The sequence below is a fragment of the Triticum aestivum genome, chromosome 2A (assembly GCF_018294505.1).
Source record: "Triticum aestivum cultivar Chinese Spring chromosome 2A, IWGSC CS RefSeq v2.1, whole genome shotgun sequence".
Lineage (NCBI taxonomy): Eukaryota > Viridiplantae > Streptophyta > Magnoliopsida > Poales > Poaceae > Triticum > Triticum aestivum.
Window position 1 is genome coordinate 131748172 of NC_057797.1, and position 71260 is coordinate 131819431.

General features: G+C 44.5%; 4 protein-coding genes across 5 annotated transcripts; 1 reads left to right on the plus strand and 3 right to left on the minus strand.

Moving 5' to 3' along the window:
- Positions 1-31135: 31135 nt before the first annotated feature.
- LOC123187977 (stress-response A/B barrel domain-containing protein DABB1) lies at positions 31136-32166 on the minus strand. The gene has a single exon (XM_044600000.1). The coding sequence runs from the start codon at positions 32064-32066 to the stop codon at positions 31251-31253; it is 816 nt and encodes a 271-aa protein (XP_044455935.1). The 5' UTR covers positions 32067-32166; the 3' UTR covers positions 31136-31250.
- A 307-nt stretch (positions 32167-32473) lies between these two features.
- LOC123187976 (peroxisome biogenesis factor 10) lies at positions 32474-38239 on the minus strand. The gene is made up of 11 exons (XM_044599999.1): positions 37940-38239; positions 37819-37850; positions 36375-36464; positions 35806-35900; positions 35508-35709; positions 35286-35355; positions 34275-34353; positions 33904-34037; positions 33665-33753; positions 33245-33330; positions 32474-33147 (listed from the first exon to the last, which is right to left on the minus strand). Exons 1-11 carry the CDS (start codon positions 38118-38120, stop codon positions 33045-33047), a joined length of 1161 nt encoding a protein of 386 aa, XP_044455934.1. The 5' UTR covers positions 38121-38239; the 3' UTR covers positions 32474-33044.
- Positions 38240-38283: 44 nt separating this feature from the next.
- LOC123187978 (probable small nuclear ribonucleoprotein G) lies at positions 38284-41706 on the plus strand. Its single transcript, XM_044600001.1, has 4 exons — positions 38284-38528; positions 38635-38657; positions 41198-41319; positions 41418-41706. The coding sequence occupies exons 1-4, from the start codon at positions 38494-38496 to the stop codon at positions 41478-41480; spliced, it is 243 nt and encodes an 80-aa protein (XP_044455936.1). The 5' UTR covers positions 38284-38493; the 3' UTR covers positions 41481-41706.
- A 1021-nt stretch (positions 41707-42727) lies between these two features.
- LOC123187979 (DNA mismatch repair protein MSH4) lies at positions 42728-53826 on the minus strand. Of its 2 annotated transcripts, none has more exons than XM_044600002.1 (24): positions 53556-53826; positions 52390-52593; positions 52271-52306; positions 52061-52173; positions 49957-50002; positions 49179-49225; positions 48924-49031; positions 48749-48824; positions 48032-48104; positions 47786-47931; positions 47561-47646; positions 47001-47140; positions 46796-46935; positions 46669-46719; positions 46181-46244; positions 45420-45563; positions 45234-45304; positions 45083-45141; positions 44831-44987; positions 44395-44447; positions 44205-44303; positions 43431-43545; positions 43230-43352; positions 42728-43148 (listed from the first exon to the last, which is right to left on the minus strand). In XM_044600002.1, exons 1-24 carry the CDS (start codon positions 53670-53672, stop codon positions 42981-42983), a joined length of 2436 nt encoding a protein of 811 aa, XP_044455937.1. In that variant the 5' UTR covers positions 53673-53826; the 3' UTR covers positions 42728-42980. The 2 variants fall into 2 exon arrangements, with proteins under 2 accessions (XP_044455937.1, XP_044455938.1); XM_044600003.1 differs by having other exon boundaries at positions 45234-45301; positions 53556-53793.
- Positions 53827-71260: the final 17434 nt, after the last annotated feature.

The window sequence follows — 71260 nt, forward strand, 5'->3', positions numbered from 1 at the left end:
GCTAGTCACTACCAGTGTTTTTTGATGTTTTTTCCATTTGATTTCTTATGCGGCAACTCGTTGTCCTGAATTTTGTGTGGTGCAGGCGAAACTGAAAGATGTGAAGAACATGAATTGGTGTAAGTTCATTGCCGACTTCCTGCCTGATGCATTCTCAAGCAAGATGTACCAGAAGGGTTGTCGACTGCATTTAAGGGTATTTTTTTACCAGTCCTTTATGTGAACACTCTTTTTAACACCTTTTATTCATGCATGGCAACCTGATCATAACAAGATGGCAACTGCCATAATGAAAATATGGCAATTGCCATCATGACAATATGACAACTGCCATCATACTATGATGGCAACTGCCATCATGACAATATGGCAACTGCCATCATGACAATATGGCAACTGCCATCACACTATGATGGCAACTAGCACATATAGATGGCAACTTGTTCTTTCTCTCTTTTTCATGCACTTCAACTTGATGATCGTAGGAACATATATATTATCCTGTTTTTTGCAAAATACCATGACTGCAACTGATATTTCTTTCTTTTTAAAATTGTTGTACATCAGCTCATGTACGTCGACTGTCTTGATCTGTCCACCGTGGATTTCACTGGGACAAGAGGCCCACCGCCTACGCACAAGTTTGTTGTTTCTGCGTGGACCATCGATGCTGTCAAGGCTGTGCTTGCTGCAGACAGGATAACTGATACCAAATATGGAAAACTGCAGGTTAGTTCTGGTTTCTTTCTCTACACGGCATTCTTACAATTTTTTGCGGCATAACATATCGTTGTGTGGCAACCGTTTGTGGTTAACAAGAGATGACTACCTTTGTTAGCCATGGTTGTCTGAGTATGGTATCCATGTCTCACTCCACATGGCAACTCTATCATTCGTGCTGAAACTTATATCCGCGTCTTCTTTTTTTGTTTGTATTTTGCAACACATGAACTGCTAGTCAGTGTTCATCATTCTCTCTCTTACATCCTAGCTATTTTTTTTGTTTTTTCCAGCTGATGGCCAAGCATGCTATAGACTACAGCGTGTTTGGGGGGCCTCAAAACTTTGGAAAGTGGATGGACGTGCACTCAGCTCCGTCTTGCCCTACTGAGGTAATCAAAGACATATATCTATGGTTGCCTTGCATTATTTTTGATGTCGTGCTAGTGACTGTAATATGGTTGGTTACTGTTGCTTCTTGTTTCGTGCACAGGCGAGGGCACCTGTTGAGCATCTAATTGGGCAGTTTGCATCCGGAATGACCGGCTTGCTCGGGAAGTTGGTCGAGGGGTGGACGTCCCTTAATGGCTTCGACAGCGACGCGGTTGCGAGGCAGTTCACTACATTTGTCCCAGAACTGACACATCGGCCAATTGGTTGCCGTGGCCGGTATGACTACAACAGTTCCCAAGAGCTTGCTGACACACAAGATGAACTAGATGGAGACGCTGATCTCAGCAAGGATGATGACGATGACATGGAAAACGTGCAACAGGACACCGATGATGATGAACATGTTGAAGTTCGTGCAGGTGGTAAGAAGGGCAAGGATGCATGAGATGTCCTCCCACCGGAGAAAGTCAAAGAACATACGGCTGCGAGAGGAGAGGGGGTGTTGCCATCAAAGAGGGGGAGGGCTCCAGAGGATGTTGCGCAGGGTTCTCCTGGCAAGAGGTCTAGGACCGATCCCGTAGCTGCTAGGAGGAGGTTCGACTTTATTTTTAGTTTTTTGTTCTATCTACATTTTTGGAACAGACTGATCCCTTTTTGCATTTGTTTTTACTAAGCGCGGCAACAAGTTTGCTGTCTGACAATTGCCACCTCTTGTTTCCTCCATCTTATACATGCAGGGAGGCGACAGCTGGTGGACGAGCAGTTACGAAGAAACAGGCACCAACGCCAATCCGTGTTTCTGCTCGGTTGAACAAAGGTGCCCCCATTGCTGGTGACACCCCTTCCACCAGGTCATCTCCTCGTACGACGATGTCCAACACCGGGGATCCTGTCGTGCTGCCAGACCTGAGAAAGCTAGTCAAGAAGTAGGTTTTCCATGTGCTTTCATTGACGTAGTGCTATATTTTTTGATTTTTTAATGCATCTGTTCAGCTTGCCACATGGGCTTCTGTCATTGTCCCCACATGGGCAACTGCTGTTTTTTAAATGATTTCCTTCCTTTTTAACTGCATGGCAATTCCTGCTTGTTTTTACATGGCAACTGCTATCTAGGCCAAATGGCAACTCTTATTGTACCTACATGGCAACTTCCATCTTTCCATTGGCTAGTGTGCTCATCCCATACCTAGTTTTGAAATTGCATTCCTGGCAGATCAGACATTTTTATCATTCTTCAAGTTGGCTAGCATGGCAACTCTTGCTGGATTTGCATAGTAACTGCTAACTATGCCACATGGCAACTCATATTCCCCTTACATGGCAACTATTAGCTTTTTCACCTATTTTTCATTTTTTTAGATTTTATATTATGGCAAATATTTTTTGTTCATTTTTAATACCTTTTTCACGTGCTTTTCTTTTTTGCAGGGTGAAGAAGACTACTTCACGCGGGGCCAAGCATATCATTAGGGACCCACTCGAACGCCTTCATTCAAAGTTGTCAACAGGGAGCAACTCAGATGTTCATGAGGCGCCAGTCGACAAAACTGCTGCTGCATCGTCAACTATTCCCACTAACTCTGATGCAAGTGGCCGACCATCTCTGCTGGTTGCAGATGTGCAGGTTAGAACAACAGGCATCCGTACATCGGGGAGTGACGAGTCGGTATCTGCCAGGACAGCTGAAATATTGCCAACTCTTCTAGCAATGAAGGATGCTGCTGTGAGCCATGTCACCCCATCAGCAAGCGTTGAAGTGGATGCTCCCGAGACCAACCTAAGCAAGGAAGATTCCCGCTCATCTGACACTGATTCCAAGCGCGTGCGTGGTGGCACTCATGTGTCCACGACAGAAGTGGCTGAGGCGGCAGTTCATAATGATGTGCCATCTATAGGTGAGAGTCTTGGCACAACAGCTCCAGCTCCTGTATGTGTAGATACTGCTAAGGCGACTATTTCGCATGCTGGTCTTCCACTGAGGCGTCATAGCCCCCGCAAGCAATCAACAGACATACCCAACGCACCAGCTATAGCTAGGAGCAGCAGAGATGAGTCTGGTTATGTTCCTGCGTCCACACTGTTCCTGCCACCTGCCAAAAGCAATGTGATGGAGAAACCGGAAGACCGAAGCACAACTGATGCAGGTGTCAAGCCGGGCACGAGTGACGCAGGTGAACGTCCGGAGCAGACTGCGCCTTTACCCGCGGTGGAAATCCCTAGCTTAAATCTGTGCACTTCCAGGCTCCCAGTCAATGTTGGTGTCCCCTACAGCCCAAACAAGAAGATTGTCAAGGAAGTTGCGGCTGATACCGCTGACAACATGCCCCGCCCTACAAATAAGCCCGATCATTCTGTAGCGGCCGATTCAGATATGTTTGTTGAGCTTTCGCCCTTGGATTCTGCCCGGCAAGTTGTTCGTGGTCCGGCCAGTAGGCATGAGAGGCACCCAATGGCCTTCACCCCATCGAGCTTCAGCCTTGGCATCAGTCAAGATCAACTAGTGGTGCCAGATCCTATGCTAGTTGCCTTTGCTTTCCGGGAGGCATGCCCGCAATGATGGCGCAGCCAATGGTTGAGGGTAGGAAGGCTGTCAAGTTCGCAGAGCCGATCGTCCAAGGTACATTTTCTTATGTGCTTATCATTTTCTTGTATACATCTGTGTAGTCTGACTTTTGCCCCAAGCATTTTTTTGGGTTTCTCACTTGTGATGGCAACTGTTATGTGATGACATGGCAACTGGATTTGCTGCACCATGTCACCTACATTTTTTTGTTGCCATGCTGCATTTTACATTCGGCAATCACATGGCAACTGAAGTTGATTCAACATGGCAACTGTAGTTGTTGTCACATGGCAACTATAGTGCAATACACATGGCAACTGGATTTTCTGCACCATGTCACCTGTATTTTTGTTTCCATGCTGCATTTTCCATTCAGCAAGAACATGGCAACTAGAGTTGACACAACATGGCAACTGGAGTTGCTGTCACATGGCAACTACAGTGCACTACATATGGCAACTGGATTTGCCTCCACATGGCAACTCCCTACTTTTTGTACCTACATTTCACATCAAGCCCCCTATCTTTTTCACATTCCATTTGTTTTGTTTTCCAGGTATCCTAACCCACTTTTTTGATCCTTGCAGGCACCCCTAAGGAGATTTCACCGTCACTTGATGAAGCTTACTGTAGGATCGAGGAGGCAGCATTACAGAGAAGGTCCTCACGAGGTCGGGGGCAATCAAGTTCCAATGTGCCTGCAGATACGGTATCTGAGGATATCATTAGGAGTGCCACCCCTGGTTCTGTGAGGCAGCAGAGGGTAGTTCACCCACCTCCCGCGGAAGACTACGAGCCCGAAGTCAGGGCCACAAAGGAACAGACCCAGCTGTACGATATTGTCAAGCGATTTGGAAATGCGAGGGCTAGCAGCAAGCACATGAAGGAGGTGAAAGCGTAATGACCACATTTTGCTTTGCTCTTTCTACCATTCATATGTTTTTCTACTTTCTATATATGATCCGCTTACGTTTTAGTTCATCCTTTTTTACTTAGTAAACATGATTCTTTCATGTTATATCATTTTCATCAGCTCATGTTTGGACAGAACCAAGGTCATTCAATGCGAAGCGACGTACGTCGCCCTGGGTGATCTTGTCGAGTCCGTGAGGCCAAACGGTAAAATGTTGAAGAATGTAGTTGCATGCGGGATTGACTACATCAACAAGCATATGGATATGTGTCCCGACAAAACAATCATGCATTACAGTGTGACCTGCAAAATATGGGATGGTGACTTCCACCACAAAATCCCGAGGAAGAATTTTGCTCAACACGGTCAATTCAAGCTCACACTAAAAAAATATGTGAGTACTCCTTCTCTGTTTGCACTTTTTTCACATGGTATGGTTTTTTGCCATTATCTGCACTCTGTTTATGTGGCAGATGTTTCATACGGCATCAGCTGCCGTGCAAACTGACTTTTTGATTTTTGCACCCCATGCAAACTGTGTGGCAACTTCAAAGTAAAATACACGGCAAATTTTGTTCATACATGGACGGCAACTTTCTTTCAACTACCCACTATAACTAAACATTCTACGTGATTCTACTTTTTTTGTGATTCTGTTATTCTTCATGTGAACTCTGCTTCTCATTTTCTTCACTTTTACATGCAGGTCATGTTCCCCATGTTCCAGGAGCTTGCACCACACGACCCAGGCGACAAGTGTGGTCACCACTACGCGATCTGTCTTGACCTGAAGAACCAGCACTTTGAGGTGCTTGATTCAATGCGTTCGGCAGCCAATGCAAATCTTACTTCGCATGCTGAATTCTTCATCAACAACGTCAAAGAGACATGGAACCGTCACTATGAAAACTCAAAGGCCCAGATCAGTCATTTCCCGATTGAGTACGTGGCGACTACAAAACAAGGGAACACATAATTTCCTACCCCCCTTCATGTGCCATTTTACTCAATCCCACCCCTCTTTGTTGTTACATATGAATTGAATTTTATCATTGATATGTCTGTCCTTTTTGCGAGTTCACCTGACTCTTTTTTTTGTGTAGGACGGACTGTGGCTTTCACATGTTGGAATACCTTGCAAAGTGGGAAGGTAGACTTGTTCCCGCTGTCAATGCTGCAACGGTCGTTGAGCTCCGGAAATTGTACACATGGAACTGGTTGACGAATGAAGATTTTAACAAGCGGTCCGGAGCACGCGAGTTCGTGGAGGAAGCTGTCAAGAAAGTCTTCAAGAAGTACAAGTGATCACATGGCGTTACACACCAGACGCATACCTTACATTCTGTTGCCGAGGAATGTAAGGTACTACCTTTTGTTCTTCTCAAAAATTATGTCCGTGTGCTATTCTATGACTACAACCCCGAGTAGCCTAGTACGCAGTGGTGGTTTGTGAGTGAAATTTGAATATTTTCTGTAACATTTTGTGTGGATATGAACCTATTTCAGGCGTGTTAGTAGATACGTTTTATGTTTATCATTATTATTTGTGGTTTCATCGTTTGCACCACCAGGTTGCTGCTTCGAATGCATGCACTATGTTCTAAAACATGGCAAATGTAGTTCATCAGACATGGTTATTAAAAGTCATCGTCGTTTTTTCATTTGGCTGTTTTGCTTCTTCTTTTTCATTGCTAACTACACCGGCTACCATGGTAGTTTTAAATCATGTAGCCGTAACCTTTTCTGCGGTTGATACACGTTACGCTTTTTCAACTTTGTTTCCCATATATTGCACACAACACAACATGTGTGACTAAAGCGTGTCGAATTATCATGAAAATATATGCGATGTAGAGTCATTACAAATAACACGACATTTTTCCAGTACAGCTAACAGGGCAGATTCAGTACAAAGAACACGGCAGATTCAGCATAAACAAGATGGTAGACCTAGTATATTTACCATGATAGATTCAGTATAAAATATCATGGCATATTTAGTACAAAATAGCATGGCAGATTAAACACATATAACATGGCAGATCAAGCACACACAAGATGGCAACTGCAGTTACCCATTCAATGCATTTTTCCTACAACTTCTGATGCCCCTCAAGAGTCAGTCTCCCATTTCTAGAAAAAATTCACAACATCTAGGTTACAAAACAAAATATCCCCAAGGACCATGTCACAGCGCCCCAATTTTGCTTATGGATTGCCCGTCCCTTTCTTCATTTTCTTGTGTTTTGCTTGAATCTCCAATCCCGATTTGTACCTTATCTCTTTTGGACGCCCCTTTGTGATGGAACGGGGCGGGTTCCTGACCTGGGTTTGTGTGCTTGCTGTTCCAGATCCTATCTCCGAGTTTTCAGATGATGGTCCCGTGGACGAAGGCACACTTGATGTGCGGGGGAACCTGTGTAAGGCTTCCTCAGCTTTCCTCTTCTTGATCTCATCAAGCTCTCTTTTCAGGGCCTTCCTGTGTTTTTCTACGACTCTCGCTGTCTCATCACTCTTGCACGCTTCATCAATTAGCTCAGCATAGTTCTTTGTCAGCACAACGTGCTTCACGGCTTCCATGGTTGACTCAGGTCTCTCGTCATGCACAGCCAGAACTGCGTTTGTTGTCTGAGGCACCAACGCGTCGTCAGCGTCCCAAGTCCATCGCCGCCTTATGAAATGGTGGGGCATCCGTGTCACAGCGTTCATGTCCATTACTTTTAGTATGTGACAGCACACAATGCCGTCCCATTCAAACTTACAACATGGGCAGTAGTATTCGCCTTGGTTGATTGAGGCTTTCACGAAGTAGTTCCTTCCTTTGTCCGGGTCTTCAGTTTCTGAATCTAACATGCCCAAAATAGAACACACCTTGAACGTATGTTCATCCACCTGGAAAGCCGTGAACATGCTGGCACGCTTTATTTCTTCCTGGAATCTGCAAGTTTTGTGTGTTTTCTGTTAAACTATCATGTGCACTTTTTTGTAGCACATTATGTTGTCATGGAAATAGAAATACATTTTTGTTTGAACATGAGAAACATATCACCTTGAACATGGCAAATATAGTACATAAGACATGGCAACTGTAGTACATTAGACATGGCAACTATAGTACATTAGATATGGCAACTGTAGTACATTAGACATGGCAACTGCATAATATTTTTCAACTGGGCATCGTCATTTCCACACAAACGTTCCCAATGGAAGCACATTGCATAAAACATGGCAACTGTGTTTTATTAAACATGACAAGTACAGTTGAGTAAACAATGACAATTGCATTTCAGCAAACATGGCAGTTGCATTTTAGTAAACATGACAATTGCATTTCAGTAGATATGGAAACAACATAACATTTTTTCAGTTGACATTGGCATTTGCATACCAACATGCCCAATGGAAGTACAGTGCATTAAAACATGGCAACTGCATTTCATTGAACATGGAAACTGCATCCGGGTAAGCATGGCAAATGGAATTTCCATTGAACATGTCAACTGTAGCTGAGTAAGCATGGCAAACAGTATTTCATTAAACATGGCAACCACATATCATGACAACTGCATTGTATTCTATATGGCACCTACTGCATTCGTGCTTTGCGCAAATACGACCGTAACGCAATTGACTTACTTGTTAAAGATCTTGTTGGTGTATATCTTGCTCATTTGCCTCTCCATCGGTAAATACGTTAGCAATTTTGGCTGCTTTAGCGCGATGTTCGCTTCTTGCTGTAGCTCAGATCCCAGTATTTTTTGTTGCAAAGCTGTGTACTGCTTGGCAAACTGTAGCAATGAGTTGCCAGGGCTCACGTACCGCTTCAAAACAGCATTGAACCCCTCGCTGCGCTGCGTAGTCTACAGAAACAGGAAGAAGCACTGCTTGAAGTAGGCCGGCACCCAGTACATTCGCTTCTCCCACAGATTAGCAAGAGTCTTGTTGTATGGGACTTGACAATCATGGCCATCCAGCTCCTTTCAAACTCCTCCACCGTCAAGCTGTGGTCCACGCACAGCTCGAATGCCTTGTGTAGCTCTGGACGGTCAGCAAATAACGGTCCTAGCATCTCCTCAGCCTTCTTTATAATGTGCCACCTGCAGTGCCTGTGCACTACCAATGGAAAGACCTCATCTATGCCTGCACGCATGCTAAAATCCTGGTCTGTTATTATGTTCATCGGAGCAAGTCCATCCATGCACTCCAAGAAGGTCTTGAACAGCCAAACATACCCATCCGTGTCTTCGTTCTGAACGAGCCCGCATCCGAACTGCAACGACTGATTACGGTTATTTATTCCTATGAATGGAGCACATGGCATCTTGTATATATTAGTGAGATACGTCGCGTCGAATGAAATGCAATCTCGGAAATGTTTGTAGGCTCTCCTTGCAGCACCATCCACCCAATACATGTTCCTGACATGGTCCTCATCGTCCAACCTTATCCTGTAGAAGAAATATGGATCTTCCTTCGCTTTCTCATCGAAGTAGGCCATTGTGGCCTCTATGTCAGCCAACTTGCTCTCTCTACGGTACTTTGCCTTTAGGTTTGTGACGTTGGCTGGTATGTAGGGCATGCTACTCAGAGTCCCGTTTTTGCTGTGGATGAGTGATAGTATCTGGACCATTCTTGATGGACCGATGTTACAATCATGTAGCAGCTTTATGAATTTCTTCTCGAGGGGGGTGAATACTCTGTGGGCGGTCAGAAATTTCACCAGGTCAAACTTCTTTATGAGTTTGTGGTTGTGCTCGTCAAAATATTGAGTGACCACCCATTGTGATCCATCTACGTTTAGCTTACACCGGACAGGGCATTCGGTCTTGAGAATGATACATCTCTTTCGTTCCGGAACGACAGGCGCAACACCTTTCCCCTTCTTGTTCCTTCGTGCCTTGTGGCACCTCATCTCACCTCTGTTGTATTCGTTAGTTTTCTTAATTTTCCTATGGTATTCGGTGTTGATCGCAAACCCATGGAACTTTGCATATGTCTGGTAGAATTCCTTTGCTTCTGTGAACGATTCAAATCTCTGCCCAATGTACGGTGGCTGAGGTACCATGATCTCCGATTGCCCACCATCTTCATCCCCTTGTGCTTCGTCATCAGTTTCATCATTCACTTCAGTATCGGCGGCAGTTTCATCTACTTGAGTGTTACCAGTGCTTGTGTTCAAAGGGGTGCCTGTTGGCATTGCTGGAATGATTGCCATTTCCGACTCTGACTCAGCATTGTTTGCGGCATGATTGTTGGCTGGCTGGTGGAATGCGTCCTCCGTGCGCTCAGAGCTCCCCGTAGTAGATGTCCCCGCGCCGCTGTTCACTGTAGTTGTAGGCCCTGTAATAGAAAAAACAGGTACGAGCGTAAGATTTTGCTTGAATAACATGTTTATTTGTAATGGATCACATCAACTTCAAGTGATTTGGCATGACATCATTCAAACAGCAAGCCGTGAGTCTGCGTATGGCGATGCATGGCAACTGTAGTTGTCCAGTCATGTCAGCTACAGTCCAACAAACATGGCAACTATTGTTTGCCAATGCACGACAACTAGCTCCTTTTTAGTACGAAAACCTGGATTTTATATGCATGGCAGCTGCAGTCCTGCATACATGGCAAATACTGCTACCAATACATGGCAACCAGTGTGTTCTAGCATCAAAACTTTGCATTCTAGGCTTGAGCTCACTAGGCAAATGCGATCAACCATTAGTGCTGCACACATGCTTCTAGCAGTTGGCAAATTTTCGAAGACAATATATGACTCATTGCACACAACCACTTGTTAGCGTTTTATGCTTGATTTTGTCCACCATCACTGATACAATCTTCTTTTTTCGTCACGTGCTATTTGCCACAAAAACAAATGTAGTGCTCTTTTTGTGGTCAAATTTTTTCCTTACCTTGTTGTGCTACATGTGCCCATCTTGTGTGATCTGTCACACCAAATTGACGTGCTCTATCTGCAATCTGTGAAGCTTGCCATGAGACGTTTGCCGGGGTACCACCACCGTAATAACCTGTAAGCATCGTAGTAGTTGGTCAATACATGGCAACTGCAGTTTGTGCTGGCATGGCAACTGCAGTTGTCCTGGCATGGCAACTGTAGTTGTTCCTCCATGGCAACTACATTTGTCTAGGGAGGGCAACAACAATTGTCTAGGGATAACAACTGCAGTTATTCATCCATGGCAATTGCAGTTGTCCAGTCATGGCAACTGCAGTTGTCAACTATGCTCCTTCTGCTAATTCACCGTCCGCAACTTTACTTTTTATGGACTCACCTGTGTATGACGTCGATGGCAGGTACATGGGTGCTGCCTGCTGCCACGTGCTGCATGAAGGCTCTGCGTTTTCCCCCGACATAACTCGTGAGTCTTTTGCCAACCTTTGCAAGTTTATTTTTCATGTCCAGACCAGTATGTGTTATTTTTCGTATGCGTTACCTTGATTAGCCATATTAGCTAGTTGAAGTTGCCTGCCCGTACATTTGTCAGTGTTAGCACCCTGCGACTGAACTTGCCACGGAGCCCCCGTGAGTGTGATTTGGTCATAAGAACCTGCGAAAAAATGACAGTGTAGGACATAAGTAGAATGTCATCTTCATCGTCGCGAACATGGCAAATGTTCTTTTCTTTTGTGATCACGCATCATACCAATGCCTGCATACTGTTCTAGTAGTGGCAGCAACGGCCCTACAGAAATGAGTTGACTATACTCTGATGCATCCCAAGGGGGCGTTTCTGGTCTTTGAGAACCCCAAGTATCAACACCATCTTCGTGATTCATTCTTTTCCGCATCTCTTTTCTGCCAATGTGCTCTCAACCACTATCTTTTCTAAAATCTGGGTGCTAGCTATTCGTTCGATTCGATGGCATCAGCCTCTACAATAGGATGGCAAGCAATAAGTTGACATGGTGGCAGTTGACGACAATGATAGGTGGAAACTGACGTTAGACACCAGTGGCAATTAATTTTCACGCCCCCCATTTATTCCAAATTTCTCAATTTTTCTCTCCCTTTTTATGGATTCCTACACATCCATTTCATTTACCAACTACGTGCATCAATCTACTGAGAACTTACGGTTATCTCTAGCGTAGTACATGGCAGATCTAGTGTATTCTGCTTGGCAACTGTGAAGACACACAACCTATGTAGTGTTTTACCCCTGTAGGTGTAGGATCGAAAGTATGTCTAGAGGGGGGGTGATTAGACTACTTGACCAAATAAAAACTTAACCTTTTCCCAAGTTTAGTTCTTGGCAGATTTTAGCTATTGTAGGACAAGTCAAGCAATCATCACACAATTCAAGCAAGCATGCAAAGAGTATATTGGCAGCGGAAAGTAAAGCATGCAACTTGCAAGAATATAAAGGGAAGGGTTTGGAGAATTCAAATGCAATTGGAGACACGGATGTTTTTCCCGTGGTTCGGATAGGTGGTGCTATCCTACATCCACGTTGATGGAGACTTCAACCCACGAAGGGTAACGGTTGCGCGAGTCCACGGAGGGCTCCACCCACGAAGGGTAATGGTTGCGGAGTCCACGGAGGGCTCCACCCACGAAGGGTAATGGTTGCGCGAGTCCACGGAGGGCTCCACCCACGAAGGGTCCACAAAGAAGAAAACCACCCACGAAGGGTCCACGAAGAAGCAACCACCCACGAAGGGTCCACGAAGAAGCAACCTTGTCTATCCCACCATGGCCATCGCCCACGAAGGACTTGCCTCACTAGCGGTAGATCTTCACGAAGTAGGCGATCTCCTTGCCTTACAAACTCCTTGGTTCAACTCCACAATCTTGTCGGAGGCTCCCAAGTGACACCTAGCCAATCTAGGAGACACCACTCTCCAAGAAGTAACAAATGGTGTGTAGGTAATGAACTCCTTGCTCTTGTGCTTCAAATGATAGCTCCCCAACACTCAACTCTCTCTCATAGGATTTGGATTTTGTGGAAAGAAGATTTGAGTGGAAAGCAACTTGGGGAAGGCTAGAGATCAAGATTCATATGGTAGGAATGGAATATCTTGGTCTCAACACATGAGTAGGTGGTTCTCTCTCAGAACATATGAGTTGGAATTGTGTATGTGTTCTGATGGCTCTCTCCACGAATGAAGAGGAGGTGGAGGGGTATATATAGCCTCCACACAAAATCCAACCGTTACACACAGTTTTCCAATCTCGGTGCGACCGAATCAACAAACTCGGTCGGACCGAAAAGGTAAACCTAGTGACCGTTAGAGATTTTCGGTGGGACTGACATGCAACTCGATAGGACCGATATGGTTAGGGTTTGGACATAACGTAATCTCGGTGAGACTGATTATTCGGTGAGACCGAAAAGTTACGAAAGGGAAACAGAGAGTTTGCAATACCATCTCGGTGAGACCGAGATCCCTATCGGTAGAACCGAATTGCTAGGGTTTGGCAGTGGCTTATGACAAGTGAAACTCGATGGCGCCGGATAGATAGAATCGGTAGGACCGACTTTGGCTTAGGGTTTAGGTCATATGTGGATATGGGAAAGTAGTTGAGGGTTTTGGAGCATATCACTAAGCACATGAAGCAAAAGGCTCATTAAGCAACACCTCATCCCTCCTTGATAGTATTGGCTTTTCCTATGGACTCAATGTGATCTTGGATCACTAAAATATAAAATGAAGAGTCTTGAGCTTTTGAGCTTGAGCCAATCCTTTGTCCTTAGCATTTTGAGGGTTCCACTTTCACATCCATGCCATGCCAATCATTGAGCTTTCCTGAAATAGTCATCTTGGAATAGCATTAGCTCAATGAGTTATATGTTGTTATGAATTACCAAAACCACCTAGGGATAGTTGCACTTTCAATCTCCCCCTTTTTGGTAATTGATGACAACATATAGATCAAAGCTTCGACAAATGATAATAAGCATGAAATATATCGTCGCTTTGAGAAGTATGTGACAAGTAAGAGCTCCCCCTAAATTTGTGCATATTTAAAATTTGCTTTGGACTGCAAATGCACAAAGAGTTAGAGTCATGGGTTACTCTTCCATGTCACATACATCTTGGTGGAGCGCTTAAATTGATAAGAATGAAATACATGCACTCATCACCAAGAATAGTGAATGATCACATAAGATAGACAAGATGATAATATTAAGCAAACATTAAGTGTATCTTATGATCAAACACATGATCATCAATGTCTCACAGATAATGGTGCAGTATCTCAAGCAAAAGCAAACAAAGTTCGAAAAACCACCAAATAAAACAAGAGAGAATAAAAGCAACACTCTCTCTCGAAGCCTATGATCTATACATTTTCTCCCCCTTTGGCAACAAGTTACCAAAAAGTTCCTAGAAAATGCATGGTGCTAAGTCGACACTCAGGCTTGATCTTCAGGTGGTGGTGGAGTCCGAATCACTCCAAGGACAAAGCCTTCTGTAGACGTGGTTGGAGTTGAGGCTAAAGTAGATGCTGGAGCTGGTGGAACTGAGGCTGTGGCTGGTGCAGAAATGGTGGCTCGGGTGTCAGCAACTGGCACTGCATGTGATCTCTGAGCTCTTGGCACTCTGGCAAATGCATCAGTTGTAGTCTTGCCTCTCCTTTCCTGCATGTCATCCTGAAGTTGTTCCACTGTAGACTAAATCTCTGTTACTTTGACATCCAAGTCATAGAACTTTTGTTCCATGATTCTCTCTAAGCTCTGCTGATTCTGAGTGAGGGTGGCCAGTCCTTGCTCAATCCTCAGTGTGGATGCAATCAAGTAACCAAGCTGCTCTTGTTTGGTTTTCAAGAAATACTCAGATGCCTCCTCTTGAGTTGGCATCTTGGCAGCTTTCTCCTTCCTTGCCTTCTCCTTCTTTGCTTGTGCTTGTGCAGATGATGGTTCATTCTCATTCATGACAACTTGATTATCTTCAAAATCTGGATGGATGGGCAAGTGTTCCTTGTCCAACAAGTATATGCATGTGCCCATCTTCGAGTTGATTAACTCCTGAATCTGAGGGGCATAACCACAGCTCCTCTTCTAATCAGCTGCTGTCCTCTTAATGGTCTCTACCATGAGGCTCATCACCTTGAACTTCTGTGGCACATCAAATATATGAAGAAAATTGATCGCATGGCCTCTGATCATCTTGTGATCACCTGACTTGGGCAACAAGGTGTGCCTAAGGATCCAGTTGATAGTTGGCAGCCCTGACAGAAGATAATGCACTGAGCCAAACTTGAAAGTATCAAGTGCTTCATTTGGAATTTCCTTGTACATGTTGGACATAGAGTTGTGGTCCATCTTCTTCTTGGCATATACATCCAAGTCATCTTCCTGCTCTTCTGGGGCATTGATCAGCTGAGCCCATTCAGCAACTGTAGATTGGTACCTCGTACCTTCAGACATCCATGTTATCCTACCATCTGGATAGAAGTGTGCCGTGGAGTAGAATTGCATAATAAGCTCCTCATTCCACTTTGTGAGCTTCTGCCCAACAAAGTCTGCTACTCCACAAGCATTGAAGTTGTCCTGCACTCCAGGATAGTGCTCTTCATTTCCCTTGATGTACTTCCAATCAACCCATCTCATGTCACAAACTATGGGCTTCTTGTCCAACAAAACTGTCTCATAGAAGTCCTGCTGTTCCTTAGTGTGAAACCTGTAATCAACAGCAGTTCTTCTCCTTGAAGCATACGGATCTGCTTCTCTCCACTTCCTCGGCCCTGAGTCTCTTCTGAGCTTCATGTCCTCAGCCACAGGATGAGCATCATTGTGGTCTGGGATCTTGGGCTTGAGCTTTCTCAGAACATGCTCCTCATCATCTTCTTCAGCAGCTTCAGGCACTGGGGCCTTGTTCTTCTCAGTTGCAGGTATGCTCCTCGTATTTCTCTTTGGTGCAGACTTGGGCTTGGAGGCAGCTTTGGGTGCTTCTTTGGGCTTAGATGTGGCAGGCCCTGATCTTATAGCATCACCCATAAGCTTAGGTGCCTTAGGTGCTGGTGCAGCAACCTCTTCTTCTTCCTCTTCTTCCATGATGGAAGCCTTTCCAAGCACTCTGGCTATGGTCTTCTTGACTCTTTCCTTCCTTTTCTTTCCTTCGGCAGCAACTGGCTCTTTGGGTGTAGGCTTTTCAGGAATCTGAGTTGAAGCTCTGGCCTTTGGCATAGGCTGCCTACCTGCTGGCCTTTTGATTTTCAATCCTGGCTTTGTGCCTTGAGCTGAGCCATGTTCCTTCTCGAGCACTACTCTCTTTGAAGTTGCTTCCTCTTCTGCCACATAGTCCTCATCCTCTGATTCTGAGGTTCTCTTATTCCTTTGTCTTGTGGCAGCTTTTGGCAGATTGCTAGGGGTGCTCCTGCTGCCTTCATCTGAAGAACTTGAGGGACTAGTGCCCTCACTCATCTGCACTGGCTGTTCTGACATGTTCTGGCTATCACTTTGGTCTGACATGATGAACAAGCTGACTGCTGACCCTGTGAATAGTTTATAGATGAGGTAGAGTGGATGAGCATCACAAAATGCAGAGATTTTTGCAAAAGAATGATTCAAAATCTTAGTTTTAGTTTCCCACTGAAATCATCTCGAATCTACCGATTTTTAAAGTCGGTGATACCGAAGCAGTTTTGGAACCTAAACTAGTGAACTCGGTCAGACCGAGTCACAGTTCGGTGGCACCGAGACTGCTAGGGTTTCACAAAGTTCCAAAATCGGTCACACCGATAAGTAATTCTCGGTCAGACCGAGTCTCACTTGTGCAATGGCATGAGCCAAATCGGTGGGACCGAGTTTTTCAACTCGGTGGGTCCGAGATGGTTTCGGCGGAAACCTAACCCTAAAATTTTCGAATCAAAACTAATCTACGAACGCATTGACTGGATAGGAGTGTTTCAATCGTGGCAAGAATCATTAAGAACACAATGTGCTAGGAATCGGATGGAGAATAGCACTGTGATCGAGTCCATACCCTAGTTCGGCGGTGACTCGCTACGGCGGCAACGGCGGGGTTGAATTTCCGTTGACGGCGACGGAGACTAGCGACTGGAGGCGGCTGGCGGCGAGGAGACGATCCGGAGACCAAGTTGGCAGAGCAGGCTATCGCGCGGGCGAAGGGGTTCGGAGAAATTTCCAAATTTTTGCCCGTGACTATATATAGCCCGACCCTGTCGGTGTGACCGAGTGGAACAACTCGGTGGCACCGAGATGCAAAACTGTATACAGTTGTTGCAACTCGGTGTGACCGAATGGTTCAAATCGGTTGCATCGAGATCGAAAACCTAGATCAACTTAATGATCTCGGTAGGACCGAAAGTAGGGTATCGGTCAGACCGAGAATCATAAAGAGGTTTTGGAAGTTTAAGTCTATGACAAATCGGGGACTCCGAGCGCTCCTCACACAGAGTGGTTCGAATCTGACTTGATCAAATTTTGTGATGTAGCATGAATAGAGTTTGAGACGAGAAAAAGCATAGATAGCTAGAGGAGGTTCTTAGGCATTCTTGTCCATCCACTTGGCAAAAGGAAATAAAGACAAACAATCAAAACAACAAGTGGATGTCCTCGAATGAGTAAAATATGCAACCAGCATGGTCACACAATAAGATGGCAAATGAAATATGTGACAAGGCATGCACAACCAATTCTAGCATCTATCAAGCAATTTGCGATGACAAGGTCATCTATATATGAGTATATTGACTTAGGAGTCAAGTGAGAACACTTGATCATAGGTCATACTCATCATTTAAGCTCAAGTGGGGTTACCACTTTTACATAAAGCATTGTTGTGTTCACATCTTTAGAGTTGCTTTAGCTCAAGTCTTAGAGTAAAGCTCCCCCTAGATGTGATATCCCCCTTAGAGGGATGAACTAACCTCAGGTTTTGTCGATGATGACTTCATGTAGATGTTGAAGATGTGGATTCTCAATGTTGATGTAGATCACTTGGAGCTATCCATTTGAGTGAATTGCACTTTCAATACCTACATGGGTTAGTCCCACAAGGAACAAACAAGGATATCCATAGACATAGAGTGATGCACACACAAGATGATGTCTATGAAAACTTTTAGGTTACCTTGTCCCTTGTCTTACCAACAAGAGGGTTTGTGACTCCTTGAACTAGTGCAAGATGTGGAAGTTGATTGCACTTGTTCTTGCCAAAATGATAAGAGTGAAGTATGTTGGCGGAGTCACCCTCAAGAACTCTCTAGTTCTTCTTCTTTTGGATCCACACCATCTTGATGGGAATCCTTGGAGTTGTAGTCGTACTTGATGAAGTGGAACTTGAAGTAGTCTTGGGAATCCACTTGACTAAGGTCTTAGGAGCTTCTTCAAATGCATCAATTTCCTCTTGAAGCTTGTCCTTGCCTTTTTGCTTGTAGTCTTGTGGTGGAAGATCATCTTGAGCTTGTGTCCCCTTGAAAGAAGTATCATACTTCTCTTGTTGAGGAACAAACTTTGTCTTGGGGTATTGATCTTCTTCCCACTCAACTCCATTGGCATTGAACTTTCGTTCAAAACCAACACCTTGATTCTTCCGGTGCATTCCTTGCTTGCGCACAATTTCCTCGAATTGCTTACTCCCGGCAAGGCTTTTGTACACTCCTTTCTCTATAATTCCCTTCAATAAGCTATTTTCTTGCTCAAGTGTAACTTGGCTAAGAGAATCATTAGTGGAATCAAGAGAACTACTAGAAGCAACAATATTGGATTTAGCATGATCATTGTTACTGCTAGAGGAAGAATCTTTCTTGTTCTTGTTACTAGACTTAACTTGAGGCATGTAAGTGGATAAGAGTAAACGCTTGGCAATGTAATAAGAACTTTTCTTGCGGAGATCATCATTGATTGCTTTTAAGAACTCATGCTCTTGCTCAAGATTGAGCTTTTCAAAGCGTAATTTCTCATGAGCTCTTAAAAGTTCTCGATGATCTTCGAAGATAGTTTCATGAGCTAACTTAAGAGTGTTTAGTTCTTTAGTTAGAGCCTCAATCTTCTCTTTATCATTGTCATTCGTTTTATCTTGATTAGCATGATTAATTGACATTTCATCATAGTATTCATCACTAGAGTTGTCAACAAGCAAATCATCACCTAACAAGTCATCTTCATCACTATTGAAATCAACATACTCGGGGTGTGTTACCTTAGGACCTTTGGCCATGAAGCATCTTCCAGTTCCTTCATTTGGTGAGTTAAATATGTCGTAGGAGTTGGTTGACACAAGTGCTAGACCGGCAACACCTTCATCTTGAGTATCTTCGGAGTTGGAGTGATAACTTCTCTCGGAGTGGCTGTCGGAGTCGGAGCCGGATACCCATTCACCAACATGAGCTTGATGTCTTCGTTTTGTGTAGCTCCTTGATGATTTTTTCTTCCTTTCCGAATCCTTGCTTCTCCCTGAGTATCTTTGTTCATAACGATCATCTCTACTCCTTCTCTCTCTTGGTGGTGATTCTTTGCTTCTTCTTTTTGCGGAATCTTCTCTTCTCTTGTAGGGAGCCGTACACTCATTGGAATAGTGTCCGGGTCTTCCACAACTGTAGCAGTTTCGCTCTCGACTAGAAGATCTTTTGTCATTGTAGGACCTTGACTTGAAGCTTCTATCTTTGCTTCTACTCTTGTAGAACTTGTTGAAGTTCTTCACCATTAAGCTCAATTCTTCATTGAAGTTTTGTTTCTCACTTGATGATGTAGGGGATTCACATGAGGCTTTGTAGGCACCACTTGATTTGTTCTGAAGTTCCTCTTTATCCTTAAGTGACATCTCATGAGCAACAATTCTTCCAATCTCCTCCGTTGGCTTGAGATCTTTGTAATTGGGCATCATTTGGATCAATGTGCACACGGTATCATATTTTCCATCCAAGGCTCTTAGAATCTTCTTGATGATGAATCTATCGGTCATCTCTTCACTTCCTAAGCCGGCAATCTCATTTGTGATGAGAGCAAGCCTAGAGTACATTTCAGCGACACCTTCACCATCCTTCATTTTGAACTTGTCAAGTTGACTTTGAAGCACATCCAACTTGGATTCCTTGACGGAGTCGGTACCTTCGTGCATATCAATCAAAGTGTCCCAAATTTCCTTTGCATTCTCAAGATGGCTGATTTTGTTGAATTCTTCGGGGCACAATCCGTTGAAGAGAATATCACAAGCTTGAGCATTGTATTGCAACATCTTCAACTCATCCGCGGTAGCTTCACGGTTTGGTTCTTTCCCATCAAAGAAGTCACCTTGCAAACCAACACACACAATAGCCCAAACGATGGGGTTATGTCCAAGAATATGCATTTTCATTTTATGCTTCCAACTAGCAAAATTAGTACCATCAAAGTAAGGACCTCTACGGTGATAATTTCCCTCGCTAGACGCCATACTCTCCTAGGTTGTGAAACCAAGGCTATGACCACCCAAAACTATGGACATCAAAGCAAATGGAGACCAAAGCTCTGATACCACTTGTAGGATCGAAAGTGTGTCTAGAGGGGGGGGTGATTAGACTACTTGACCAAATAAAAACTTAACCTTTTCCCAAGTTTAGTTCTTGGCAGATTTTAGCTATTGTAGGACAAGTCAAGCAATCATCACACAATTCAAGCAAGCATGCAAAGAGTATATTGGAAGCGGAAAGTAAAGCATGCAACTTGCAAGAATGTAAAGGGAAGGGTTTGGAGAATTCAAACGCAATTGGAGACACGGATGTTTTCCCGTGGTTCGGATAGGTGGTGCTATCCTACATCCACGTTGATGGAGACTTCAACCCACGAAGGGTAACGGTTGTGCGAGTCCACGGAGGGCTCCACCCACGAAGGGTAATGGTTGCGCGAGTCCACGGAGGGCTCCACCCACGAAGGGTAATGGTTGCGCGAGTCCACGGAGGGCTCCACCCATGAAGGGTCCACGAAGAAGCAACCACCCACGAAGGGTCCACGAAGAAGCAACCACCCACAAAGGGTCCATGAAGAAGCAACCTTGTCTATCCCACCGTGGCCATCGCCCACGAAGGACTTGCCTCACTAGCGGTAGATCTTCACGAAGTAGGCGATCTCCTTGCCCTTACAAACTCCTTGGTTCAACTCCACAATCTTGTCGGAGGCTCCCAAGTGACACCTAGCCAATCTAGGAGACACCACTCTCCAAGAAGTAACAAATGGTGTGTAGGTAATGAACTCCTTACTCTTGTGCTTCAAATGATAGTCTCCCCAACACTCAACTCTCTCTCATAGGATTTGGATTTTGTGGAAAGAAGATTTGAGTGGAAAGCAACTTGGGGAAGGCTAGAGATCAAGATTCATATGGTAGGAATGGAATATCTTGGTCTCAACACATGAGTAGGTGGTTCTCTCTCAGAAAATATGAGTTGGAATTGTGTATGTGTTCTGATGGCTCTCTCCACGAATGAAGAGGAGGTGGAGGGGTATATATAGCCTCCACACAAAATCCAACCGTTACACATAGTTTTCCAATCTCGGTGGGACCGAATCAACAAACTCGGTCGGACCGAAAAGGTAAACCTAGTGACCGTTAGAGATTTTCGGTGGGACTGACATGCAACTCGGTAGGACCGATATGGTTAGGGTTTGGACATAACGTAATCTCGGTGAGACCGATTACACAAACTCGGTGAGACCGAAAAGTTACGAAAGGGAAACAGAGAGTTTGCAATCCCATCTCGGTGAGACCGAGATCCCTATCAGTAGAACCGAATTGCTAGGGTTTGGCAGTGGCTTATGACAAGTGAAACTCGATGGCGCCGGATAGAAAGAATCGGTAGGACCGAGTTTGGCTTAGGGTTTAGGTCATATGTGGATATGGGAAAGTAGTTGAGGGTTTTGGAGCATATCACTAAGCACATGAAGCAAAAGGCTCATTAAGCAACACCTCATCCCTCCTTGATAGTATTGGCTTTTCCTATGGACTCAATGTGATCTTGGATCACTAAAATATAAAATGAAGAATCTTGAGCTTTTGAGCTTGAGCCAATCCTTTGTCCTTAGCATTTTGAGGGTTCCACTTTCACATCCATGCCATGCCAATCATTGAGCTTTCCTGAAATAGTCATCTTGGAATAGCATTAGCTCAATGAGCTATATGTTGTTCTGAATTACCAAAACCACCTAGGGATAGTTGCACTTTCAATCTCCCCCTTTTTGGTAATTGATGACAACATATAGATCAAAGCTTCGACAAATGATAATAAGCATGAAATATATCGTCGCTTTGAGAAGTATGTGACAAGTAAGAGCTCCCCCTAAATTTGTGCATATTTAAAATTTGCTTTGGACTGCAAATGCATAAAGAGTTAGAGTCATGGGTTACTCTTCCATGTAACATACATCTTGGTGGAGCGCTTAAAATGATAAGAATGAAATACATGCACTCATCACCAAGAATAGTGAATGATCACATAAGATAGATAAGATGATAATATTAAGCAAACATTAAGTGTATCTTATGATCAAACACATGATCATCAATGTCTCACAGATAATGACGTAGTATCTCAAGCAAAAGCAAACAAAGTTCGAAAAACCACCAAATAAAACAAGAGAGAATAAAAGCAACACTCTCTCTCGAAGCCTATGATCTATACATTTTCTCCCCCTTTGGCAACAAGTTACCAAAAAGTTCCTAGAAAATGCATAGTGCTAAGTCAACACTCAGGCTTGATCTTCAGGTGGTGGTGGAGTCCGGATCACTCCAAGGACGAAGCCTTCTGTAGACGTGGTTGGAGTTGAGGCTGAAGTAGATGCTGGAGCTGGTGGAGCTGAGGCTGTGGCTGGTGCAGAAGTGGTGGCTCGGGCGTCAGCAACTGGCACTGCATGTGATCTCTGAGCTCTTGGCACTCTGGCAAATGCATCAGTTGTAGTCTTGCCTCTCCTCTCCTGCATGTCATCCTGAAGTTGTTCCACTGCAGACTGAATCTCTGTTACTTTGACATCCAAGTCATAGAACTTTTGTGCCATGATTGTTTCTAAGCTCTGCTGATTCTGTGTGAGGGTGGCCAGTCCTTGCTCAATCCTCGGTGTGGATGCAATCAAGTAACCAAGCTGCTCTTGTTTGGTTTTCAAGAAATACTCAGATGCCTCCTCTTGAGTTGGCATCTTGGCAGCTTTCTCATTCCTTGCCTTCTCCTTCTTTGCTTGTGCTTGTGCAGATGATGGTTCATTCTCATTCATGACAACTTGATTATCTTCAAAATCTGGATGGGTGGGCAAGTGTTCCTTGTCCAACAAGTATATGCCTGTGCCCATCTTCGAGTTGATTAACTCCTGAATCTGAGGGGCATAACCACAGCTCCTCTTCTGATGAGCTGCTGTCCTCTTAATGGTCTCTACCATGAGGCTCATCACCTTGAACTTCTGTGGCACATCAAATATATGAAGCAAATTGATCGCATGGCCTCTGATCATCTTGTGATCACCTGACTTGGGCAACAAGGTGTGCCTAAGGATCCAGTTGATAGTTGGTAGCCCTGACAGAAGATAATGCACTGAGCCAAACTTGAAAGTATCAAGTGCTTCATTTGGAATTTCCTTGTACATGTTGGACATAGAGTTGTGGTCCATCTTCTTCTTGGCATATACATCCAAGTCATCTTCCTGCTCTTCTGGGGCATTGATCAGCTGAGCCCATTCAGCAACTGTAGATTGGTACCTCGTACCTTCAGACACCCATGTTATCCTACCATCTGGATAGAAGTGTGCCGTGGAGTAGAATTGCATAATAAGCTCCTCGTTCCACTTTGTGAGCTTCTGCCCAACAAAGTCTGCTACTCCACAAGCATTGAAGTTGTCCTGCACTCCAGGATAGTGCTCTTCATTTTCCTTGATGTACTCCCAATCAACCCATCTCATGTCACAAACTATGGGCTTCTTGTCCAACAAAACTGTCTCATAGAAGTCCTGCTGTTCCTTAGTGTGAAACCTGTAATCAACAGCAGTTCTTCTCCTTGAAGCATACGGATCTGCTTCTCTCCACTTCCTCGGCCCTGAGTCTCTTCTGAGCTTCATGTCCTCAGCCACAGGATGAGCATCATTGTGGTCTGGGATCTTGGGCTTGAGCTTTCTCAGAACATGCTCTTCATCATCTTCTTCAGCAGCTTCAGGCACTGGGGCCTTGTTCTTCTCAGTTGCAGGTATGCTCCTCGTATTTCTCTTTGGTGCAGACTTGGGCTTGGAGGCAGCTTTGGGTGCTTCTTTGGGCTTAGATATGGCAGCCCCTGATCTTATAGCATCACCCATAAGCTTAGGTGCCTTAGGTGCTGGTGCAACAACCTCTTCTTCTTCCTCTTCTTCCATGATGGAAGCCTTTCCGAGCACTCTGGCTACGGTCTTCTTGACTCTTTCCTTCCTTTTCTTTCCTTCAGCAGCAACTGGCTCTTTGGGTGCAGGCTTTTCAGGAATCTGAGTTGAAGCTCTGGCCTTTGGCATAGGCTGCCTACCTGCTGGCCTTTTGATTTTCAATCCTGGCTTTGTGCCTTGAGCTGAGCCATGTTCCTTCTCGAGCACTACTCTCTTTGAAGTTGCTTCCTCTTCTGCCACATAGTCCTCATCCTCTGATTCTGAGGTTCTCTTCTTCCTTTGTCTTGTGGCAGCTTTTGGCAGATTGCTAGGGGTGCTCCTGCTGCCTTCATCTGAAGAACTTGAGGGACTAGTGCCCTCACTCATCTGCACTGGCTGTTCTGACATGTTCTGGCTATCACTTTGGTCTGACATGATGAACAAGCTGACTGCTGACCCTGTGAATAGTTTATAGATGAGGTAGAGTGGATGAGCATCACAAAATGCAGAGATTTTTGCAAAAGAATGATTCAAAATCTTAGTTTTAGTTTCCCACTGAAATCATCTCGGATCTACCGATTTTTAAACTCGGTGATACCGAAGCAGTTTTGGAACCTAAACTAGTGAACTCGGTCAGACCGAGTCACAGTTCGGTGGCACCGAGACTGCTAGGGTTTCACAAAGTTCCAAAATCGGTCACACTGATAAGTAATTCTCGGTCAGACCGAGTCTCACTTGTGCAATGGCATGAGCCAAATCGGTGGGACCGAGTTTTTCAACTCGGTGGGTCCGAGATGGTTTCGGCGGAAACCTAACCCTAAAATTTTCGAATCAAAACTAATCTACGAACGCATTGACTGGATAGGAGTGTTTCAATCGTGGCAAGAATCATTAAGAACACAATGTGCTAGGAATCGGACGGGGAATAGCACTGTGACCGAGTCCATACCCTAGTTCGGCGGTGACTCGCTACGGCGGCAACGGCGGGGTTGAATTTCCGTTGACGGCGACGGAGACCAGTGACTGGAGGCGGCTGGCGGCGAGGAGACGATCCGAAGACCTTTTCTGCGGTTGATACACGTTACGCTTTTTCAACTTTGTTTCCCATATATTGCACACAACACAGCATGTGTGACTAAAGCATGTCGAATTATCATGAAAATATACGCAATGTAGAGTCATTACAAATAACATGACATTTTTCCAGTACAGCTAACAGGGCAGATTCAGTACAAAGAACACGGCAGATTCAGCATAAACAAGATGGTAGACCCAGTATATTTACCATGATAGATTCAGTATAAAATATCATGGCATATTTAGTACAAAATAGCATGGCAGATTAAACACATATACCATGGCAGATCAAGCACACACAAGATGGCAACTGCAGTTACCCATTCAATGCATTTTTCCTACAACTTCTGATGCCCCTCAAGAGTCAGTCTCCCATTTCTAGAAAAAATTCACAACATCTAGGTTACAAAACAAAATGTCCCCAAGGACCATGTCACAGCGCCCCAATTTTGCTTACGGATTGCCCGTCCCTTTCTTCATTTTCTTTTGTTTTGCTTGAATCTCCAATCCCAATTTGTACCTTATCTCTTTTGGACGCCCCTTTGTGATGGAACGGGGCGGGTTCCTGACCTGGGTTTGTGTGCTTGCTGTTCCAGATCCTATCTCCGAGTTTTCAGATGATGGTCCCGTGGACGAAGGCACACTTGATGTGCGGGGGAACCTGTGTAAGGCTTCCTCAGCTTTCCTCTTCTTGATCTCATCAAGCTCTCTTTTCAGGGCCTTCCTGTGTTTTTCTGCGACTCTCACTGTCTCATCACTTTTGCACGTTTCATCAATTAGCTCAGCATAGTTCTTTGTCAGCACAACATGCTTCATGGCTTCCATGGTTGACTCAGGTCTCTCGTCATGCACAGCCAGAACTGCGTTTGTTGTCTGCGGTGCCAACGCGTCGTCAGCGTCCCAAGTCCATCGCCGCCTTATGAAACGGCGGGGTATCCGTGTCACAGCGTTCATGTCCATTACTTTTAGTATGTGACAGCACACAATGCCGTCCCGTTCAAACTTACAGCATTGGCAGTAGTATTCGCCTTGGTTGATTGAGGCTTTCACGAAGTAGTTCCTTTCTTTGTCCGGGTCTTCAGTTTCTAAATCTAACATGCCCAAAATAGAATGCTGGCACGCTTTATTTCTTCCTGAAATCTGCAAGTTTTGTGTGTTTTCTGTTAAACTATCATGTGCACTTTTTTTGTAGCACATTATGTTATCATGGAAATAGAAATACATTTTTGTTTGAACATGGCAAACATATCACCTTGAACATGGCAAATATAGTACATAAGACATGGCAACTGTAGTACATTAGACATGGCAACTATAGTACATTAGATATGGCAACTGCAGTACATTAGACATGGCAACTGCATAATATTTTTCAACTGGGCATCGTCATTTCCACACCAACGTTCCCAATGGAAGCACATTGCATAAAACATGGCAACTGCGTTTTATTAAACATGGCAACTACAGTTGAGTAAACAATGGCAATTGCATTTCAGCAAACATGGCAGTTGCATTTTAGTAAACATGACAATTGCATTTCAGTAGATATGGCAACAACATAACATTTTTTCAGTTGACATTGGCATTTGCATACCAACATGCCCAATGGAAGTATAGTGCATTAAAACATGGCAACTACATTTCATTGAACATGGAAACTGCATCCGGGTAAGCATGGCAAATGGAATTTCCATTGAACATGTCAACTGTAGCTGAGTAAGCATGGCAAACAGTATTTCATTAAACATGGCAATCACATATCATGACAACTGCATTGTATTCTATATGGCACCTACTGCATTCGTGCTTTGCGCAAATACGACCGTAACGCAACTGACTTACTTGTTAAAGATCTTGTTGGTGTATATCTTGCTCATTTGCCTCTCCATCGGTAAATACGTTAGCAATTTTGGCTGCTTTAGCACGGTGTTCGCTTCTTGTTGTAGCTCAGATCCCAGTATTTTTTGTTGCAAAGCTGTGTACTGCTTGGCAAACTGTAGCAATGAGTTGCCAGGGCTCACATACCGCTTCAAAACAGCATTGAACCCCTCGCTGCGCTGCGTAGTCTATAGAAACAGGAAGAAGCACTGCATGAAGTAGGCCGGCACCCAGTACATTCGCTTCTCCCACAGATTAGCAAGAGTCTCGTTGTATGGGACTTGATATGTTTCAATCATGGCCATCCAGCTCCTTTCAAACTCCTCCACCGTCAAGCTGTGGTCCACGCACAGCTTGAATGCCTTGTGCAGCTCTGGACGGTCAGCAAATAACGGTCCTAGCGTCTCCTCAGCCTTCTTTATAATGTGCTACCTGCAGTGCCTGTGCACTGCCAATGGAAAGACCTCATCTATGCCTGCACGCATGCTAAAATCCTGGTCTGTTATTATGTTCATCGGAGCAAGTCCATCCATGCACTCCAAGAAGGTCTTGAACAGCCAAACATACCCATCCGTGTCTTCGTTCTGAACGAGCCCGCATCCGAACTGCAACGACTGATTGTGGTTATTTATTCCTATGAATGGAGCACATGGCATCTTGTATATATTAGTGAGATACGTCGCGTCGAATGAAATGCAATCTCGGAAATGTTTGTAGGCTCTCCTTGCAGCACCATCCACCCAATACATGTTCCTAACATGGTCCTCATCGTCCAACCTTATCCTGTAGAAGAAATATGGATCTTCCTTCGCTTTCTCATCGAAGTAGGCCATTGTGGCCTCTATGTTAGCCAACTTGCTCTCTCTACGGTACTTTGCCTTTAGGTTTGTGACGTTGGCTGGTATGTAGGGCATGCTACTCAGAGTCCCGTTTTTGTTGTGGATGAGTGATAGTATCTGGACCATTCTTGATGGACCGATGTTACAATCATGTAGCAGCTTTATGAATTTCTTCTCGAGGGGGGTGAATACTCTGTGGGCGGTCAGAAATTTCACCAGGTCGAACTTCTTTATGAGTTTGTGGTTGTGCTCGTCAAAATATTGAGTGACCACCCACTGTGCTCCATCTACGTTTAGCTTACACCGGACAAGGCATTAGGTCTTGAGAATGATACATCTCTTTCGTTCCGGAACGACAGGTGCAACACCTTTCCCCTTCTTGTTCCTTCGTGCCTTGTGGCACCTCATCTCACCTCTGTTGTATTCGTTAGTTTTCTTAATTTTCCTATGGTATTCGGTGTTGATCGCAAACCCATGGAACTTTGCATATGTCTGGTAGAATTCCTTTGCTTCTGCGAACGATTCAAATCTCTGCCCAATGTACGGTGGCTGAGGTACCATGATCTCCGATTGCCCACCATCTTCATCCCCTTGTGCTTCGTCATCAGTTTCATCATTCACTTCAGTATCGGCGGCAGTTTCATCTACTTGAGTGTTGCCAGTGCTTGTGTTCAAAGGGGTGCCTGTTGGCATTGCTGGAATGATTGTCATTTCCGACTCTGACTCAGCATTGTTTGCGGCATGATTGTTGGCTGGCTGGTGGAACGCGTCCTCCATGCGCTCAGAGCTCCCCGCAGTAGATGTCCCCGCGCCGCTGTTCACTGTAGTTGTAGGCCCTGTAATAGAAAAAACAGGTATGAGCGTAAGATTTTGCTTGAATAACATGTTTATTTTTAACGGATCACATCAACTTCAAGTGATTTGGCATGACATCATTCAAACAGCAAGCCATGAGTCTGCGTGTGGACATGCATGGCAACTGTAGTTGTCCAGTCATGTCAGCTACAGTCCAACAAACATGGCAACTATTGTTTGCCAATACACGACAACCAGCTCCTTTTTAGTACGAAAACTTGGATTTTATATGCATGGCAGCTGCAGTCCTGCATACATGGCAAATACTGCTACCAATACATGGCAACCAGTGTGTTCTAGCATCAAAACTTTGCATTCTAGGCTTGAGCTCACTAGGCAAATGCGATCAACCATTAGTGTTGCACACATGCTTCTAGCAGTTGGCAAATTTTCGAAGACAATATATGACTCATTGCACACAACCACTTGTTAGCGTTTTATGCTTGATTTTGTCCACCATCACTGATACAATCTTCTTTTTTCGTCACGTGCTATTTGCCACAAAAACAAATGTAGTGCTCTTTTTGTGGTCCAATTTTTTCCTTACCTTGTTATGCTACATGTGCCCATCTTGTGTGATCTGTCACACCAAATTGACGTGCTCTATCTGCAATCTGTGAAGCTTGCCATGAGACGTTTGTCGGGGTACCACCACCGTAATAACCTGTAAGCATCGTAGTAGTTGGTCAATACATGGCAACTGTAGTTTGTGCTGGCATGGCAACTGCAGTTGTCCTGGCATGGCAACTGCAGTTGTTCCTCCATGGCAACTACATTTGTCTAGGGAGGGCAACAACAATTGTCCAGGGATGACAACTGCAGTTATTCATTCATGGCAATTGCAGTTGTCCAGTCATGGCAACTGCAGTTGTCAACTATGCTCCTTTTGCTAATTCACCGTCCGCAACTTCACTTTTTATGCACTCACCTGTGTATGACGTCGATGGCAGGTACATGGGTGCTGCCTGCTGCCACGTGCTGCATGAAGGCTCTGCGTTTTCCCCCGACATAACTCGTGAGTCTTTTGCCAACCTTTGCAAGTTTATTTTTCATGTCCAGACCAGTATGTGTTCTTTTTCGTATGCGTTACCTTGATTAGCCATATTAGCTAGTTGAAGTTGCATGCCCGTACATTTGTCAGTGTTAGCGCCCTGCGACTGAACTTGCCACGGAGCCCCCGTGAGTGTAGTTTGGTCATAAGAACCTGCGAAAAATGACAGTGTAGGACATAAGTAGAATGTCATCTTCATCGTCGCAAACATGGCAAATGTTCTTTTCTTTTGTTATCACGCATCATACCAATGCCTGCATACTGTTCTAGTAGTGGCAGCAACGGCCCTACAGAAATGAGTTGACTGTACTCTGATGCATCCCAAGGGGGCGTTTCTAGTCTTTGAGAACCCCAAGTATCAACACCATCTTCGTGATTCATTCTTTTCCGCGTCTCGTTTCTGCCAATGTGCTCTCAACCACTATCTTTTCTAAAATCTGGGTGCTAGCTATCCGTTTGATTTGATGACATCAGCCTCTACAAATAGGATGGCAAGCAATAAGTTGACATGGTGGCAGTTGACGACAATGATAGGTGGCAACTGACGTTAGACACCAGTGGCAATTAATTTTCATCCCCCCATTTATTCCAAATTTCTCAAATTTTCTCTCCCTTTTTATGGATTCCTACACATCCATTTCATTTACCAACTACGTGCATCAATCTACTGAGAACTTACGGTTATCTTTAGCGTAGTACATGGCAGATCTAGCGTATTCTGCTTGGCAACTGTGAAGACACACAACCTATGTAGTGTTTTACCCCTGTAGGATGGATCTAGTTGCCACCTTCGTCGGTAATTTTGTAATTTTTTGCCCAGAAGAAGGATGAGAAGCAGTAGGGAGATCGGGAGATTCACCTGCTTTTAGCCGGTCGTCTTTGAAGGGCGTTGTTGGAGTGGGGGTGGGGGGGATAAGGGGTGTGGTTTGCGGTGGGAAGGCCCTACGGATCTGCTCTACGGATCTGCTCTGGTTGCCATGGCAACCAGAGAAGGCCGGCAATGGAGGCAGGGGTTCGGGAGGTGGGAGAAGATGGCGGCAGTCGGGATTGGGGATCGATCAGAGGCCGGGACGACTGGGTCGTGCGGGCTACTGGGTCCTCTGGCCCGGACTGCGGGCGGGGTTGCCACACATCAGACGTGCGAGCCGTGCCTTTGCGCGCCTGGACGCAGTCGTGCGGGCTGGTTCCTGTCCATGCCACACGAGACGTGTGGCACAACTACCCGATACACCACACGTGTGGCAGTTATCGGCGTCCTTTTCTCTTGAAATAACGTCGACACTTTATAGATCAAATACAACATTACAAAGAATCTCCCGGACGCAATCCAAAGTAGAATGAAAAACGCACATAACTAATAGAATTTTTACATGACTGGCTAATACATGAGTCGCCACATTCAAATGCCGACGAATATGCTTGAATACCAAAGATGTCGATCGCATACTTAATATCACATGTTTAGCGATGAGAAGGGTTGTGAACAAATTCAGCGCTTGGTTCCTGATTCCTGGTATTAGAAACGGAAGTACCAACTGAATGCATCGGCATGTAAATACTTGGGAGCACACAGCAGGCACAGCAACTGATTGTTATTCATCTCAAGATTGATACAGATTTCACAAGCAAACGAGTTCATTATTCCCAAACCGACAGCACTCTAGGATCCAGATCAACCTGAATCCCCCCATCAGAGGCTCGCGGCCGCCGGAGCGTCGACGACGAAGTCCAGCACCATGACCTCGTCGAGCATGGGCCTGAGGGCGGCCTTGGCCTCCTCCACCTTGCCGTCGCCCTCCACGGCGTCCAGCTCCTCGACGCTGCCGAACACGGCCACCATCCCGAACTGGTACCCCTTGGCCCGCGCGGGGGAGAAGTTCTCCCCGAAGCTGACCTTGGAGCCGCTGGCCTCGCCGGCGTCCTTGGTGGCGGCGGCCACCTTCTCCACGAGCTGCCCGACCTCCACGCCCTCCTTGACCTTGGCGAGGGTGAGGCGCACGGCGGCGCCGGGGCCGACGGGGGACGGGGCGCCCGCGGCGTTGACCCAGTCGACGGCGGTGGCGTCGAGCGCGTTGGGGGCGACGTGCGCCTGCACGGCGGCGACGTGGGCCGGGTGCGGCGCGTAGGCGGCGAGGTCGGCCTTGGTGGCGTAGCGGGAGTGGAGGAGGTGGGTGGGGCCGAGCGCCTCGGCGGCCGGGGAGCGGAGGCGGAGCACGGGGCCCGCGTGGATGTAGGAGACCCCCGGGACGAGCGTGGAGAGCGCCTGCAGCGCGGAGACCATCGCGGCGGCCGCCCCCGAGGCCACGGCCTCCGGGCGGACCTTGATGAGCACGATGTGCTCGACCGGTGCCGCTACGGTGGGCGCAGCGACGGAGGGGGAGGAGGACATGGCGGCGGCGGCGCAGAGGACGGCGGAGGGCCTGATGCGGCGGAGCGGGGAGGAGGCGAGGCGGGGGAGGGGTAGGTGGAGGAGTCGAGGGGAGGGGATGGCTCTGAGGCAAATCATGGTTTAGTCAGTGCGAGGGGAGGAGGTTAAAATCGGGATGGGGCTGGGAGGACAGTGACGGATCGGCGCGGCATCACATTTGTGTGAGCCAAGATGGATTTTATAGTGGGTGGCGCCGTGGTGGATTCTTCTTCTCCGGGCACGAGGCGAACGGACTAGCACGGCGGCGGCTGCGGCTGCGCTGCATCGCCGGTCACCGGTGTGTGCACGACACAACATGGGCTCTGTTTTGGTGGACGATGACTTTGCTGAAAAAAGGCACACCGCCGGTGGTTTTCCTTCGGGAGCTGCAGACTGCCGGGAAGCTATCAGCGGAAGAAACTGGCATCCAGCACTGACGAGGTCAATATCAGCATGTACAGTCGATCCATGGCTCCAACAACCATGCGTAGGATGGTGCACTCCAGTTAAGAAAATGAAGCAGCTAATCTTACGTAAATTTACTGGTCGAAATGTTCAGTGCAGACATGTGGCAGGAATACATATGGGATACAGGCAAGCAGATCAGCAAAAGATGCGACCGGAAACAGGCGTGCGTACGTACAGAAAACAAAAAAAGAGTGCCACTGCTCAACTGGTCTATGATCCTAATCATTCATTCTTCTACCCTACAAAATTCACTTGTGTCCAACATTAACTTATCTGTCCGCACTAAAACTTATCTTTTGTTTAATTTCAGATTGGTCCTTGGTGCTACCGATGATCTCTACAGCCCGACTGTTCTTCAACTTCATCAACTGGTCTTCCATTCATCCTTCTTCTTTTGGTATAAATATGTCTTTGTCTTGGGGAAGGCATGGAGCCCGTGGGAGCTCTTTGCCCTACTGATTACGAATCTCGATAAGAAACCATCAGGCCATGTCATGTCTCCCGATAAAAGATGATCCCCCACAATGGATGTCAGGCGTTGGCTTTATAAAATCTGATTGGATCCACGCTAGAGGATATGAATGATATGATCCCTTGCTAAATGGTCTGCTAGAAATCTGAATGATATATACAAATTAAACTTGAATGGGTAATAGGAGTTCTGCATAGGGGGCATTCAGGCTTCTCATTGCACCACTCCATTATGCAGTTCCTGCAGGTTATGCCATGAGTTACCATACCATTCCAGAGAGGGTGCGAGGGATGAAACCCAGTTTAGTTAAAGACATAGCATTTGAAAGAGGTTTTACCAGCAGAAGACATGTCCGCAGGTTGTGCCAGTAGGATTCTGCCGGGTACTGAGACAGAGAGTGCACTTGCTCTTGCTACTGGATGCCTGACAAATGATACACAAAACATAAGCACCACACAATAGATCACATGTACAGTTTTTTTAAACAGGTGGTCTGAAATATATGCAATTCTAGCCATAATCTTTAATCTTGAACTGTAACATTTGTAGATTCAAGAGCTTGCTTTTGTCAAGAAAAATGCATTGGGAGGTACATCTGACAGAAAGCACAGTAATATATAACTGTCCACTTCCATACAAAGGTAAACATTTTAGTTTGGTTATTAATGGAGCGTAAGTTGGTTTTCCACAGTTCTAACTTCTAGGGTACACAAAAACAGCAATTTAAACTCAATAATGTTCATCTGAAGACACATACCTCTGAACCAGAAGCCAAATCTACAGCTTTGCCATGACGGATGTCACTGATAATATTTCCATCTTCATTCACAACAGGGACACTCCGACCTGGTTCACCGTTCACATGGGTAAGAATAGAACATCATCATATAGATATTTGCTACATTGTAAGAAAGCAACTCAGTGCTTCAACATAATAAGAAAAACAGGTATTGGTACAAAAATAGTCATTTAAATAAATTCAGTAAAAGAGTGGACCTGTAGATGAAGGATAGCTTCCGGACGAAATTTGATTAATGGAACTAGCTATTGATGATAAGTTACTTCTTCGGAGTCTTTCAGCACCAAGAATACACAACTGGATCAGCAAAAAGATACCCAAAATTTGGTACCTGCAAATGTAGTGAATTAAACTTGATCATCTGGAGAATTTTAGACCTCAAAGGAAGATAGTGTGAAGATAGTCCAAAACACTAGAGACCATGATAAATTCCTTATCATTTACATTCTCAGATTCATTTGTGGCATAATATTGTGGGCTCATGGTACCAATGGCTCTATGATTTGTTTCTATGTGAGTTCATGTAGTTAGTCTTTTAGACAAAGTGAATAAGTACATAAAAAGGTACCTGGGCCTCTGATTCATTGGCTTACCAATGAATACATAATGAATACCAGCTCCTCGCTTTGATAAATGATAATATAATCCTATTAAAAAGGAAACAAAAGAAGCATAATCAGGCACCTAACAATTACTCCCTCCGTTCACAAATATAAGATGTTTTGGATATTTCAATATGGACTACATACCGACTGAAATGAGTGAACAAACACATTAAAATGCGCCTATATACATCCGGATCAGAAAAAAGTTAAAACATCTTATAATAGTGAACAGAAGGAATAGTACTCCCTCCGTTTCTAAATATAAGGCGTTTTAGAGATTTCAATAGGGACTACATATGGATGTATATAGACATATTTTAGAGTATAGATTCACCCATTTTGCTCCGTATGTAGTCTGTATTGAAATCTCTAAACAGTCTTATATTTAGAAACGGAGGGAGTAGTTAATACAGATCCAACTGAGGTGATAAGAGAAGGATAAGGCCGATCATTACTGAGCCACTGTTACCCCATTGGTTAAGGCTTGAAGGTAAATTGAATGGTGTATTTATTTTTTTGAATAATAGAACTGCACAGCAACTTAACAAAAGTGTCTAGGAATGTATCAGTGTGAGACAGTGTTTTGACATGCAACATAACCTCATGATAAACCGAGTGAGCTGAATTTGTCATTACGGGGTCAATCTGGGCATTCTAATTTATCTACTGTCCTCACAATAAATTCAGGTTCCATGACTTGGATGATCACTCAGTGAGACAGTGTTTTGACATGCAACATAACCTCATGATAAACCGAGTGAGCTGAATTTGTCATTACGGGGTCAATCTGGGCATTTTAATTTATCTACTGTCCTCACAATAAATTCAGGTTCCATGACTTGGATGATCACTAAGCAGGACATAAGAAAGAGAACTTCTCAGTTGATATTGTTACACCAACCCAAACTAACGATATATATCTCAAATAGATAATGATGTTAGTCACTTTACATATCATATTGAACATAAGATACCTTCAAAGTAGAAGAACATCAGGTTTGTCCGTATAGCCAACTGTATAAAATCTTGACCAAGCGGCAGCATCTAGGAACAGGTAAGACACGTCATATAGTTGTTTAGACAAGAAAAGCATCTCTTTAGTGTGAGAACTACATTCCTCATTTCTCAACGAGTAAATATAGGGAGGTTTTCTATATATAAACAGATTGCACATAAGAACTAGAACAATTGCGTACCGAAGGCCATTTCTGAACTACCCATAGCCAAAAGGCATGCGCTTTGCTTCTCAACCTCGAGAGCATGGGAAAACTCAAGCTTCTCGAAGACTCATTCGTATTTGTAGAGGATTCTGTTATGCCTCTACTAGGATTATCATTTTCATGATGATTATCAAACTGAGAGTCATCCATGTAAATACCACGGGAGACAATTCTCGAACTGTTAAACCGGTACGAACAGAAAATATGCGATCAGCTTCTTCCAGCAAAGAGAATGTTGGCTAAAGGACCGTATTTAAAACTGTTACTACCTTACCTGATTCTTTCAGCGAGATAGGGCACAGTAGTTTGATACAAAATGAAAAGCATCCGCCTAGCAGGTGTCGGTGGAAGCCCATGTGAGGTTGCAACCTGAACAGCTCAATCATAACATGGCCATCATCAGCATAATAAATTAATATTATTGCTTCACGAATCTAATGGCACAACTATTTTCTTCATCTCAAAATTTACAAGATACAAAATAAATTTGACCATCTCACCGGTCATAACACTTGGTGTTCCATGTCTTTTGTTTAACAGGATCTTACATTAATTTGCTAATCAAAAGGTCCATCTAGAAAACTAATACAGTATCGTGTTTACCGTGAGATGAAAAGTAACCCTATATTTTACGTCGACGGACTTTTTTTTTCTTGTGATTTCTATGCAAAACTGAGACAAGGGTAAATTTCCAATGGCAACAGATGAACTATGGGCCAACAATATACTACCAGGTATAAATTGAAATAACTGGAAGCACACACTTAAAAGGTGGATAACATTTGTCCCCGCTGACAGAAAATAAAAACATAAACGGTGTTAAAGAACAAAAGGCAATATAACCTGAGATATATCACAATATTCTTCTCCGAGTGTTTGCTGGCCAGAACCAGTTGTTAGCAAGTAATAGAGGGACTGCCCAAGCAATTTTATCTGCGGAAGTTCAAACCAATGTAAGTTCTCGCCACCTTCAATAAATTACATGACAAAAAAGAAAATTGTACTACCTTTGTATCAAAATATAAGACGTTTTTGCGGTTCAAATTGAAGTGCAAAAACGTCTTATATTTTGGTACGGAGCGAGTATATATGAATGTTGGCACAGAAAAAAAAAATACAGAGAGAACAATACTCAAACCAATTCTCTATGCAATAACTGGTGGAGCTCACAAAGATAGGAAACACATCTCTTTTATCCAGCACGACAATCATCCTACTCTACCGAGATTACCGTACAAATGCCATCTTCACATTCTCCAATCAAAATGTAATATTAACTCATCAAGATTCAAGCGCCGTATATAAGATATAACAAATAAGCTTTCAATTCATACTAACCTGAAAAAAATCAGCTATCTGGAATATAATGTAGACTACCATATTTAGTTAGAACACCTTTTTTAGATGGAAACTTTTAACTCTTGGCCTTTATTCTTGTTGACATGCTCACTACCGCGCAATGTAAGTGGTTAGCCAAATTTGTCAGGCACTAGTGTTACAGCTACTGCCTCAGCAGATTCAGATAAGGAACAATCAAGATGGATCAAGGCAAGATGGATGGTTCTCTGCGTTTGCCGTATTAGTTACTGTTAAGTTTTTAACTAGAAGGGCGGGCCTGGCACAGTGGCAGAGTTCCTCCACTTGTGACCTGGAGGTCCTGGGCTCGAACCAGCCTCCTTGCAGAATTATTATGCAAGGGTAAGTCTGTCTAGAAACTCCCTTCCCAGACCACACCTTGTGTGGGAGCTTTCAGCACTGGTTAAGTGTTTAACTAGTTAACGTTCATCTTTCACCCATTGTCGTTTTAACCTGAACTTCGTTCCCTTTATATAGTACCGCTATCTTGATTTCCGAAATTGCCTTTGAGCAAACATATATGTTACAGTAACATATACAGCGGAGATATTCCCCGAATATACTTTTCCTGTTTCTTTTCAATCTGGATCCCTAGTTCATCCTCGAACTAACCAGCGGGGTATGACAAAATTGCGAACCTCTGAATCATGTGATCTTTGCTAGGTGTTCCGCAAAATTCACCCGCCAAAACATCAACGTCTGAAAACATTCGTCACCACTTCTGATCATGGTAAATCTATGAATACGGCTGAACAATTTCTACCACTAGGTAACCAAATACTGATAGATTCCATTTGGCTTGGGAGTTTGGAGCACACTCCACATCACCCAAACCATTCACCAACACGCAAATCATGCTAAATTTCGAGGAGAATAGGATAATTGCCGCAAACTAAGTAGAAGCACATGCCACTTTAGTTTAGCAAGTCACCTCGTTCTGGTAAGCAACGGCAACCCTGGTACCTGCATCACCACCAAAACACCTCAAATCACCCAAAAAAAATCACCATCAAACCATAAGCTAGGACGAGTTCGGGGGAGGTTCTGCGAACCGAAGAGGTGGCGGAAGGCGTCGCGGCAGGCCTCGGTGACGTGGGCGGCGTAGCTGTCGTCCTTCTCCGCCGCGCGCATGACCTCCGGCTGCGCCGCCGTCGGGAACCGCCGCGGGCGCGCGGCCGCCCCGGCCCGGCGGGAGCTGGGCCCCGCATCGCCGGCGGGATCCCCGGCACTCATCCCCTCTCCCCACGCGGTCCAGTCCAGAGCTCAGGGGAGTCCGTTCGTGCGCGTGCGCCGTGGTGGGCTCCGGACCTCCAGTGGTAGCTTTTGCACATACGCCCCTGCTCTCAGCGTTATTTCCGCCCGCACACCACATCCCAAGATTCTCTTGGTGTGTGATTCGTGTGGGGCCGTCGGGCCCGCATGTCATTGGCCCTTCAGCCCCTCTGCCCTATTTAGAGAGGCGGCTCGTCCCACTCCTCCCTCGTCTTATATCTAGGGTTCAGGGTTCTTGCGGCGGCGGCGCGACTTCCTCCCCCCTCTTGCGAAGGTCTAGGGTTTGGCTGCGTAGAGGAGAGAGGCTTTCCCCCTCGTTCAGTCGGGAGCCGCCATGAGCCGATCGGGGCAGCCGCCGGATCTGAAGAAGTAAGCCCTACGCCTTTTCATCTTGAATTCGATCTGTTTCGCTTGGGTTTTTCTCTGTTTCGTTGGGATTTTGATGCTAATTTTGTTTTGGTCTGGTGGATTGCAGGTACATGGACAAGAAGCTCCAAAGTAAGTGCGCCTGTCAGATTCTAGATCTTCTTTGTTCTGAATAAACGTTAATCGGACGCGAGATTTAGTTTATATGGTTCCCTGGACGTCTATGCGCTGGTATTGCTGTGTGCTATCGGGAATGAAGATTAGGTTATGCGATATATGTGACTTGGAATAATCTTATGTTTGTGTTAGTTTTCACTGCATCTGACTAGTACTTGGTATCAGTATATGACTACTGAAGAAATTGTGGAATGTTGTTTAATTTGATTGTTCATTCGTTGCAGTCTGTGCACTGTTGTGGTGAAGCTTTAGTGCTTCTGCAACCTACAAGTGCGTATGGGCACTGATCTCTAGAAGTATTTGAGTTGACATCTTTGTTGGTTTAGACAGTCCAGAAATTGTGAAGGGCGGTTGATTTGCTTCTGGTTTATGAAATAGAGCTGACTATAGTTATGCATGACCGCGAATATGCTTGTAACTGGTGACAGATATGTTCTGCTGACCAGCTTTGCAGTTTGCCACATTGGTGATGTAAATGCCCCTAAATGATGATATCTTAGCAAAGCTATGGATTTATGTCCAGATGAAGCTTCTTTGTCATAGTTACTCTGATAGGGCATTTATGGTTCTGTTCTGTTGTTTGGGTATAGTCTTACCAGCACCTATTCTCATGTGAAATTGTATGTATTCTTTGGAGCTTCTTGCCATTTTTTTTAAGTTCGCTGTTGCTTTATTATTTTATAATTCTATCTGCTAGTATTACTCTGTCACTAGATTGTGGAACCAATGATTGCAATGGTACCATAACCTGTGATAGATTTGTACCAAATGGCTTTGAATGAGTATTAGACCATCAAATGCTTAAGTAAAAATAGTGCTAGTAGTTAGTGTTTGCAGCATTATCCATAAATGTTCTATCTCAATAATTGTCCTGCTAGTTTAGACTCAAGACAATTAAGAAATTGTCAATGCCGTTTGATGTTTTTTCTGGTTTATGAATAAAGCTGGCTATGAATATACTAGAAACTAGCGATGGATATGTTCTGCTGGTCAGCTTTGTAGTTTGCCGTTTTGGTTATGTAAATGCCCTAAATGATGATATCTTAGCAAAGCTATGGGTTTATGCCCAAATGAAGCTTCTTTGTCATAGTTACTCTGATAGGCATTTATGTTTCTGTTCTGTTGCTTGTGTATAGTCTTACCAAATTACACATTTTGGTATTGCTGCATGTATTGTCATGTGCAATTTTGCACATCTTGATTTGTTTCTCTGGTTTGTGAATATAGCTGGCTATGATTATGCTTGTAAATAGCGATGGATATTCTATGCTGACCAGCTTCACAGTTTGCCACTTTGGTTATGTATAAATGCCCTGAATGATGATATCTTAGCAAAGCTATTGGTTTATGTCCAAGTGAAGCTTCTTTGTCATAGTTACTCTGATGGGACATTTATGGTTCTGTTCATTTGTGCACATATTGTCATGTGCAATTTTGTGTAGTTTTTGTACCTTGGTTTTACTTTCTAAAAAAATGAAGTTATCTGTTGCTCTATTATTTTATAATTTATTTATCTGCTAGTATGTATGTTGTGTGTTTTTGTAGTTTATTTCTTGGTTTTCGTAGTTACCGTGGTTTGCCCCCCTGAATCGGTAATGATTGCCTTGTTGTTAGTAAGACTTGAGACAATTAAGGATTGTCATAGTTGCTTTATTTCTTTTCTGGTTTATGGTAATACTATTAATGGATAGTGTGTTTTTTTCTACACTGACAAGCTTCGCTATCTGGCACTTTGGCTATGTAAATGCCCTAAAGGATGATATCTTAACAAAGCTATGGGTTTATGTCCAAATGAAGCTTCTTTGTCATAGTTACTCTGATAGGGCATTTACTGCTTTGCTCTGTTGCTTAGGTGTAGTCTTACAAAGTTAACATTCAGATATTTGTGCACATCCTCACATGTAGTTCTGTTTACTCTTTGCAGCTTGTTATTTTGTTTAAAAAAGTTTTCTGTTCTGTTTTAAGTTTTTGTTGCTTCGCTGAGTTTGTGATGTATTTCTTGGTTCTCTTAGTTAACTCTATATAATGGAGCCATGGTTGCTATTTGTAGCGTTGTTGCAACCTAGAATATAGTTCTGTGCTGGTTGGCTGTGAGTGTTAAAGACTCTGATAGTTGCTTTAGTTGATGTTGTTTCTCATGTGTGCGTGTTTTTTGGATTTATATATATATATATATATATATATATATAGTCACTTGATAAATACTCCCTCCGTCCCATAATATAAGAATGCTTTTACACTAGTGTAGTGCCAAAAACGTTCTTATATTATGGGACGGAGGGAGTACTTTACTATTAAATTGATTAACTCTAGTCTATCCATAAGTTTGATTAAAAAACATTGTTGTTTGCTCGGAATCACTGGGTTTTAATTTCTGTTTATATTTAAGAGCAGTACTTATTTTCAACTGTAAATAGTCTGTAACAACCCTCTTAAGAGAATTCTTATTTATGCATGTAGCCAGTACTCACTGGATTTCTTTTCAATTTTGCCAGTCAAGCTGAATGCGAACCGTGTTGTCATTGGCACGCTTCGTGGATTTGATCAGTTCATGAATTTGGTGGTGGATAACACTGTGGAGGTCAATGGAGATGAGAAGACCGACATAGGGATGGTGGTTAGTAATTCTTCCTCTTGTACTCCTAGGATGAGTCACTCCTGCTGAGTTTTCCTTGCAATTAAAATACTTATCAAGTTCTGTCTCATCTTGTGCAGGTTCTGAGAGGAAATAGTGTGGTGATGATTGAAGCCCTTGAACCAATTGCCAGGTCTCAGTGATATTTTGGCATACCTGCTTCTGGTTTAGTACTTAATAGTGTTTGGTCAAAACCGATGCTTATGGAATCAGGCAAATTGTATCCTAATATTTGTAATGTGAGATTTAGCACTTGCTGTATAGTTTGGAGTTTGTACTGTCTTTAGAGATGCTTGCCTGGCTCACTCAAACTTACATTGTTGGGATTCAATGCTATTTTGGTCCAGACTTGGCCCACTATTTGTGCAATGTTTGTGCCTTTTGTGTGAACCGTAAGCTTGACATCAAATTCGGCTGCTGTTTGGATGCAGAAAATTAACTGCCGTAACATTTGGTTTGTGCTTGTACAACTTTTTTTAGAGGAATAGGGCAACCTGACACCCAAATACAGCCTAAATGCTATGAAACCACAGCACACCAAGATCATTTGCCTGTCAGCCCATTTTTGAGAAAGACCGAGTCAACCCAGGTCTGGCCACAGCAACAGTGGCGATGCACAAGCTAGTTGCTTCAACTCCTAAACCACAGTTTGACCAGCGAGATCGAAGAAAGCAAAGTCATTCCGAATCTTTCCACACAACAACGCGGTGGTTATTATCAATGAACCACCAACAAGTAACATTAGCAGCTTGAATTTCTCCACACAAAAAAAACATTAGCAGCTTGAACAAAGTGTCAAAGCCAGTTAAACAAGATATAGTTCTCCACATTTTCATAGCCACCACACTCAAAGAAGAGATGATCACATGATTCTGCTTCAGAGCAAAAAAATGCAACTAAGGTCGGGAGCAATTTGCCTCTTGTTAAGATTTATCTTTAGTGAGCAGTTTATTATTAGTCATTAACCATAGGAAAATATGCACCTTCCAAACTGCTGGAATGTTCACAGGCAAAACCCCTCTAAAATTGACTGGCAGAAAGAGAACTGGCAGAATAGAAACCTTTTAGGACACATCACTTGCAAAAAAAAAGTGTCCCCAGATTAATGCGGTGGCTAAGGACTATTTTGTTTTTACATATTTTCGACTGGTTTTTGACATTTTGATATTATTTTTAATGTTAGAGAAGAAAAAAAAATACCAAGGCCAAATTTCATCACATTTCAAACATTTGAATTTTGGGGGAACAATGTGGGAAAGAGGAAGAAGGTGGACTAGGCTATCACTTAGCAGAATTTTATGTGACTGCATAAACCTAAAATTTCATCACATTTCAAACCTTTGAATTTGGGGGGAAAATGTGGGAAAGAGGAAGAAGGTAGACTAGTCTATCACTTAGCAGAATTTTATGTAACTCCATAAAGTACAACTTTCCTTGCACAAATACAATTGTAAGTCTCATCATCTACTCCGGGTGTGCTTTGTGTTAAGGATCTCTCCCGTATCTCCACTTTTAGTATCGGATTCTGACTAATACTAATATAATTACAGTGACAGATGAAAATAAGACTGATGGATCCTCTGCGGCCATAGACCTACAAACAGACCTCTATCAAATTCCTGGAGACGTAATCTCTTGTTGTTTCATATCAAATTGCCTGCGGCGTAACTCTCCTTGAGGTCCTGCAATGCTTCACGGATGTAGTCGTCCCCTTGGTTCGAGTACTTCAAGCAGATGAGCCGTTGCACGGCCTGGTACGCCATCCTCAGTGGCTGGTACTGCACACAGTTCGCATCCATCCTAACCATTTCCTGCAGGAACCGAATAATAACCAGTCAATAACCAACACAAGGAACATGAGCATCATACTTGGAAGATAATTAGAGTTGGACCTGCTCTGTGATACGTGAAGTGATACTGGTCGCGGTGTCGATCACTGAAGCAGGGAGGCCGGCCACTCTGGCTAGCAGAAGCCCATAGTGCGGTACCCGTCGGACACCATCCTTCAGCCGGAACTGGTGTTGGGTAGGCGAGGCAGCACTGAGTTAAAGATACGAAAAATGAAATGCCCAGAGTCTTGCATTGAACCCTACCTTGAAATCCAAGCGACCATTCCTCAAGTCAACCTCGAAATGGAGGATCTTCACGTTTGGATACATTGTTGCGAGCTCTGACAAGCCCTCCATGTGTGTCGCAAACACAGTGTACCTGCATGGGTGAAAGACACAACAATGTTAAATTACTATTCTCTCAAACATGCACCTGACTGACTACATGTCATTTTGTATTAGAAGAAAGCATCGAAATGACGTGACAACACTAATAAATTTTATATAGCAGGAACTACTCCGGCAGGATACTGTCATCATTGTTCCACCAAAAAGGGTACCATCTACATAATTAAATGTTAAACCTCTCATTACCAAAACAATAGAGGTTACTCCAGATAGTTTGTGTTACCGATGAACGGTTACTAAAATTAACCAACCAAGTACATGGCCAGCTACATCTGGCATGACAAATCCCCTAGTTAAGCTTAATACTGAACTACTACTGGTGTCATCTGAAAAATTTGAAAACCAACAGTTTACAGATTGCCACAAGAGGACAGAATGCATAATCTTGGTGTAACTAACTAATTATCTGTACCTATAAGCTAGACAGACATTACTTATTTGATTAAGAAATCAATTTTTTTGACAGAAAACAAATAGTTGTTGGCTATAACTAAAATTGGACGCTGGAATGCAGAATAACATGGAACTGAGCCTAGCTCAGTTAGTGGGAGGTGTGGGTGTGTACAGGCACATCTTCAACATCACGAATAAGAACAACACATCAGTACATATGATGTTGCTAGTTCTTACCCTTTGAGGGATAGCAGGTGCTCGCAGCAGCTCCATGCAATTGCCAACCCATCAGAGGAAGAAGTAGCTCTTCCAAGCTCATCCACTACAACCAAGCTCCTGTAACTCAAATGTCCATTGTCATTCATCAGAAGGAAAACAAGACAAAGTCAAATATATCCAATTTCATTCCATTGCAGCGGCGTAGTACCTTGAAGAAACATTTTGCATGATGAAAGCTGTCTCTTTCATTTCTGTCATAAACTGCAAACAGAAATTAAGCTAATTAGGAACAGCTAAGATATACATTGTATTCAACAGTCTGTGCACTGGACAGGAATCTCTTCTGTGCCATGTAATTAGAATATCTGTGCACTCAGCTATTGAGGAAAAATAATCATGTCCAACTTTTCAGGCAGGTAAATCAGTTTCCAAGTATATTAAACACACCGATTGGCTCACACACTATTGATGAGATAACAGGCCTGATGGAAGAAAAGGTATATACATATCGCTGTCCCAAGCAGATCACTATGCTTTGAACACAAGATGCAAATGATAAAACTAAAATAACACATTCAGAACAATATACCACACCTTTTATTTTGACAAAACTAATAGTACGAAGTCTTTCTTCAAGCACGTACCGTGCTCGAGTTGTTTTCAACATTATCTCCAGTGCCTATGCGTGTAAATATACGATCAACCACTCTCAGTGATGCAAATTGAGCTGGGACATAACAGCCGACTTGCGCAAGAATAACTATTAGACAAATCTGTTGAAGATATGTACTTTTTCCACTCCTGTAATAGCAAGATAATGCAGGGACTAAATACACTTGCGCAAATAAATCAGTAGCTTGCTAAAGCAACTTAGAAGCAATGTTCATGTGACTCACATGTTTGGCCCCATGACAAGAACCATATTCGATGCTTCGGAAAGGAAGATATTATTTGGCTACATGACAGTGATAACATATAAAATTAATAAAGAAAATCATGAAATATAACATAAATATGGAGAAATGAATAAAAATAAAAACAACTCACAACAAAATCAGTATGTAAGCACTCCAGAATAGGATGCCGTCCAGCATTGATTGCCATTGGACCATCACCTGCTTAAGTGAAAATAGCAACATGAGTATATAAAGATTGGGATTCCATGAACACTAATAACAAAAGAATTCACATTCAAACAAACAAATAATTACAAGCTTTGTGTTATAAGCCCACCTGTGAACTCCGGTCTAGTGTACCGATCAACAGGCTTTGTAGATATTGTATAGGCAAAAGAATTTACAATCATGTCCAAAAGACATAATACTTCTGCGAGCATTGTTAAGATACGAATGTCTTCTCTGATCTCACTAATAAGTCCTGAAACAATGAAAGAAACTTGGATGACACCAAGATCTCCGTAGATACTTGCATAGTACTAATATGTAATGCTGCATGAAAATTCTAGTGCTCCACTGCCCGCAAGCTTCTAAAATTTTGAAAAACATTAGGAGTTAATTTGCATTGAAATTTTGTGAGATAAACCCCAGCCATTGCTTTCAGCCATTCAGGTATACGATTCCCATTTTCCAACCTGGAAATTTTGGCCAATAGCCCAACACACTCCTCAGAGAGAAGAGCCTGGAAGGCAAATAAATGCCGACTGGAAAATGATACGGTTAAAAATGGAGATCTATATATAGTTATATACACAAAAAGAAGCATGATAATGCTCCGTTATACAACAGCTAATTGCTACTACCTGCATGGAGGGTGCCAGTAAATACAGACAGTGAACACTGCATGCAACAAATGGGTTCATCACATTACGCAAGTTTTTTTTGTCTGTTATAAGAGGGGTTATCAATCAACTGAAACAAAGATGAACCAGTACATTATTGAAATTAACACAAGAAAGAGTACTCCAAAGATGGCTTCAAGCAAGAATCACACGTGATATGAAAAATAAGAAGTCAAAACTTAATGGTTGGAGCAACCTTCTAAACAGAGTTCAGTGCGCAAGAAGCACTCAGCAGCAGCCGACTTGTTCCTAACATTTAGCTGCACTTAATAGAAGACATATATGATGTTAAGTAGCTGTAGGAAGAAATAAGTACTCCTACAGTAGAATCATGTTTGTCAGGGTTGCACATTTATAAAAGAAAATATCTGCTCGCATGCAGTATAATTTAATTTTTCCAGAAGTTAGTCCTCTTCTGAGATTTTCCCATTCCAAGAGTGAATTATTATACAAGTCACAAGGCTTCCACAAGAAGATTACTCCCAGTTATAACATGATAACCTTTTTTAGCTAAAGTAAAATGGGTGAGATCTACCAAGTAGCTAAACCTTGTTGGTAGCATGTACTGTACTGGAAACTTAAACCAGAAAAGTTACCCGCACGGTCAAAGCTTTGCAGTGTGGCAGTTAGTGCCCAGTTACCCAAAAAACCTAAGAATATTAACTTACTAAGAAGTAAACTTACCGAAGCTAGCTCAAAGCTTGAGCAATGGACATTCTTCCCATGCCTAACAACCTAATTGATTGTTTAGAATTCGCAATTGGTTAGCATGCAATTAGGAAGCTGAAATTTTAAAGGGACATACACATACCTGGATAAATTTATTAGGAAGCTTTTCAGTAATATCCCTCTGGGGTATAATAAAGTAAAACCCCAGTCTATTGTTATACGGTATCTTCAAATTTGGCAGAGTAAACTCCTCTCTGTACTTGGTGGCAAGGTTATGTATGGCTGCAAAATACTATGTCACACTAATGCATTATACAAATTAGAAATGAATATGGAACAATAAGCACCTTCGCTTGTATCGCAGAAGGATCGACGAGCAACATCAAGTAGGCCATCAATCCCTGGCTTAATAGCGAAACATTGCTGAGTGCAGGCTACAAAAGGAGCCCTTGAATGAATAACATCTTCATCAATCACTTCTCCGATTCTAGGGTCAGAAAGGAGAACACAAAAGCATTAGAAAAGAAGGTGAAAAATCACAATTATTTAGTGTACACTGGTCTGGTGCATGGTGAAATCAGTATTTCATAGGCTAGCAGCTAGCTACAAGCAAGATTTGGAACAATTGATGGTAAAATGTCTTGTGATAATTCATCTTAAGATATTGCTTGAAAGTTGAGTGTAACATTACAACTTACATCAGTGAAGAATATACCTATAGTTGTAAAAGCACCTTTAAGCAACTGATCGTGATATATACAAACACTAAGGGTATCTAAATTTCCAATCTCCTATTTTCATATGTGTATCGAACAAGACCATGTGTACACATTAAGCAAAAGAAAGGGATGGAGGGCATATAATTTTTTTTCTGACACGTGAGGGAAAAGTGCACATAAAACTGCACCTCTTTCTCATGCTCCCATACTTTGGGTTTTCACATATGGTCTGATAAATGTTCTGAAGAAGAAAACTGTTCGCCCCCTTCAGAACCTGCAAGTTAAGGCTACAAATTACATGCTTGAAAACTAGCTGTTGTCAGTTTTAGTAGAAATGTGAGGAAAAATCAGCAGAAATATGACAGAATAAGATTCAACTATAAAATGAGATACCAGGATTCTGATTAAAGCACCTTGGAGAGGAATGGTATTGCATCCAGAGCAGTTTTTAGAACAATAATGTCAGATATCAACAATTGGCTCTTCCGACCATTGGCAGGCTTCAGTACCTCATCTGTGACCTTTTTGGGTTTGAAGCAAAAGTGACAGAGAACCTTATCTAGGACACAAGAACGGCATGCAGCAATTTTGTAGCAGTGAGAATCATATTACCTACCGAACAGCACAACAAGAGAAGAGCATAGAAATTATAGAGCAACCTGATTCTTTTGGAAATTTACGGAGACCTTGTGTCAAGCCAAAGAATAGTTCCTCGTTGCTCACTAGCTCATCCTGAAATTTAGATATTAACATCAAAGTATGCACAAGTGTCAATTTCAAAAGCATGCATAAAGTTGAAACGTCGCGCTGAGATATAAAAATAATGCAATATTAAGGTACAGGCAATGTTTTCACAAGGGGGAATTTAGAGCCATGCCACCACAAAGTTGAAGCTATGAAAAATACTACTGCATGTCTCAATGAGATGTGAACTTTGGCCCCGCACCACATATCATACTCACAGTCAGCGGTAATTTTCAAAATGCAAACTTCATATTCGCATGGTTCCCGTATTTCCTCTCTTTTCTAAGAAAACAGAGATATTCACAAATTATAAGCACTGGTCTAAGGTGGACAGCATATTTAACTTACTACTCCCTCCGTAAACTAATATAAGAGCGTTTAGATAACTAAAATAGTGATCTAAACGCTCTTATATTAGTTTACAGAGGGAGTACTTTTTAGACCCAGTAGTTACATGCAGCAAAATCATACAAAAGAACATGCATTTGCAGTTATGAACACTATAAGATCCACTTCTATTTCACATACAAAAATCTCGCACATAAAATTCAGAGCTCTTGTATATGTCCAGTTACAGATCAATTTGGTGATGCTCACAAATAGACTATAATGTAAATGCAAAATATACTTACCAAGCAGTCAAGCCGAGCATTGATAGTTTGAATATCTTTTAGTGGCTGTAATAAGTTGGCTCTCAGTAGTCTAGACCTGGGACAGCCATGTTGTTGTGCTTAGTAACTCAACATACAGCATCATGATATGAATACAAAGTTAACGTAAGATTTTAGTATGTGTTGTGAGGCATACCCTCCCGTAGTCTTTGTAGTCTTCAACATCTGAAAGAGACTTTTCTTTTTGTTGCTAGTACCCCACAGTTCAGTATGGAGAGGGTCAATTATTTCTAATGTTTGAACACTGTTGGGTGCAAATCAAAGAATGCAAGCCATTCAGTAATGGCAACTGAACTGTTGAACTCTTGTTCTCCCAGTTCTTTTGATGAACAAGATTAATCAGGTTACATTACTTGATAGAATTTGAGGGTCGGTTGTTTCAAAATAATACCTAGTTGAATCGATGTTCATATGGTCAAATGAGCCGTTGAATGTAACCTGGAGGCAAATGCAGTTTCTTTTAAACATAACTATGGGAGGCCATGAGCTCATAACAGAAAGAAAGGAGAATAACAGCCTTCAACTGGCATTTTTGGAGGTTAGCACAACACATGGGTAATAACCATACCAAGAAACAAATGAAACATGGTGGCTTACTCTTTGAGGAACATACGTCGGCTTAGGAACTGTAGATGCTTAAATCCTAATATCTTCTGTTTTGAGGCTTCAGCAACAAAATTTTCCAAGGAAATAGCGCTTTAAAATTAAAACTATATGATTCGTGTTTAAGTGTAAAATCCATTAAACAAAATTAAACCCTGAAACATGCATGAGCTTTCAGAATACGAAAATCGCAGACAGCGAGCCTGCATGCATGTAACAACCAGCAATCCAGCATACAGTACAATCTAATGGACAACCAATAGTCATAAAGCTACAGCTCAATACACTGATTGTTGCCATTAACACACTAACGAATTAATGTCGCTCCAAGAGCCAATTTGTGAAGACAGTGCATATGATTTTTCAAGTATGCATAACCATTGGTTCTTCAAAAAAAAGTACGCATAACCAGCATAGAACCTATGAATGAAATAGGCATCAATGGGGGAATAAACAGCAAGCAATAGATTTTTCCACTTGTTCATAATAAGTAAAATAATAAGAATGAACATAGGTGAGGCTTCAGAAGTGCAATATATGTTAAAGCAAATTTTCCAATAACTTACTGATAGTGAATGGTTAGTAATAATTACACCTTTTTCTGATTCTATCCTGTAAAAAAATACAAACATAACGTCAGAAGACTCATGTGATGCTGGGTAACCTTGTTGTAGAATGATAGAAATTAGTATCTTACCCTAAAGGTATATTTTAATTGAAAGATTCCATAAAAGAAATGAGTGGAAGAAAAACATGTGTTGGACATGATTAAACCAATAAACAAACAGATGTTAGAGCTAGCTTTCAACATAGGGTGCTCAACTCTCTGAACAACGAAAGCTAAAAACAAGGGACCAGCACTGCTCACGGCATACTAGAGTTGTTATTTTTGGAGGTATGACGCCCGGTTGGTGCACTAGGTGGCAACAGATGCCTCGACTCTAGCAGGAAGGTCCTAGGTACACCAGCAATGTGTTGGTGCGGCTACCGTGGTTGGCATGGGCAGCAGGTAGTGGAGGATATTTGGATTGAAAGAATTCCATAAAAGAAATAACACCTCCAGGAAGGTCCAAGGTACACCGGCAATGTGTTGGTGCAGCTAGCGGGCAACATGCCTTGACTCTTACCCCAAAGGTATATTTAAATTGGAAGATACCATAAAAGAAATAAGTGAAAAAAACATGTGATGGACATGATTAAACCAATAAACAAACGGATGTTAGAGCAGGTGTTCAACTCTCTGAAGCACATATGTTTAGAGAGTTCAACATAGGATGTTCAACTCTCTGAACAACAGAAGCTGAAAACAAGGGACCAACACTGCTCACAACATACTGGAGGTGTTATTTCTGGAGTTCTGATGCCCGGTTGGTGCACAAGCTGGCAAAAACATATGCCTCGAATGTAGTAGGAAGGTCCTAGGTACACCAGCAATGTGTCGGTATGGCTACCGTGGTTGGCATGGGCAACAGGCAGCAAAGGATCCCGTGTTGTAGCATCTTGGTCGCATGGAAGCACTTCGACCAGTATTGGTTAACGGTTGTGGCGTAAGTTGTGTCGGTGGGATGTCTTCCGTACCCTATCAGGACTGCCAGGGCCACCCCCCCACCCCCCACCCCACCCCCCGCCGCCCTTCTGATTGGGCCACGGCGGATCTGTTCTACTTGCTGGTGTGTGAGATGTGGCGGACATCATTGAGACATGTGTGACGCGTATCAGCCCACAGCGCCATTGATTTGCTGCCTCCAATGTAGGAATGTGATGTCCCAACTCTGCCCTTCTTTGTGGAGATGGCTTCTCTATTTCTATGGTGAGGGTTTGGTAGGTTTGTTGCGCAGATGGCATTGAGGCCGGGGGTTGTTAGGTTGCGTCGGTTGTAATGTATGTCTAGCGGCAGTCGGTTGTGGTCATGTCTCGAGTGGTCAGTTGTGCTGCCTGGCCCCAGGCTTGTGTAAATTGTATTTTTTCTATCAATGCATCAAGGCACAAGCTTGTGTTTTCTCGAAAAAATGTTCGATTTTTTTTCTTCAATTGCTCATGGAGTTTGAGCTTGAATATTAAAAAAAAGGGGGCAGCCCCAGTGCATGTAGCTCCCGCTTGCGCAGGGTCTGGGGAAGGGTCCGACCACTTTGGGTCTATTGTACGCAGCCTTTCCCTACATTTCTGCAAGAGGCTGTTTCCAGGACTTGAACCCGTGACCTCATGGTCACAAGGCAGCAGCTTTACCACTGCGCCAAGGCTGCATTCCTTTAAATGAATCATGCAGCAATCAATTTTCAGGACCATTATCTAAAATGAGTATCGTCAACTGAAGGTGAAAGTGTTAGGACAAGACCACTATCAAATGGTGCAAACATCAAGAAAAGAGCTGTAACTAAATCTGGAAACACATGCACTTTCCGAAATTAGTTAACTATTCATAGAGTTGTAATTAGTTGTCTTGATCCAGCCATAGATTAAACTCAATAATAAGGTCATAAATATGGCAGCTTGGTTCATAGTGATGGTATACAATAGTAACTTGGGTCAGACTGATACTTGATACAATGCTGTATTATATGCATGGGAGACATGTCATGACAAATTCACTCCCATTGGTGTGGGTTAATCATGAAGAGGGAAAAGTTCAAACTAATGATGTCTTGACTCTCAAGTGTTGAGCATATTTACCACTTAATTGTTGCAGAGGCCGCAGCAAGACAAAGATAGTACTGCTTGCAGTAAGTATCCAAACCAAGTGCAGATGGGTCTCTAGCCGACAGATTTTTTACCATAACCGCCCCCTTACAGATAAAGGGAACATGAGTGATATTAAGGGGTCTCATTCACCCGATAACTGAAAGAATAGATGTCCCAGTAAGTGAAAACAAAACATAATACCTTGGTATCATCAAAGCAACCACGTGCCATTGTGACCTACAAAGTGAGCTTTTCTTAGAGTAGAACGCTATTATTCTTTCCTTCTGTAAAATATAGATAAAATGTCATAAGAGTATCACCTTTTTGCTTGCTTGGTAATTTTTATCAACCAGCTCTGAAACCCCAACCATACCATCTGCCGCGGTTTTATTTGGGGGCACAATTACAGTATTCGGATCATAGAAATGCAGTAGTGTCTTCGTATTATGGTATGAACAGCTCGTCTCGATATACTGAGATAGGTGCAGTGAGGCTGATCTCAAATCAAATGCCGCAACACCAACCTGTAACATTTTTTTTTCTGTAAACAAATTCTGGCAAAGTAGCAAAACTGTATCTGTTCATGAATTTGAAGATGAAGACCGGCTTTCTCTGCTTTGCTTTTACTAGAGTTTCCTTTATTTGCCAACATTAGATTCATTACTATATCAGCCTAAGGTGCACTTCAATTCTATATATCCACTCATAAAAAAACACAAATGTCCAACACTTGCAGGTGCAGCAACCAATTATGTGACATGGGATGCGGTGAACACACAAAAGATCCCTCTAAAAATAGAAGATACATTTTACGCCTGGGTATCGAATTTTAATTTGGTGATGTGTATGGAGGTCAGAAAATGCTGTTTGTAAATAAACAGTCAGACAAACGCCCAAAAATGAACTATACGGACAAAGGAAATCATTTTAGTTACATACTATCCATATACTTATGTGTCCCAAACATAAAACGTCTTATATTAAGTTGCAGAAGGAGTAGTTCATAGGAGATTATCTCTGTGGCGGTTAAACAGAATATCAGTCAAAGCAAATGAAATCAAATAGGGTCTGCATTTCTGGACGGAGATTAGAGCAACTTCTAGGAATTACCGCCCAAATCTGTTTATGAGTTACTGCAACATCAGGAAAGTACTAAAAATTTGCTCGCCAGGTGCGGGTGCAGTTTACATCATATCACACGGTTTCGAATTCGATTCAGTCGGAACGGCAAATGCAGCAGAAGAGCTATCGTGCAGCAATCGTCCTGAAACTAATCGTCGATCCAAAAACCCTCCAAACCCTAAACAAATCACCAGCCGGAAGATTTTGAGCAATACCAACCCGAAGTAATCCCTTCGATTCAATCCGCGGCAATCCCGGGAAGACACGAGTCGGGCGGGGCACTGAGATGGGGACGTTCGAAATGGAAGGCACGGGGGCGAAATCGACGACCCGACTAACCAATGCGGGGGGTTTAAGGCGTCACCTCCTTGGCTCGGTTCTCGATGAGGCCGATCACGAAGCTCGATCGATCGCCGGCGCCGGCGCCGGCGACGCCGCCGCCCCCAACCCCTCCTCCTACTCCGGCAGCGCCCTCCTCCATCTCCTGCGCCGAACCCTGGAAGGATGCAACCACGGCTGCTAGCTGGTGTGTGCGTGCGGACGTGTCTGCGCGTAGCAGCGAGGAGAGCGTTCGGTCGCTTCCGTTTTCTCTACACGGCCTGCGGCGGGGCCTGAGGAAGTGAAGAAGAGGGCGAGATTTGTGAGGCTGAGCTCGTGGTCCCGGATTAAGTGTTGTTGTTTTTACTGCTGAGCCGGTATATCATCTTGAAATTTACGAAGTTACTGTAAGCATCTCATTGAAAATTTTGAAATAAATTCAGCAATAAATACGAGCACTAGGACTTTACTCTGATGGGTTAGGGATACCCTCTAACCATCCAACCACAGGTTGGTTTGCGTTCCGGATTAAGTGTTAGGGGATCTGCTACCTGAACAAAGTATTAAGGTTAAGAACAACTCCAATGAGGTGACTCATTTTGTCCGCGGCCGTCGTTTGGGTCGGCGCGGACAAAAGAAGCGGCCCAACGCGTTGACCCATACCCAAAATCGCGTCCGCACCGATGAATTTGCGGCCCAAATTTGCGCCCCAAATGCGTCGACGCGGACGTGGAACGGACGCCTCGCGCGCCTTCTCGCTGTTCGTCGCGTCCCTACCTGGCGGCCGTCCAACTTCGATGGTCAACATTATTTATGACGACCGCCCACCTTGGGCCCACGCGTCAGTGACGGCGGTCGTCTTTTTTTAAGCCGGGCGTGCGGCAGGGCCGTCCTCATCCACTGCCACTCGCCCCCGTCCCAATCTGGCCACCCCTGTCCCCACGCCGGCGACAACCCTAAACACCACCAGCATGAGCTTCTTCTCCGGCATCGGCGACAGCGGCAAGGGCAAGGCCCCCGCCCGCCATTCCCCCTCCCTCCTCGCCCTTCCTGCGCCGCCGCGCGCTCCTCGGCAGAGGCGACGCATCAATGTGCCGGTGCACCAGTCCGAGTGGCACTGGCAGCACCGCGTGCCTCTGCCGTACCCCGACGCGACGCTGCCTCATGACTGGCATTGGATCTGGAGAGGATCCCAGTGCCGGTGGCGCCGCGGACGGCGAGGGCCCATGCGGAGGAGGTGCGGCGTCGGCGGGCGTTGCTGACGCCGGAGCAGCGTGCCTTACCGCACTACGCCGTCGACTCGCCCTACTGGGCTCGATGGTTCGCCTTTGAGCACGAGGAGGCGAGGCGACACGGCGTCTGTGGCGTCGAGCGCAGCCTGCCGCCGCCCCCGCTGGTTGTCCGCGACGAGGACCAGGAGGCCGAGGCCGCCTACTAGGCGGCCATTAAGGAGAGCGAGGAGGAGGAGCGGTGGAGGGAGGCGGATGATGCGGCTTTCCAGGCTGCCATGGCGGAGGCCATGGCCCTCTCCACGGGAGGCGACTGCGTCGTGCCGCCGGTGACCCCGCCGTCCCCGCCCAAAGCCGAGCCGGAGGAGCCGGTCCCCCTCGAGTGCTACTCCTGGACCGGAGTAGTGCGTGAGTGGGTCAGCGCTCCGCCGATCTGGCTCGGGGCGACGGAGAAGCAGGAGGCGGCCTACCTCGACCACTGGCGTCGCGTTCGGCTGGCCGAGGAGCGCCGGGAGGGCGAGCGCTTGCAGATGCTCGAGCGCGAGGCTGAAGAGGAGGCAGCGGCGGTGCAGCCCGACATCCCCACACTTTGGAACACAGCGCTCCCCTGGGTTGGCCCTGCACCGACGTTGATCGACCTCACCGGCCCCGGCGCAGACGCCTAGGGCTGCGCGTCGTCTAGTTTTTAGTATTTTATGTTAATTATTGTAATGTGGAATTTTGCCGGCCTTCGTGACCGGCTTTTATGTTTAATTAAATGCATGTTAAAAAAATTGACACGCCGACAAAATGGGTCGGGCCAGCGTTGGGCGCTCGCGCCGACCTAAACATGGCGCCGGACGTTTGTGTCCGTCGGACCGACCCAAACGGATAAAAAGCGGACAAAAGCACCGTCCATTTGGGTCGGTCCATTGGAGTTGCTCTAATCCCTCGACAAATTTGACATTTTGAAACTGGGAGAAGGTTTAAGGGATTATAAGGGCACTTCAATAGGTCAACCCAAACAGATAAGCAATGTGTCCTTTTTTTGTCTTTTTCGATTGTTAGTGTGGGCGGCGGCCGTTCTTTGTACACATTTTTCTGTACAATGCGTTCAATCCGTCGACCCATTTGGTCTGCCTTGGTCGATTTTTTCAACAAACATATTTTTATCATCAAAGGTAGTAGGTAGATAGCAAAATGAAGTTTTTTCTCTTTTGCATAGTCCCATGTGCCATGTCAGCATACAACATTGCGCCAAAATAATCGAATCTCGGTCATGGTTCATGCATCTCAGGCATAATTATGCAAAACGAACAAAATAAGATGATCACGCATCTCACTCGAACATTATCGGGTGCTTCTTCTTAAGCCATACCTTTTTTTCTTGCGGACATCTTGCTCAAGTCGGCCCCCGCAATCTCCACTTCCTTCGAGATTGGCGCGAGCTCTATCTCCTTGGCTCTTTGTTAGGGCATATCTCTTAAAGTGGTTTTGGTGTTTGATGACAATGCATTTGCGGACTAATCGTATGCGTTGAGCATTTCAGATATTCATTCATTGGCACGAGGCGATTTATTCCCCTCGGAGCTCAAAGTGAAGATGGTGTAGTTCTCTTTCGTTTCTGTTTTGGTGGACTTGAGTCGTAGGAGATACCGTACTATCAAGAGGGGGTTCATATTGGAAAGGCTAGGGTGTAATCAACATGTAAACATCTCTTCCGCACCCCCAGCTCCCCTCATCCTTGGAGTATACTTGTTATCGTAGAAGTGGCATAAGGGAGGCGCCAACGGTAGTACCGCGGCCCAGAGTGCCAGTACGACTGAAAGCCACAAGCGGTAGTACCGTTGTCTCACAGCGGTAGCACGGCTCCGGTTCCGCGCTAGTACCGCCTCGACTCGAGACCTGCGTGTCTCGTGTCGGGATCATCGGCAGTAGCAGCGGCAGTAGGAGCGGTAGTACCGCACCTACTACCACCACTGTTTACGTAATCTGTGAGTCACGGGGACTCAGCAATCTCACACCCTCGCGATCAAGACTATTTAAGCTTATAGGTAGGGTAAAGGTATGAGGTGGAGCTGCAACAAGCACTAGCAAATATGGTGGCTAACATACGCAAATGAGAGCGAGAAGAGAAGGCAAAAGCACGATCGATAAACTATGATCAAGAAGTGATCCTAGAACAACCTACGTTCAAGCATAACTCGAGACCGTGTTCTCTTTCTGGACTCCGCCGAAAAGAGACCATCACGGCCACACTCTATGTTGATTCATTTTAATTAAGTTAAGTTTCAGGTTATCTACAACTGGACATTAACAAATTCCCATCTGCCCATAACCGCGGGCACGACTTTCGAAAGATCAAATCCCTGTAGGGGTGTCCCAACTTAGCCCATCACAAGCTCTCACGGTCAACGAAGGATATTCCATCTCCCAAGACAATCCGATCAGACTCGGAATCCCGGTTACAAGACATCTCGACAATGGTAAAACAAGTCCAGCAAAGCCACCCGAATGTGCCGACAAATCCCGATAGGAGATGCACATATCTCGTTCTCAGGGCACACCAGATAAGCAATCCGTACAACTAAAACCAACCCTCGAGTTTCCCCGAGGTGGCGCTGCAAGGGGCTCTAGTTTGGACCAACACTCAGAGGAGCACTGGCCCGGGGGTTTAAATAAAGATGACCCTCGGGCTCCGGAAATCCAAGGGAAAAAGAGGCTAGGTGGCAAATGGTAAAACCAATGTTGGGCATTGCTGTAGGAGTTTTATTCAAGGTGAACTGTCAAGGGGTTCCCATTATAACCCAACCATGTAAGGAATGCAAAATCAAGGAACATAACACCGGTATGACGGAAACTAGGGCGGCAAGAGTGGAACAAAACACCAGGCATAAGGCCGAGCCTTCCACCCTTTACCAAGTATGTAGATGCATTAAAATAGACAAGATATAATAATGATATCCCAACAAAAAAACATGTTCCAACAAGGAACAAACTCCAATCTTCACCTGCAACTAGCAACGCTATAAGAGGGGTTGAGCAAAGCGGTAACATAGCCAAACAATGGTTTGCTAGGACAAGGTGGGTTAGAGGTTTGACATGGCAATATGGGAGGCATGATAAGCAAGTGGTAGGTATCATAGCATAGGCATAGCAAAAGAGCGAGCATCTAGCAAGCAAAGATAGAAATGATTTCGAGGGTATGGTCATCTTGCCTGCAAAGTTCTCCGAGTTGACGTTAACTTGATCCTCGTAAGCGTACTCAACGGGCTCCTCGACCACGTACTCGTCTCCCGGCTCTACCCAAAGCAAGAACACAAGCAAATGGAGACACAATCAACCACGTGCAATGCACAAGCAACATAATGCAAAACATGGCATGATATGCGGGATGTGATATGCGATGCATATGCATGTTTCGGAAAGGAAAGATTGAACCTGGCCTCAACTTGGAAAACCAAGAGTGCCACTGGAAATATGAGTTGATTTCGGTCGAAATCGATATAAAGATCACCGGAATCGGATGCACGGTTTGCAAATGACAAGCAAAACAAATATGGCACCGATCTACGATTAACAGCACGAGGCCATCTAAATGTATCAAGAACAACAAGCTACTGCACTCTAACATGACAACAAATCACATGGCAGGGATCCACTCAAGATGCTTGACAAAAGATGAACACTGAACTACGGCTAATTCACTCAATAGCAGGTTCAAACAAGCATGTCAAAAGTGCAAATGATAACAGGTTACAGACTTAGTGAAAATAACATGTCAGGAATTTAACATCAGGAAACAATGATTAGAGCAAGATAACAACATGCTATAGGAACATATCATGGCAAAGCAAGGCATGACAGGAAGCTACTCAAAGCATACAACAAAAGTCCCTTACTGACCTTAAGCCAAAAGGGATCAAAAAATACAATGGCATCCATGTGAACTTAGCAATTATCGTTAAAAGATTCAGACTTAGTAGAAAACTGGGACATGGCAAAACAGATATTGAGTAGGCATGTTTACGAACTCGATGCACTCACCACAAGGCATTGCATGACAAACTAAGCATACACCCAGCAAGTAGACATGTCATAGAAGCTAAACATGGCAAGAACAACCTCATAGCATGCATGGATCAACTACAACAAGCTCGGCAAAAATGCTTAACATGTAAACAATCTGCCAGGAACATTTTATAGCAAAAGTAGAGCTCAATTGAGTCAAGCTAGCATGCTCCATAATTGCAAACAAAGACATGGATGGATAGAGCACAACAATATCTACAAAACATCCTTACTGATCATGCTCAAAAGAGGCATGGATCACTCTGTAGCAACAAGAATACATGGCATAAAAATATTAACAGGGCAAAGACTTAGAAGATTTCTAAGTCCCTGAAATTAGCAACATCATGAGGGCTACTTTGCATGCTTGTGCTAGTCACCACAGAGATCAGAAAAATACATGGCATACACCCCTGTAAAGATGGCATGGCATACTTCAAAACTCATGTAGGGCTGAAGTTCAGAGGAGGCACACATCAATCATGGCAAAAATGACAAAAGTCCAAACTCTGCTAAGAATCTGAAACTAATATAAACTAGCACTCTTGCAACAGAATTTAGGGCATCAAGATGAGCTCAAATGAACATGGTTCAATGGAATGAAATGAAGTACTCGTCGAGACGAACAATTTGATATGCTACACGCCCGAAACGGAGCCACAGATGCAGAGTTATGGCATGATGAACAATGCATAAAAATACTAGGGTTAGGGCAAAAAGTCAACCCGAGTTTCCAGATCTGGATCCGGATCGTGGTACTGTAGCGGCGCGGAACCCGAGGTTCAACGGAGGTGATCGCCGGAGGACTTGCAGGAGGGAGATGGGCGGCTGGCCGGAGCTCGGGATGACGACGGGAAGGAGCTGCGTCCACCGCGACGGCGAGTCGCGAGGGGGAGGCGACGGGCGGCGGTGACCGGCGAAGAGCGAGGCGGCGGGGTCGCCGGCGTCGGTGGCGGCGGCGGAGGAGAGGCGAGGAGGCGCGCGGGGGCTCGGCCCGGTTGGCGGCGGGGAGGGCCGACGATGGGCCTGGCGGGCCCGCGCGGTCGGCGGCGAAGTGGGGCGCCCGCGGGGACACGTGGCGCTATCCGGTTGGCGGCGACGAGAGCTTCCGGCGCAGCCCGGACATGTCTGACGCGTGGATGAGGAGCGGGGCTAGGGTTAGGGTGGAATGACCCGAGATTTTTGGGGAAGAGACCTTTTTATAGGTAGGAGGAGCTAGGAGGCTCCAAATTGAGCACGGTTTTCGGCCACGCGATCGTGATCGAACAATCTAGATGATGGAGGGGGTTTAGGTGGGTTTTGAGCCACTTTGGAGGGGTGTTGGGCTGCAACAACCACGAGGCCTTCTCGGCTCCTCGGTTAACCGTTGGAGTATCAAACGAAGTCCAAATGGCACGAAATTTGATAGGCGGTCTACCGGTAGTAAACCAAGGCCTCTTGGCAAGTCTCGGTCCAATATGAGAACGTTTAATACCCGCACACGAAAAGAGGTAAAAGGGGACACCGGAGGACATAGGAGCGCCGGAATGCAAAACGGACAACGGGGAAAAAGCTCGGATGCATGAGATGAACACGTATGCAAATGCGATGCACATGATGACATGATATGAAATGCATGATAAAGACAAAAGCACACGGAGACAAAACCCGACAACGAGGAAATAACATAACTTAGTGCCGAAAATGGCAAGAGTTGGAATACAAATATGGCAAGTTACATACGGGGTGTTACAACACTCCACCACTACGAAAGGATCTCGTCCCGAGATCTAGGACTGGAAAAACTCCGGGTACTCAGAACGGAGGTGGTCCTCGCGTTCCTAGGTGGCTTCACGAGTGACCACTTGACTTTCAGGAATTTGATAGACTTGTTGCGAGTCTTGCGCTCAGTTTCTTCAAGAATAGCAACGGGATGCTCATGATAAGACATGTCTTCTTGGAGATCAATCTCTTCAAAGTTGATGGTGCGGTCAGGAGTCTTGAAACACTTGCAGAGTTCAGACACGTGAAACACGTCGTGCACATTTGCAAAGTTGGACGGAAGCTCAAGTTGATAGGCGAGATCGCCTCTTTTGCCAATGATCTTGAAAGGACCCACGTATCTAGGGGCAAGCTTCCCTTTGATACCGAAGCGACGAGTACCTTTTGTTGGAGAGACGCGGAGGTAGACATGGTCTCCGATCTCGAAAGCCAAGTCACGATGTTTGCTATCATAGTAACTCTTCTGGCACGATTGCGCGACTTTGAGATTTTCACGAATGACTTTGCACATTTCTTCAGCCTCTGTGATCAAGTCATTGCCAAGAAGTTGACGTTCACCAGTCTTTGATCAATTAAGAGGAGTACGACACTTCCTGCCATAGAGAATCTCGAATGGGGCCTTGCCCGAACTCGCTTGGAAGCTGTTGTTGTAGGAGAACTCGGCATATGGAAGACAATCTTCCCACTTCATACCGAAAGAAATGACACATGCCCTAAGCATATCTTCAAGAATTTGATTGACTCGCTCGACTTGGCCACTGGTTTGAGGATGAAAAGTTGTGCTGAAGCGAATGTTGGTGCCCATGGCCTTCTGAAAAGAATCCCAGAACTTAGAGGTAAAGATGCTGCCATAATCTGACGATATCAACTGCGGAATGCCGTGCAGAGAGACAATCCTGGCGGTATATAGCTCTGCCAACTGAGCTGCTGTGATAGATTCTTTGATAGGAAGAAAATGAGCCACTTTGGTGAGCTTGTCGATGACAACAAAGATAGCATCATTGCCACGCTTGGACTTTGGAAATCCAGTCACAAAGTCCATCTCAATATGGTCAAACTTCCATTCTGGAATGGCAAGAGGTTGTAGGAGACCAGCTGGTCATTAGTGTTCTGCTTTCACTCTTCTGTAGACATCACATTCATTCACGAACTGAGCAATCTCGCGCTTCATTCGAGTCCACCAATACGACTGCTTGAGGTCCTGGTACATCTTTGTACTTCCAGGGTGAATGGAGAGGAGTGAATTGTGAGCCTCGTTCATAATGACTTTACGAAGGTCACCTTTATGAACAACAATGCGATCCTCGAAGAACAAAGTATCCTTGTCATCAAGACGATAACACTTGTACTTGGGTTGACTCTTGGCAATCCCAATCTTCACCTTCTTCACCATAGCATCAAGAAGTTGAGCCTCGCGAATCTGATCTTCCAAAGTAGGAGAGACTTGGAGGTTGGCAAGGAATCCTTGAGGAACAACTTGGAGATTTAGTTTGCGGAAGGCTTCACGAAGCTCTGGTTGGTAAGGCTTGAGAATCAAACTGTTGCAGTAAGCCTTCCTGCTCAATGCGTCAGCAATTACATTGGCCTTGCCTGGAGTATATTCAATACTCGGATTATACTCTTGAATCATTTCAACCTAACGAGTCTGCCTGAGGTTGAGGTTGGGCTGAGTGAAGATGTACTTGAGACTCTTGTGATCAGTGAAGATGTCCACTTTTCTTCCCAACAAGAGATGTCTCCATGTTAAAAGAGCATGGACGACTGCCGCCAACTCGAGGTCGTGAGTGGGGTAGTTCTTTTCATTGGGCTTCAAATGGCGAGATGTATAGGCCACAACTTTCTTCTCTTGCATCAACATTGCACCAAGACCTTGAAGGGAAGCATCATAGAAGACCTCAAACGGTTTGGATTCATCAGGAGGAGTCAGAACTGGAGCAGTGACTAACTTCTCTTTTAGGGTGTTGAAAGCGACGTCACATTCAGGCGACCAAACATACTTCACATGCTTCTGGAGAGGGTTGGAAAGAGGCTTCACGATCTTAGAGAAGTTCTCAACGAACCTTCGACAATAGCTTGTGAGCCCAAGGAAGCTGCGGAGTTGCTTCACATTCTGAGGTGGTTCCCAATTCACAATTGCAGACACCTTCTCAGGATTAATAGCTATGCCCTTGGCGGAGATGATATGCCCAAGGTAGAGAACCTCATCGAGCCAAAACTCGCACTTTGAAAACTCCGCATAGAACTGATGTTCTCTGAGTTTATCCAGCACCAACCTTAAGTGCTTGGCATGATCCTCCTTGTTCTTGGAAAAGACCAAAATGTCATCGAGGTAGACCAAGACGAAGTCATCTGTGTAGGCGTTGAAGATGAAGTTCATCATGCGGGAGAATGTTGGAGGAGCATTGACAAGGCCGAAAGACATGACAGCGTATTCATATGAACCATAGCTTGTTCTGAATGTTGTCTTGGGGATATCTTCTTCACGAATGTGAATCTGATGATAGCCCATATGGAGATCAAGCTTGGAGAATACTTGGGCACCTTTGAGTTGTTCGAAAAGCTCATTGATGTTGGGAAGTGGGTACTTGTTCTTTATGGTCTTCTTGTTCAATGGATGGTAGTCAACACAAAGTCGGTCTGTTCCATCCTTCTTCTTGACAAAAAGAACACCACAACCCCATGGAGAAGAACTTGGTCGGATGAGACCCATTCACTCTTGAATATCGAGTTGTTTCTTTAGCTCCTTCAACTCTTCAGGTCCAAGCTTGTAAAGACGTTTGCAAACAGGTTCCATGCCAGGCTCAAGATCGATGACGAATTCAACTGGCCGGTACGGAGGCATTCCTGGAAGCTCTTCTGGAAAGACGTCTTGATATTCGCAAACGACTGGAATCTGAGAGATGGCATCCAGCTCGCCCTTCTCGTTGAGAGAAAATAGTCGAATGGTATCATCACGAGCGGCAAAGACGATTACATCCTCAGATGAATGTGTCAATTGAATCTGCCTGGCAGCACAATCAAGCTGAGCCTTGTGCTTAGAAAGCCAGTCCATTCCGAGAATAAGATCAATATCCGAGTCACCAAGGACATTAGGAGAAGACAAGAACTTATAGTCGCCCAACGTGATAGAGACATCGGGAACGAAAACTCAAGAAGTCATTTGTCGGGCCAGAGAAACAATAGCCAAAGGTCTCGGAAAAACTTGAGTAACCAAATCATGCTTAGATGCAAAAGGTCTCAAGATGAAACAATGTGATGCACCAGTGTCAAAAAGAACTTTTGCAGGAATATCATTAACAAGAAGGTTACCCATAATCACATCTGACGAGTCCTCTGCCTGAGCTGCGTTCACCATGTTGACCTTTGCAAACTTGGGATTATGCTTGACCACTACGGTACTAGTAGATCTCACGGGAGGAGGAGGAGGAAGACGCCTCTGATTGAAGCATTTGTTGGCATAGTGACCCTTCTGCTGACACTTGTTGCACGTGACCTCTGAAAGCGGACGGTGATACGGAGCACTTGATCTTGGAGCTTGAGACGAAGTCTTGTTCTGAAAGCCTGGGTTGGGTGGGTGGGAAGATCCATTGCCACCTTTGCTCTTCTGCTGATAAGGCTGACGGAACGGAGGAGGAGGCAACCAATAGTTTTGCTGCTTAGTTGCCACTTGAGTTGAGGAAGAAGGAGTTACCTCCCCGACTCGCTTCTTGGAAGCATCGCACTTGAGTTGAGAAGTCTCTTGTTTCAGTGCAATGTTGTAGAACTCATCGTACTTCCGCGGCTCAAAAAACACGAGAGCTAGTTGGAGATATTCTCTGAGGCCACCTCTGAACTGATAAATCATGCTCTTCTTGTCAGGGACGTCTTGCTTAGCGAAACGAGCGAGCTTCTAGAACATGATGTTATACTGGTAAACAGACAAGCTGCCTTGCTTCAGGTTGCGGAACTCCTCACGCTTGCTCTCAACAACACTCTGAGGAATGTGGTGGGCTTTGGAGTCTTGACAGAATTCATCCCAGGTAATCACACGACCTCCTTTGGAATCTTTGTATTGCTGATACCACTCTACAGCTTGGTCTTTGAGTTGGAACGAGGCAAACTTGACACAGTCCTCAGGCCTGACGTTGCTGCACTCGAAATGCTTGCAGATATCCACGAGCCAATCATCAGCGTCTGTTGCCTCAACACAGTTACTGAAGGTCTTTGGCTGGTTAGCAAGGAACTGTTTGAGTGTAGCAAACTGATTCCGATTGTTGCCATGGCCTTTATTCCCTTGGTTGCGCTCTTGCAAGAGTTGCATGATCAGTTGCGTGTTTACATTGGTGTGACACCCCCAAAATTTCAACCTTGTTTTATTAATTAAAATTTTGCCAGAAAACTTAAACTTTTATTTTCTGGATTTTCTTTTGATTTCAGAGCCATTCTTTTCCTTATTATTATGGAGTTTTTTTACCCCAAGTGAAAACTTTCCAAATATATTATTGGACTTGCTTGCCCCTTCCAAGAAAAACATTCCCATTATCAGTGGATTTATTTGCATAACTATTTCTCTCTGAGCTTTATTCCTTAAAGTGGGTTTTCATTAGTTTTGGAGCTCTTTTTGAACTACAACCATTTGATAAATTTATCTAAAATTCCAACCAAAATTTTGAGATGTCATGTGATGTTTCTAAATCACTTTTATGCAAAAATATATTTCATTCATTGGATATTTTGACCTCTTCCCTTTTTTCAAATCTGGTCCAGTGGGCAATTTTGCACTACAACCTATTTAAATATTTCTTTAAAACTCCCACCAAAATTATGGGATGTTAATAGGAGTATTTTATTCAACTTTATGCAAAAACCCAGTTATATCCTTTGAAAAATTTGAGTGATTCAACCTCATTTCCATTCTGGTCCAACTTGATGATTTGTACTGCAACCATATTTTAACTTGCTCCTTTACCCATGATTCTTTTTCCTGCTTAAAGACCACCCTACAAAACCCTTATGTCCAGGAGAGTGGACCCATTGGAGGATTTTAAGTGCATGCAATGAGGCATTTTTCTTTCTGTCCAAAACAGAAGATTTGCAAAACTTGCACTAGCAAGTTTTTGGTTTTGCCCAAATGACCTTACCATCATCACCTACATCTAGAGAGACCCTGATCTGGAGATTTTGTCCACTCCAAGAGTTTCCTAGATGCCCTTGACATTCTGTCAAACACCTTGAGTGCATGGACAATTTTGGCATGATTTTAGTTTTGCACTGTGATCTTGCCCCTCTGGACATACTGGCATGTCCACTAAGCTCCTAACTGCCTCCAACCTAGACCTGCTAATCCCCAGCCCCACCCAAGCCACCTAGCCTGCCTTGGCATTTCGCCCAATGCTTGGCGTGCATGCTCTGGGCGCGCACAGAGCGCACGTTTTTCACACGCGCACATCGAGCCGCCGCGTCCCACTGCCGCCACCCCCGCGCCCGTTCTGGCCTCTCCCCTCTCCCAGTCGTCGCGCCCGACCTTTCCCTCACCGCAGAGCCGCCTGGCCCCACCCCTGACTCCTCGCAGCGCCACTGCAGCGAGCCTTTTTGGCAGCACGCCCCTGCCCAGGTCGGCACCGCCCAAACCACCGCAGCGCGCCAGCTCGCCTCCTTGGACAGTGGAGAGTTTGTCGTTAGCCCCTGAAGCCAGCCGGCCATCACCATGTTGCCTCCGGCGACAGTAGCAAGCGCACCGTCGAGCTTATCCACGGCTACCGTTAGGAACCGACGCTGCCCTGCTATAAATAGCGCCCCGGCCTCCCTTGCACTCGTTAATAGCCTCAAGTCAACCGTAGCTAACTCCTCTCGCAGCAGTCTGACCGGAGGAGGTCGTCATCCTCGTCTCCGGCAAGCGCAGTTGCCGCCGCACTCCGGTTGGTTACTTCGCAGCCAGAGCCCCTCCGACCCCATACTCGCCGCCTCTAGTCTTTCCTTGACCCAGCGGAGCCGTCTCATCCCTTAATTCCGATCGAGAGCCACCGTAGACCGAATCCCCAAACCAACCCGAAACCTCCGTCCGCCTCGGAGCTCGCCGCCGGTGACCCTGTCCACCACTCTGGCAGTCGTGACCATCAAGAGGACCGCTAGCTCATGGGGAACCTATCCCCGTGCCTAGTACCCCGCGGGGAGTAGCCTTCCGCCGACTGGCATCGCCGGAGCTTGCCTCTGCTCCCTGGCCAGGAAAGCGGGAGGGAGGGGGATGAACCTGACAGCACGGGCCCCCCTGTCTACGACCCTATGCTGTCGCGTGCCGTCTTAAGTGAAGCCGTACTCTGCTAGGTGCGTTTTCTCTGTTTCGAAGGCGTATTCTGTATGAACCGTTTTCTTTTCTGTTTTATTTTAAAAATAGATTTTAACTGAAACTTTGACTGGCTATATCTTTTTAAATAAAACTCCAAATGAATTGATTCTTTTTCCTACCTCTCTCAAATTCCACCTAGTTTATTTTAAGATTTATTTCAAAAATAATTAGGACAACTTTTGGTACTGTTTTTAAAGCATGTGTTATTTGAATATTTCTTTTAAATAGGATTTTTTGGAGAAGGAGAAGAGAACTTTCAAAAGTTTTGGAATGCACCCTGCCTCTCCACAACTTGAAGGCAAGCATTCTGAACCCTGGCATAATATTGTCTTGCGTTGTTGATACGGTTGCAACCCCATCTTGTCCCGGAGATTTCGTTATTCTATGCGATGATACAATCATAATGCATATTGATGATTTCATGCTGTTGGCATTTGATATGTTTGTGATAGAAATCCCCATCATATGCCTCTCATGCCTACCGGGAAGGATCCGGGAAAGCCTCTGTCTTGGGTATACATGAGCTTGTCCCTCGTCGAGACGATTATGACCGGTGGGGCATGGGGAGGTATGATGAGTGGTGGTTCTATCTGATGGATGTGAAATATAATTCTTGAGCTAACCATGCAGGAATGCTTAAACCTCCCGAGTCGGCCGTAGATCGAGTCTTGTTCCAGTAACCCCCATACTTGTTTCGTGCTGCCACTTGTCCCTGTCGTAGGTAGGGTACGGTTCAGTAAGTTGTCAACCCCTGTCCTAGCACACACCGTACAGAGAGGCCATGGTGGAAGATACCGGCTGCATCCGGTAGGCATGCCACCTGGTCCGGGGGCATGGGTGTTTCCGGTTGGGACCGAGAGGGGGACACCCCTTAGAGCGCGCGATATAAGTTTGATCCCATGCTAAGCGAGGTTGTAGCCTCCCCACTCAGAGTTTTGCTTAATGGGTGTCAAGGGTGATTCCAGACACGAGTAAAGTTAAGCTAGTGTGTGCGAGTCAGGCGTGTTTTCGACTAAAAGACTGTAGACGGAATTAGTTCCGATGGACTAAAGGAATCCGTTACTCGTGGGTAAAGAGTACACCCTCTGCAGAGATATATCTATTTGAATAGCCGTGTCCATGGTTAAGGACTACAGTCTGGGATGGGTCAAGTGTCGGTCTTAGTGTCGGTCTTCAAAGGAAAACTACTAAACCAGAACATTGATTATGACCTGTGACATATGATGATTATGATTATTATTATTGTGGACTAATCAATTGTATTATTTGAAATTAATGAGTATCCCTGGGATGGTTCCACCTCCTGGATATTCACTGTGATTATTTTTATATATAAGCCCTTTATGTGGTGTCGCTCAGATGCCCGACTGTGGCATGCTTGTCATTTCATTTACTTATAAGCCCTATATGTGGTGTCGCACAGACGCCCGACTGTGGCATGCTTGTTATTCCTTTTATATACAAGCCCTTTATGTGGTGTCGCTCAGACGCCCGACTGAGGCATGCTTCATATTATTATCCTTTCGAGGCGTCGCTTTAGACACCCGATCGGTGCTTTCCATTTCTACTCCCTGATTGTTTACTCATGTTTTATTTGAATGATCTGCTTGCGTGCATCATGAACCTTATTTCATAACTGACGAAGTGATCATAGAATATTTCAAAACATGATTATCAGTGGCTATATTATACCTGTGTTCTTAATGTTTGCGAGTACATTCAAAGTACTCACTGGCTTGTCCCTGGCTATTGTCTTGGCCAGATTTCTTGCGTGGAGAGGAGCGTTGTGACGACAGCCCCGGAACCTACGCAATGGTGATAGTAGCCTCGCGAACATAGGAGTTATCCTGGTCAGCTGTTCCTGTGGGAAATGGAGTCCCATAGACGCCGATGATCCGCAAACCGCTTCCGCCATCAACCACTAGAAACAAATTGTTGTACCCATAAGCCATAATGGTCTTGTACTACATATTATGTACCTTGCTTGGAATTTCTGTATCAAGTTGGTGCCTCATCAGCTAACAGTAATCCTGGGGCTGGTGAGCACAATGGCTATTTTCTGGGAAATTTATATCCCGAAAATCCGGTACTGACAATTGGTAGCGGCCATCACAGCTTGCCATGCCTCCGGAGGTGGAGGTGGTGCTGGCGGTTCAGGATTCTGACGCGTTGGAGGAGCCATCCTAAAGAGGGTGACATCCGTTAGCATCTTGACAGACATATATTCAAGCTGAATCAAATGGATCGAAATTGCAACATATAGTCTTAACATCCGAACAAAATGAATGAATGAAATCCAATTGAAATGGTCACACTTCCATAAATTGAGAAGCCACTTAGATAGAGGTAGAAGAATAAACAACAAGGTACAGACAAGAACAAATACTTGGTGAGGATTACCCAATCACAAACCAAATATCCGCGGAAGAAATTCTAGAGCAACATGAATTCCCACCTATTAAACTCCCGAACCTTTCCGGTTATGCAATTAGGTGTTGGGGATACAGGGGAAGCATAATATCTCACCCAAAGCTAGCAAATCCTACATCCACCTGTATCCATCCTTCAACACATAACCAAGAAACCTTTGAACATCATTTACCTCAACCTTCGAAAAGCATCCGTTATACGAGTTATGGCGATACTCCCGAACTCCCGCCCCAGTACTGGGTGGCGTCAAGGTTATCTCACCAACAACTACATAAAAGAGATTTTCGATGTCGGCGAAACTCAGGTATTCCATAATTGCAACGATAAAATTGTGATGAAAACACCTCGGAGCTCAACTCCCCGGGACACTGCCATAACCCCTAAATGTTAGGAGGCACCAAGAACAATGTTCTCGTCACAAAACCATTGGAATGATTCCAAGATACCCGCGTGATCCTAAATTTTTTTAGTGAAATTTGAGAAGAGAAGAGTCAAAACTCTACGCCAGGACGCCTCACCAGAGCGACGAAGGGACCGAGGAGTAAAAAGAATCCTACTCTCCGATATATATAATCCTAAATGACTCAAAAACATTTTTCTAGACTCAACAACACCAACGATTCGATCAAGCAGGGGGCTCCTAAGTTGGGGAAGGCTCTGATTACCAACTTGTAATGCCCACGATGCGGCTATATCTCCCACGTGTCGAAGCACGACTTAGAGGCATAACCGCATTGTAAGCAATGTCGCAAGTGGGGTAATCTTCACACAACCCATGTAATGAATAAGGAAAAAAGGTACATAGTTGGCTTACACTCGCCATGTCACACAATAGCATAAATATCATTACATTCATCCAGATACAATCAAGGTCTGACTACGGAACCAAAATAAAGAACAACCCCAAATGCAACAAAGTCCCCGATTGCCCCAACTGGGCACCACTACTGATCGTCTGGAAAGGAAACATAGTATCGTCCTGAGTCCTCATCGAACTCCCACTTGAGCTCAGTCGAATCTCCTGGAGCGGTATCATCGGTCCCTGCATCTGGTTTTGAAGTAATCTGTGAGTCACGGGGACTCAGCAATCTCACACCCTCACGATCAAGACTATTTAAGCTTATAGGTAGGGTAAAGGTATGAGGTGGAGCTGCAGCAAGCACTAGCAAATATGGTGGCTAACATACGCAAATGAGAGCGAGAAGAGAAGGAAACAGCACGGTTGATAAACTATGATCAAGAAGTGATCCTAGAACAACCTACGTTCAAGCATAACTCGAGACCGTGTTCTCTTCCTGGACTCTGCCGAAAAGAGACCATCACAGCCACACACTCTGTTGATTCATTTTAATTAAGTTAAGTTTCAGGTTATCTACAACCGGACATTAACAAATTCCCATCTGCCCATAACCGCGGGCACGGCTTTCGAAAGATCAAATCCCTGCAGGGGTGTCCAAACTTAGCCCATCACAAGCTCTCATGGTCAACGAAGGATAATACTTCTCCCAAGACAATCCGATCAGACTCGGAATCCCGGTTACAAGACATCTCGACAATGGTAAAACAAGTCCAGCAAAGCCACCCGAATGTGCCGACAAATCCCAATAGGAGCTGCACATATCTCGTTCTCAAGGCACACCGGATAAGCAATCCGTACAACTAAAACCAACCCTCGAGTTTCCCCGAGGTGGCGCTATAAGGGGCTCTAGTTTGGACCAACACTCAGAGGAGCACTGGCCCGGGGGTTTAAATAAAGATGACCCTCGGGCTCCGGAAACCCAAGGGAAAAAGAGGCTAGGTGGCAAATGGTAAAACCAATGTTGGGCATTTCTGGAGGAGTTTTATTCAAGGCGAACTGTCAAGGGGTTCCCATTATAACCCAACCATGTAAGGAACGCAAAATCAAGGAACATAACACTGGTATGACGGAAACTAGGGCGACAAGAGTGGAACAAA

Excerpts from the sequence above, each read along its gene's own strand:
- LOC123187977 (XM_044600000.1), bottom strand. The coding sequence starts at position 32,066 with ATGATTTGCCTCAGAGCCATCCCCTCCCCTCGACTCCTCCACCTACCC.
- LOC123187976 (XM_044599999.1), bottom strand. The coding sequence starts at position 38,120 with ATGAGTGCCGGGGATCCCGCCGGCGATGCGGGGCCCAGCTCCCGCCGG. Across the intron at positions 36,465-37,818 it reads CCGTTGCTTACCAGAACGAG|ATAAAATTGCTTGGGCAGTC; the intron begins GTGACTTGCTAA and ends GAACTTCCGCAG. Across the intron at positions 34,038-34,274 it reads CCAATGAATCAGAGGCCCAG|GTACCAAATTTTGGGTATCT; the intron begins GTACCTTTTTAT and ends CTACATTTGCAG.
- LOC123187978 (XM_044600001.1), top strand. The coding sequence starts at position 38,494 with ATGAGCCGATCGGGGCAGCCGCCGGATCTGAAGAA. Across the intron at positions 38,658-41,197 it reads CATGGACAAGAAGCTCCAAA|TCAAGCTGAATGCGAACCGT; the intron begins GTAAGTGCGCCT and ends CAATTTTGCCAG. Across the intron at positions 41,320-41,417 it reads AGACCGACATAGGGATGGTG|GTTCTGAGAGGAAATAGTGT; the intron begins GTTAGTAATTCT and ends CATCTTGTGCAG.
- LOC123187979 (XM_044600002.1), bottom strand. The coding sequence starts at position 53,672 with ATGGAGGAGGGCGCTGCCGGAGTAGGAGGAGGGGTTGGGGGCGGCGGC. Across the intron at positions 47,932-48,031 it reads TAAATTTCCAAAAGAATCAG|ATAAGGTTCTCTGTCACTTT; the intron begins GTTGCTCTATAA and ends CTTGTGTCCTAG. Across the intron at positions 45,564-46,180 it reads CACTGAACTCTGTTTAGAAG|GACTTATTAGTGAGATCAGA; the intron begins GTTGCTCCAACC and ends TCATTGTTTCAG.